We start from the raw sequence: 71,471 nt of genomic DNA, 5'->3' as shown, positions 1-71,471 counted from the left end.
TAAATATGCTCCGCTGTGCCGCACCACTCCGCTGCGCTGCGGCACAGCCTACCAGTACAGGCAGACTGTGGTGTAGCGCGGTACAGCCTACCTCCCAGGCGGTCCGTCCGGCGGCCGGCTGAGAGCAGCGGAAACCGCCTCTGTTACGCTTTGTTCTGGTCCAGGCACGGTCGCATGACGCGAATTCCTGGGCACAGGTGAGCGGTGTGACGTGCGGCTTTCCAAGGAGGAATGTCACGGTCACGCTGGAGCTAAACAAACCTCGTGCCACGCCCGGGAGTAAACTGGGTGTCGCCCTCCTACAAACCGGGGCCGTTTACACATAGTGGCGCGTTCGCCACGGCCGCGTTTCCAAACGACGCGCCTGTGCCAAACGAATAAACAGTCGGGCGACCTAGGCCGTTCACAACAAGTGGAGGTCGTAAACGAAACGTGCTCTGCGGTCGATTGTTGTACTGACACTCGGAGGCATCAACAATGACGAGGGCTAATGACTACAAACGGGATGTTCTTTGCTGTAACCGTTTACGTTATCAACAAGCAAGAAGGCTGAGTGTTCGAAGCTTCCTGTCCTAAGCTTTTCACTGTCTGCTCTCATTATTACTTGCTAATTTGTAGGAACTCTCACAACACAACAGTGTTTAAGCAATGGACATATCGAGATTCGCACTTGAACTCTGATTCCCACGACCTGAAGAAATCGATTAACACACTTTGACTCTGCAATTGCGGCCAAACACACCGTTATTTAGAACATCGGTTGTAGGTTTGTTTTGAATTTGACAACAGTGGTCATTTGACAACAGAAAGCCATTAATTTTTATTACAGATATCGACATTCTACTGCATAAAAGGTTTTTTTCTTCAAATATCCAAATTTGATGGACCCAGCAATGCCACCAGATGATTTGTGAGCGAGCTGAGACTGAAACATTATATATGATCAAGCGCTATTCCACCATATTCTTGTGTATTACAATGTGCAGCATGAGTGCCGAATTTCATGATCATTACGCAGTTATGATAGCGTGTTTTGATACTTCTACGACACCTGTCTGCTCCCATGTCCTCCAAGCAGACCTGCAACCCCAGCCACCAGCCGAGCCAACTATTTCAGTGAGCCGCATTCCTCTCGAAGGTCTCGCCTTGCACGGTCAGTGCTCGGCCGTGCAGGGCCGACTGGACCCGGTCGTCGAACCCTCCAGAGCGGAGATGCCAGGCGATCCGGCGGCCGGCCGCTTTCCGGCGTGTGTGCGCACCTCTGGCTGCCAGCTCCGGCTTACTGGCGTGTCTGACACAAGGTCAGCGCCGGCCCAGAGCGCGCGCCGAGAGCTGCCAACGCCGCCGGCGCCGCCGACACCGAGAGACGCAGCCGAGAAAAACGGACAGCCGCCGCGGGCCTGATCCGCTGAGCAGCAGTTGGACAAGGAGATTGAGAGAGCAGTTCCTCAGTTTTCGTCTTCTTATGATATTTTCCCATATAGAAAATAGTTACTCTCAAGATATGGCTAGCGATTGAAAAGATCGGTTAAAACAGAATGCAAATTGCATCAGAAATATTGCCAGGCTTGTCGCAAAGGAAAAAACAAATAGCAAGCGTGCTGCCGCTGTCTGACGCAAGCAAGTACAACTCGGAAAAAGTAACAGCTCTTACAGAAATACGTTAAAAAGTGCTTTCGGGGCAGCAAAACCATTTCATCTTAACGACAAACAACTAAATTATTTGTTTTTATCTAAAGGTGGGTTATTTATTTATTTATTATTTATTGCACATCTTTGAACCATCCACTGCAGCTGTGGCTATTCTTGGTCCAGTGTCATACAGGGCAGTAAGAGGTACGTACAAGTTTACAAAATTGGAAACACACCTGCTCATACAATGGTAAAAGCATCACACACCACACAGTAGTCGCTTCTCACTTCAGAGTACGCCTCAAGTTCCGCTTGAAGACGTCCGTGCTGAGTGTAGTCAGCCGTTCCGGCACACTGTTGTATAGCTGTGGGGCTCGGTACGCAAACTGACGCCGTCCTGCCTCTGACCTGACACAAGGTAGATAAAAATGGCTGTCTTGTCGCGTGGGTCGGTCACGTAAACTAGACACTCTTCTAAAAAGTGAAACAAGTGTAGACGGCTCTCCCGATCGTAAGATGCGATGAGCGAGGGTTAAAGTATGAAACTCCGACAGTTGCTTAGCGGTAAGCCAGTCCGAACCATTTAAGATGTCAGAGATGTGGTCAAACTTGCGCCTGCCAGCTATAACCCTGGCACAGAAGTTAATGACTTTTTGGAGCTGTTTGTGGTTTTTGTCTGAGCCGTTGCCATAAACAGTTAAACAGTATCTGACATGTGACAGGACGAGACCGTGTACGATAGTAGGAACTACATTTTGAGGCAAATGATGTCGAATATGGCTAAGACCGATCAACATTCCAAAACACTTGTTCACGACATGTGCGACATGAGCGTCCCAAGACAATATCGGGTCGAAAACGACACCCAAGTTGCGTGCCGTAGGCTCCGGACGGAGACTCTCGCCGCGGAACCGCACCTCGAGCGTGGGAACGCTACGGAGGTTCCGCCGGCTGCCGAACACCATCAGCTGCGTCTTGGAAGCATTCACCTTCAGGGAGTTACCCCTGAACCATAAGTCGAGCGACGCAAGGCAGCTCTCCATCCGCGACACTAACTCAGTCAAATCACCCCTACTTCCTGACACTAAAACTTGCGTGTCATCAGCATACTGTACGACATGAGCATCCGGTGCGTAAAAACTCAGATCATTGGCAAAAACAGTATAAAGTAAGGGCCCAAGGGCCGACCCCTGGAAAACGCCCATGGCGTTCGGCAGTGGCTGTGAGAGGCGATTACGGCCGGAAACGGGATCTGGGATAGAAACACTTTGAGTATGGTCGGTAAGGTAAGAGCGAAACCATTCAGCGTCGACACCATGCTGCTGTAATTTTGTCAAAAGCTTGGAGTGGTCGATGACATCAAAACATTTACTTAAATCGATCAAGCAGAGAAGAGTCAGAGAACCTCGATCAGTAGCAGATAAAATGCAGTCAGATACGCTAATCAGTGCAGTTTCCGTTGAATGTTTCGGTCTAAAACCATGCTGAGACGAGGCTAAAAGATCGTTAGTAGAGAGATAAGCATAGAGTTGACGCTGAACGATTTTCTCGACGATTTTGGCCATGACGGGGACTAAGGAAATGGGTCTGAAGTTGGCAGGATTGGAGGAAGGACCGGATTTATGGATGGGATGGATTAAGGAGTGTTTCCAGGCTACCGGAAAATCACAGTTCGCGAGGCAGGTGTTCACAATATTCAAAAGAGGCACTCCAATCGCATCAAAACACAGTTTGATGACACGAATGCACAAACCGTCTATACCACAGGCCGAGGTATTGCGCATTCCGCCTACGGTTTTCTTGAGGGTTTGTATTCAATTTCGTGCTATCAGTTCCCCTGCTTCTTTCCCATGAACAGATTATGTCTCACAAGATACAGGAAGACTTCCCCGACCGCTCCTGTTTATTTTCTCGGAAGTCCCACCGGAACTATAACTTCCCGCGGTAGTAGCTGCCTGGCTGGTGATTCCTGCACTCGTACGAGTCATGTCCGGTTCCTCCGGCGGTAGGGCTGTCGGGTGACTCGGGTCCGTCCTGGATCGGTCCGGGTATGGACTGCAGGCCACCACTGCCGGCTCCTGAGGCTGGCCGAGGACGCCTCCGACTGAGCGGGGAGGCACTGCGAGGGGAGGGGCAGGGGTCATGGCCCGCCGCCAGCCGCGCCGCGCCGATCCCTTTCAAAGGCGCCTCCGAGCCGCGGTCGGAGCCGACATCGTGCCGGTCTCGACGAGCCAACTGCGCCCCCTCACAGGGTGCCGGGACGAGCCGGGACCACCGCCGTGGACGGCCGATCGGAGTCGGGGCGGACCGGCACAGTGTCGGGGCGGGTCCGACTGAGGTGTTCGGAACTCCCCACTAGCGCCGTCCACAGGGAAGTCCGAGCTGCGGCGCCCACCGAGCGTGACAGTTCCGGAGCGCTCTCAGCCGCCACATTCCAACCAGCTCCGGTCACCACACCGGTATTCGAGACAAGCTCCCTTGGCGCGAGGTGGTAGCGCCGCCCTGGCCGTCTGCCATACGCAGGTGACTCTCTGAATGGCCCCGGCGGCGGCGGTCACTTCATTCATCATACTATCCGACTGAGATGGCCGCCGGCCGTGGGAAGTGCGGGACGATATGAATTGGCACAGTCTCTAACAAAAATGAAGGAGAATGGCTAACTCTAATTCAGCTCTGCCATACCTTACTTCAGCCAGTTAGTACAAAATATTGGTAGATATTTAGAGCATGGCATGACGTTATCTAATTGACGGATTTTGGAATGTCTACAATTCGTCTACCCATGCCAAAAAAACCTGAAAAGTGTTATGCCAAACAACTTTGCCAAACAAACATTCACGAACGACTTTGCAAATATGAACATCCTTAGCACGATAGAGCTAGAACAACTTTTCCAGCCATCAGACATGTGTGTGGATCCGAAAAAAATGGATCTGGGATCTGATCTCACGAATCCTGATCTCGGATCCGTCGGGATCATAGATCCAGTTCTTAAATTTATCGACAGATCCGTAGGGATCATAGATCCGAGTCTGATATTTTTGCTTGAGATCCAGTGAGATCATAGATCCTCATTTATTTATTGTCAACAGAGAAATCCCAAAAAATCGCTCGTTGCAACTCACAAACGTTCTTATTTAGTGATTTATGTGATAGCACATCATAAGCCATAGTTTTATGGCACTTATTGACATAGAAACACTTGCAAACTTGGTTTAAAATGTTGTGCATGGTGGGATCCACTCAGATCATAGATCCGTGTTCTTGGTTTATCATCAGATGCTGAGAGATCATAGATCCAGGATAAATTTTTCACGCCGGATCCGGTGGGATCATAGATCCGAACCTGCAGTTTGCTTCGAGATCCACTGAGATCATAGATCCATCACTCGGATCCATGCGCATGTCTGCCAGCCATATCCCTTCAGATTTCTCCTGCTCTATCCATTTCCGGTCCCCTATCCCGCAGCTGTGCGGTGTCGTCTCCCCTCGCGCCACCCCGTCCCGTCCACTCGACCCCGGCTGACAGCGTCTTTCTCTCTCCGTTTCGCAGCGGGCAGTGCCGGTCAGGGAGGCGGCGGTGCGATGCGGCCCGCTCCCACTGTGGACATGAGTCCCGACCTGGACACGCTGGCAGAGCTCGGACAGTCGGACGAGACGGTCCGCATTGCTGTGCTCGGGATGCAGGGCGTTGGAAAGTCAGGTGAGGCGCGACAGGTGGCTGGAGACCGTCTTAGGCATTGCTGGGGTACTAAAAGCTGTCAGTCAGACCAACGCGCCAAGGTCGATGAATGATCTATGTTTCTTTACAAAAAGAAAAAGTTGTATTTCCCATTGCCATCTTCTCCTTGTAGCTCGATATCTTTGTGTATGATGCTTTATTTCACTTGTGAATATTTTTGTTTATCAAACTTCTGCATTCACGGCAATAATGAATAACGTCTGTTCTCTCTTTCTTTGCAGCAATCACAGTTCGGTACCTGACCCATCGGTTTATCGGAGAGTACAAGTCAAATACAGGTGAGATCACTTGCATTGCTGGGACGCCGGTAGCATAAATTATAGCACATTGCATTCCGTTTGGAGTCGGCTGCATTGCATCTACGTGCACCTGGTTTTTTCCTTTTTTGAACTTAATTACTTTTAAACCTTATCCATTGCTAACATTTAATATGCATCTTTTCATTCAACTGCTCTAATGAAGACCACCAGGACTGACTTTGAGCATCAGCATATCGGTTTCTCTTGTTGCAGATATGATGTACCACCAAGTAATCAAACTCGATGGAAGTACAATAAAGGTCGACATCATTGACGTCTCCACATCTGTCCAGGTAAGCTTGTGACAAATTGTTTTCTGACATAAATGACGTGCGTTTGAAGGACAATGTCTCACTACCCGCTAAAACCTCACCGTTCTAAGGAAATGTGCGTCAAATACTGGAACATGCAGCTCCCGGGCCGGTCTCGCAGTCTGTCGGTCGTTCATTGACCCGTGTTTTGTCTGAAAACAGTACCAGACCGCAGCAGTCCGCCCCTCTGACCGTTCCAGAAATCGAGCCTGACTAGGAGGATATGTCCGGTTCAAGTGCTAATCCCAGCACAAATCTCTGGTATTTCCCACGGCGACGTTACCTTTACCCACATGATATCGATCCTGAAAGGGATTCCTGGAGACAAGCATCTCAAATTAGTTTGGCCAGCGGTAAATGACTGTAAGCAGCCTTCCGTTTTAATCGTTGGCCGTATGTATTAGGAAGGACGGCCTTTACAAACAAAAACGGCGAGCAAGCAGGTACATAGAGCATGACCTTGTCTTTCCGCCGCGGTCCAATCACGGAAGCTGTGGTTGGTGGAGTGGAGAGGAGTCCTCACTCTGGAGCGAGGGCGTGAGGCTGAAAAACCATCAGGCTCATGAGTCAGACAGGTCGGCTGGCTCTCTCGTTGGCCTGTGTGGGCTATTTTAGCCTGGATTGTGCCTCGGCGCTCTTCAGTCTGGCCTATGATGTATGCATGACCCAGTTCATTCTGTTGACGTGCGCTTTGTTTGTAGTAAACTCGCCAGAGTGAGCTAACACTCGCTTCATACGCCGGTCGCTGAACGATCAGAGCGAACGAAACGCACCGTCACACGCCGGCGAAATCTTTTCTGCTGTCACACCTGTCGTCACCCTCATAGAGGAAACAGAAAACTAGGCCGTCTGGCGCGGCGCTCTGCCACCCGCAGTCATAAAGCCGCGCCCATGACACTGACACTGGCTCCAGGTGTGCGACCGGTCCGATCCGATAGGCAGCAGCTGCAGCGGCCCGACGCGGCGGCCGGGCTGTCCCTGACCCTGTCCGCAGCTTGCCACATAATCCAGTGACAGACGACGCCGGCACGACCCAGTTACTGTGTCGCTGCGTGACGCTGTCCTCCAGCACTGGCAGCCGACAGGCCGGGACGGTCGCCAGACGGTCCGCCGCCAGTCGGCCGCGCCCGGCCGACACCAAAGGCGCTCCACATGAGCCGGTCCGCTCCAGGGTAGCTTCGAAAAGGGCGTGGCATCGTAACATTTCATTCACCACAGTGCCTTCCTCATACTTAACATTCATACTACCCTGCGCATACTGCGTTCATGAGGAACGCGCAGGACTTGTTTTAGCCTCGTCGTTCGCCGCCCGCCAACAGCGGGTACCACGAGTCGCCCCCGTGCGTTGGCCGCGCCCGACACCACTCCCATGTGGCCTGACCTCTTCCCGTCAGCGGTGACGACCCTCAGCCGGGTCAGGGCGCGTTTCGGTCCGTGTCGGGACGCTGATGAGCCTCCGAACTAGGCCAGACTCCGCGCGACCGTCGTAACGAGCTGCCACCCGCCGGCAACAGGGCGACGAGCGCAGCGCCGCGGAACACTCCAGGTCACTTGGCGCGTGCCATGCAGTGACGGGGTCGGTCCGCCTCTGCACAGTCTCGAAATGGCTCAGGGAGCTCACGCCCAAATGGATGGGATGCCGCTGCGGGCGGCGCGGCGCGGGCGTCTTCGCTGAACCCCGGTCTCTGGGGCGGGCAACAATTCACTGAGATGTGTCGCGGACTCTCTTTGTGGAGGTCGGCGAGCCGTGTAGGTCGGTAAACTTGTAACTCACGGCTGAAGGTGCCGGATGCTCGTGGGATGTGAATGATGGCCCCAGGTGGGCTCGTGGCCACGACTGGTGTCTCGTAACGGTGTGGGAAGAGATGGATTCTGAGAACAGCCGGCTCAGGATAGCTCAGCAAGCACAACACGTTTGGATGAGCGTGTCTAAAAATACCGGGAATCCCAAGAGCGGAACACTGTATCACATGTTTTGTTTACAAGAACGTCATGGAATAAGGATAACTGCGAATTAAATTTCGGCGAATCTCCACCATGCGGATCAGAAAGAGCCATCCATTGGGTCCCTTCCCTTACGCAGCTCATCTTTTAGTTCAACACGGGTATATTTTACATGTTCTCTCCTCTTAGAATCCTGTTGTTTCGGGGAACAAATATATTACGTCTGACCACGAGTATATGTAACATAACACGCGCAGTGGAAGGGTTGCGAGTACTACGCCCAGTGGAAGGGGGGCGGATGTCGCCCCCCCCCCTAAGATCTCAGCTCCCACTGGAGCTAGAAAGACGAAATTTGGAGGGTAGGTGGGGGCCATGGGAAACTCTGTTGTGTGTGAATTTCATGACCCTAGGTCAATATCTTCAAGGTCAAATGAGGTCAAATGTGGTCAAATCTGCCATATTTGCGACTTTTTTGCGTTTACACGCCGATAACTCAAGAAGTTACCGGCCGATTTTCTTTAATCTTTCACTATACGAAAGAACAAACATTTGTGAGTACGTATGGTGAATTTCTAGATAATCCAACAATAAATATGGCATTTAGAAGCCTGCTAAGGGTAAGATGTCGCCGGCTGAAGTGGGATCGGCCGACGCGGGAAACGCGACAATCACAATTTTGTGTTTACACACTCATAACTCAAGTTGTTACCGGCCGATTTTCAAAATTCTTTGACCATATGATTGCCTGTACATTTCTCAGTCTTCTCACCGAATTTGACGCGAATCTAATGTAATCAGCGGTAAGGAGCGCGATGTAAAGACGGAACCGTCCCGCCCCGGCACAGTCTACAATTCAGGTGGCGCGTAACGGCTAGCGCCGGCCGCCGCGCCGCCGCGCCGCCGCGGCGGCAGGATGTTTGACTTTACACCGCTATTACTAGAAAAGTTGTGAACCGATTTTCTTAATTCTTGCACGAGAAGATCCGCAATTCAATTCTGGACAGGTAGCCGAAATTTCAAATTAATATTGTGCTTGCGGCGCGAGTTATTGGCGAAAAACAGGAGGGGTGGGCGAAATCCGCCCCCCCTTCCACTGCGCGTGATAAAACACCATCTCAAGGCATTGCAACTTAAAGTTTAACAAAACTGTGAGTTTTATTTCATAAAAAATCAAAGACTTTCATAGTTCAAAAATTAATTGGTTGCAACTAATCCTGGTTGTAAACAATCCCTTGCGGGCTGACACGAATCGCAATCCCTTCATCTTTTCTTCTCTCCTTCCGAGCTGACATGTTTCTCTGTCTGTTCCAGAGCGGTTCCCTGGTGCACCACAACATCCGCAACTGGGCCGAGGGCTTCCTGCTGGTGTACTCGGTCACCACACCGGAGTCGTTCCAGCACGCCAGTCAGCTGCTGGAGGAGGTGCGCCGCACTGGCTCCAAGTGCGCCGCGTCTGTCTCCGGCGGCTCGCTGCGCGCCGCGTCCGTCTCGCGGGAGAGCTCCAAGAGTCCGGCGGCGCGCCGGAAACGATCCGGCACCCCGCAGCGGCCCCACAGTACCGGGGACGGTGTGGAGGTGCCAGCGCCGGCCATCCTGGTCGGGAACAAGACCGACCTCATACACCTGAACCAGGTGAGCTACGGGGCGCTATCATCGCATCGGAATATACAGGCGGACAGTTGATCTCTTTACTACTCCATGGCTCATTAAACAGCATCAGTTGGTCGGTTATTTCTGTTCCCGAACGCTCCCATGCACTATTTCCGTCCTCTGCACTCAACTCAGCCGTGTGATCTGACGGGCGGTCTTTGTGTCGTCAGGTGGACACGACCCGCGCTCAGGAGACGGCCTCTCGGCTCTGCTGTCAGCACGAGGAGGTGAGCGCCTCCGAGTCAGCCGAGGAGATCACCGCACTCTTCCACGCCGTGATCCGTCAGTGTCTGGCGCTGAAGCGACGCCGCTCCGGCATGGACGCCATCCGTAACGCGTTCTCGAGTTTGCCGCGCGCCGGCCGCGGCTCGTCGCGCGAGGCGGCGGCGGCAGCAGACAGCGGCAGCAGTCTGCGCCGGCGGCGGCCCCGAGGCCGCCTGCAGCTACCGCCACACGGCGAGACACAGCTGGTGGACATCGTGTCCCCGGTGGAGCTGCGGCCGACGGCGGCGGCGGCGACCGCGCGCGAACCTGAGGGCCGCACCAGCGACGGCGAGAGCGTCTGCTCGGGCGCCACCTCGTCCGGCTCGTCGGGCGGCTCGGCGGGCTCGGGCGGATCGCACACACCACAGCCGGGAGCGCCGCCGCGCAAATTCTCCGTGTTCGACGTCGGTCGCAAGTTGGGCAGCTTCATCTCGGGAGGCAGCAGGCCTTCAACACCGGCACCCAGTCGGTTCACCACCTCACCGCTCAAGACGTCCGTGCCCGACCTCAGCAAGACGTCGTCGCTCTCGGAGAAGCTGGACACGCTGAAGAAGTCGGTGAAGAAGGTGTCGGTGTGAGCGGTGCGCGCGGCGCGAGCTGTGATCGGAGACTTTTCGGGGCAGGTCGGCAGGGTGAGGCACTCAGGTCCGCCGGCCACCAGCGCCACAGACATTGCATTGTTGTTGATCTTGGACGCCCTGGGCTGGCACCGGGCACATCGAGCTATCGCTGTGTGGGAGAGAGTGGACGGATAATTGTATTTAATAGTGCTACCTTGCACTGTCATCTGCTGCCTAGACTTTCTACCAGAGCTGTTCATTCTCATGTTATTCTTAAGATCATGGTTGAGCATTTTGTACTGACGATTAAATACACCGGATATTATGTGAGGGTTGCTTTGTGGAGATAGCATGTTGGAACGTATCAGGAAATGACGTGTGCGCACAAATGTAACAGTTGTCTTCTTCAGAGACAAGAAATATGGAAAGGATAGGAAGACAAATGACAGAAGTACACTACCATTCGATAAATAACCATTCCATTACGATAAGTGAAGCAAGAAAATCTTCCGGAAGCGGACTTTAAAGCTTTGACTTTGAAGCGGGCTTTAATTGTTATCACTTTTCATCTATCTCTACAAAGACATGATAAAGTTACGAATCACTTTGTACAATACAACGGCCATGTTGACATTATATTCATGAATGGTGACCAGAATGTGGTGTAACTATGACTCAATGGGACTCCCGTTAATATAAAAACGCCACCGCCTTTTCCGGCGAGAAACAGCGGATCACCGAGCTTGGAGTCGTTTTTGCCATTCTCTGTGAGGTGCCCAGACGGGCAGAAGGCGCCAGTCCTGTGTTATTTTCGTCACCGTTATGACGTACACAAGCATGTTGATGATGTGAAGTCATTAATCAATGATAAATGCTCCGGTCCGGGGTGTGTTTGGCTTTTGGTGATCGATTATCGATTCTAAATTCCCAGAAAGGTGCCTAGAAACGTCCCCAACTCTCGGAAAGGGGAACATCACCGATCAAAAATGTTTCAGAGCTCTGTGGAATTCAAATAGCGGTTAAAAATATAGTGCGATTTATGTACGCGCCCCTGGCACTGCTGGCAGCACAAAACCTAGTTCATATAAACGCGGCGCTGAGGCATTTCTAGGAGTGTGCACTGACCTTGCAAGAAAAGCGACCGGGCGGCGGGGTGAGACGTCGGCAATCATCACTCACCGGGGGAAATCGGCTGGGATCGCGCGGCGGCGGCTGCGACCGTGCAGCTGCAAGGTCAGCACTTCCGAGAGATCCACTGCAGGCCGCAGAAAATACCACCAACCCAACTGCCTCCAACCGCAGAAAACACCGCCACGGTGCATCGCAATCGGTGACGAGATGTAGGGGAGATATCAGCGAACTACATATTTTAATGTGATGCAATGTTTGGTAGCTAAAATTTACGGTTGAATGAATACCCTGCTATCCTACTTGTATTTCACCTAAGCATACCTATTACCTAATCATGCAAAACAACGTAATTTGCTATTAACTCACATAGCGTCTACTTACCAACAACTCATCAGCCACCTCAGCGCTCCAAACTTACTGCGATGTAGAAGGCCACTGGCCGCTGCCATGGCCAGTACCGCAGCTATGCGGTCATGTTTCCGGCGTTCCTGTTTGGCAGCACCGTTCGGACCACCCAGGTCGGGAGTTATCGGGAAAACCATCCGATATGGCAGCCCGATGTGACGTCATCACCAGCAGAGGCGCCGGTGCTCCGGTGATCTCACGATTGTTGAGAATTGCCGCGGTGTGCTGTAGGCACAGGATGCCTACTGGTGATCCGATTACCTGCCAACTACGTAGTCGACGCTCAAATTTTGCCAATATTGCCCCATCGACGTCCGCCGATATGGGATTTACGATTTGATAGCGCATCTATGTACTCAGCGATTGACTGGAGTTAAATGTTTGGACCAATTCTTCGATTCTGTCCATGGATTGGAGCCATTTCCGGTCAAACATGGTGAAATTTCGGGTAAACAGAAGGCTGAGAGTCGGCAAGTGTCGGCTGTCGGGGGCAATTTCACCCGATCTACAATTCACGGTTTTTCGGTGTCTGCGGGGCGGTGTTCTGTCCGATAGTGCTGCCGGACACGCTGTTTATTATACGTCAATGGTACTACGCCAATGGCTGCTGATGTGCCAGCAGCCACGGCAGCCTGAGTGACCTTTGACAGTCTTCAATATTGGGTTTGATACTTGCAGACTGATAAATACGGGAAAACGTGCGTTGGAACCGGGGCTGCGGAGTCGGAGTCGGAGTCAGAGTGGGGGCTGGAGTCAGCCGGAGTCGATAATTCTGCCCGGAGTCGGAGTCAGAGTCGGAGTCTCCAAAATCTTACAGACTTCGACTCCGGAGTCGGAGTTGAAGCTGCATGGTTCAACTTCGTGCTCTGCACCAGTTTACTTGACGATACTAGGCTCGTTGACCTTTCGAAATCAGAGTTTGTCAAAAGAAGGTCATGCTACTGTATTGGATTAGCGTTTTCAGCGAAAGTAGCCAAAACAGCGGATTCACCGGAACCTGCTTTTAATTGTGCATGCTATCTGTAAAGCATATTTGCTACGCAAGGCCTTGACACGTATTAGATAAGGTATCGTTTCAGGCAAAATAAAAAATATTCACAATGCCATTTTTTATTATTCTATGAATTTTGAGAGGAGCGTCCGGAGTCGGAGTCGGAGTCGGAGTCCATTTTTGAAGCCGGAGTCGGAGTTGGAGTCGGAGTCACCCGAAAATCTATCGACTCAGCAACCCTGATTTGAGCAGTGCTACAACTTTGGTTTTATTTCAAATTCAAGCCTACTGGTAAAAGTATAGCAGGGGCGGGCAAACTATTGGGAGCGCGGGCCGGGTGTTGCATTTGTGAGCAACTGGGGGGCCTGAGTGCTAAGCTCGCCAGAGTTTCGTTTGTCAATGACTTAACCCGCGCGGGGCTGGGGTCTCCAGCCGAACGCGCGGGGCTGGGGGGGGGGGGTAAATTTTACCCCCCCCCCCTGTTATCTCCCGAACTAACGGTCCGATTTGGAAAATTCAAACGCCAATCGAAAGCTCTCATCACGAACTACTAAAAACATGTACTTAATTTAAAGTTTGAGGTCCAGGTCAAGGTCAGGTCAAGGGTACAAATTGCAAGTTTCTACAGTATCGGCCTTGCACCGTAGTTGCCGAAGAATGGAGTCATGGACTGAGACTGATCGCCCAAAACGTGTTCTTAGGCTACCAAGACAATATTCGTTGCATACAATATCATTCAGAGGTCAAGGTCAAGGTCAGGTCAGGTCAGGTCAGGTCACCAAGAAACAAAATATAGAAAAGGGCATGTGCGACACATGTTTTATGGGTCATTTTACTCATAGAATTCAATAGGCACACTCAATAAGTGATATGGACCACCTCTGGATGAATTTCAGGTCGAGGTCAGGTCAAGGTCAGGTCAAGTGAGGTCAAATTTTGAAGTTGGTTGTTAAGGCCTAAAAAGGTGTCTATCTGATGCAGTTTTTCACGGCGAATCGAATGGTGCTATTTTTGTTTCCGTACGAGGTCTAGAACTTCCAAAAAAGTCATTTTTCAAAAATTGTGTGTGTCGTGACGTCATAAAATTTTGAATAACTCCCACATTTTGAACCGATTCTTCTAAAATTTGGTATGTAGGTGCACATAGACCACTTCTCTGACATATATTCCGGTTTTTTCGATAGACTCAAAATTTTGGATTTTATAATGATTTTCCCAAAAAAAGTCATTTTTTTGAAAAAAAATAGGCCAAAATCCAAAATTTTCAAAAAACCGAGATAGCCATTTGATAGACAAAGTAAAATTACGTATAACCTTTTTTGTTACGTCTTGATTCCTTTAAAAATGAAGATGTTAGCGGCGTTTGAACTTTTGCCGTTTTTGAGGCGAAAATGACGAACATGACGTCACTAAAACGTCAATTTCTCAAAAATTTTCCGACGGATTTCGCTCACATTTTCAGGGAACGTGTCAAATTGATGTAAGAAAAGGTACTAAAAGTTTGGCGGCGCTGCGCGCCGCCGTTTTTTGAGATATCGCAAAAATTCGCGAGGGGGGGTAAAATTTACCCCCCCCCCCCAGCCCCGCGCGGGTTAAATGGATGCTATGTTGCTATGACGCGACTGACCAACGACGGGCAATGACTGGCTCAGACAGAGACAAATACCTATAGTAACACTTACAAACGAATGACTTTTGACCCATGACAACCATACTAAAAATCAAGTCTGCTTATGTAAAACGCACAGTGCACACACACACACACTAGGAATCATAGGTTTCGCGGGCCGGATTGCAATGCTGGCTGACTATCCAGGCCACGGGCCGGACGCCGGAGCTTGGCGGGCCGCATCCGGCCCGCGGGCCGGACTTTGCCCACCCCTTGTATAGGTGAAGTTAGGTATTGGCCGTTTTCACGACGGCCATCTGGTACACATTTGGTGCACATCTGGTACAGATTAGGTGCAGATTTGGTCAAATCAGGTTCAGTGTGTCCCTTAGCAGCTATCAGTTAGGGTTGCACTAATTGCTTATATGCCTGCTTTGTCATATTGTCAGAGAGCATCATCGATTAAAACACTGAAATAAATTCATAAAATGAAGATATTTGCTGTAAAAGAAATTAGATGCAGATTTGGTCAAGTCAGGTGCATTCGCCTGATAGCCCGTCGTGAAAACGGCTATTGCAGCTAAGAAAAAAAAACAGTGCCAGTCGACGACAATGAAACATTTCGGGAATTGAAGTAGGATTGTGTCTGTGATATCTAGCTCAGCATCTCTTATTTTCTTATCGACTCATCTCAACTTTTGAGTAGGTACCGTACGCCCAATGTTTCTTTGGGACAGCTGGTGGAGAGAGATACCGTCTTATTTTCGGTCCAATTTTTATGGTCAATTGTTGATAGTCCAAATGGTTTTGCGCATGCCTCTATTGTCCCGCATTACCTTTTCCCCGTTCCGACTCTCCTTTTCTCCGTATCGTACTCCTGTCGGTGTCCCATGACTCACAAGCCGCTCCCAAACACCCTGGGCTGATGCTGTGGCGGAGGGGCGGCAGTGACACCGGCTCGCCATTTTGTCACCGGCTCGGTGGCCGGCGGCCGTCCATTGTCCGCCCGTCCGCGGCCAATGCTCCACTTTGTCGTGTCACGTCCAATTGCCGTGACCGCCGGACACGTGTGACGTCAGAGACGCCGGTCACGTGACCGGCAGCGGCGGCGGCGATTGGCCGGCGGCGGGGTGGCTGACCCTAATTCTCCCGTCATCACGTCGGGACGTCAACAGCTGTCGGGTCGCCGGGCGACGGCAGCACTGACAAATCAGCCGGTGGGTCGGGCCTCCGCGCCGGCCGGCCCGGTCCGCGCCCAGAATAGGCAGCCGTCGCCGGCGGCGGCAGCGTCACAGCCACCACGCCTCTCGTCGCATAGAGGAGACTCGCGCGATCTTTGTTTATTTTTTGGCAAAAAAAAACTTAAATCCGAGCGGGGGTGGCCTCTGACCTTAGCTCAGCAACATTATTTTTCTATCTTTTTTACATGACAAATGCGATCATGTGGGTTAGGCGACTTATTTATGGGGCCAGTTCAGGTTACGTTGGTGAAGGTCAGGTCAGGTCTAGAATTACTAAAAGTTGAGTTTGAAAATCTAGAACGTTTCTTTTTTTCGCTATAACGACCCAAAAAAGAGGTACCTATCGATCCCAAATTTGGTATGCCGATATGGAAGACGGCCAATCTAGGTATAGGGGGAAAGTGGAGTAAGACGGTCAGGGTAGGTAACACGGGCACGCCTTCTGCAGACCAAACCAATAGCGTTACGAGCGAGAAAAATTAGGACTAGAATTGCCTTTCCCACTACACACCACCATTGAAGTCTGATGAATTTGTGTTCAGTCGATAATCTTTTATTTTGATTTCTTCAAAACACTCATTTCATTGAAAACATCCATAATGTATTGTGCAAGCTTTTGTGTGCAGCACTATAGAGTTAAAAACTCGCAATCACTTGTGGTACACTCATATGCCACCAGTGTTCATTTACCGCGGAGTTGCTTTGTCTGTATCGAATTGTCCACAGAGCAAAATCGTGCTGAACTTCTGACATTGAGTTTGAGGTAAGACGGGCAACTATGAATCCAATGGATCTGTAATGGTGAAAATATTTTTGTTGCTGTATGAAAAGAGAAGCATTTCTAATAAGAATATGTTCGATTCCGATACTCACAGACATGTTAGCAATATTCCTTCGGCACAGTTTATCGTCGAATAATGAATGTGAAAAACGGTTCTACATTACTTCTGAACTAGGTCCGAGCATACGCCTTCTGCACGAATCTCGTATGCTGCCATTTCCGAAGCACTTGAGACCGACGAGCGACTGTATCAATGCGGCTAATCTCAGGCATTTGTTGCGAGCTGTGCTGGTCGGTGAAAGAAGCTGGCCGTCTTGCCCTACCCATGTGACCGTCTTACCCCATGGGGTGGGGTAAGACGGGTTTTTGCAAGGTTTGCAAAAATAGCTGCAGTTTATTTGTTGAATCAGGTCTAAGTCTCATCTTCTGGCAAATGGAAGTAAAATGTCTAAAAAAGGTGTTCACTCAGTTTCCCGTTTCTATGATGTTTCTAACCGGCCGAAAAATGGCTCCAAAGTTAAGGTGCCCGTCTTACCCCACTTTCCCCTAGGTATAACATATATTCCACTTTTGAAACTCCGAAAGTTTTGGGATTTTTTAGGTGTTATATAAAAATACTTTTTTATTTTTGGGGGTCAAAATCGAAAAATTCAAAAATCCGAGATAGCTGTTTCATAGCTCTGGTAAGTGGTAATTGTACCTACATCTTTAACCCTCGCCCTGGCAGGGCATTTTTCATAACACGGCCTGGCAGGGGGGGGGTCGATGCGACCCCCCCTCGCGATTGGCTCCTATGGCACCTAGAAACACCAAATTTGGTAGGTAGGTGGGCCCCCTGGAGTTCTCGCCCCTGTGCAAATTTGGTTGCTCTAGGTCAATATTTAGGGGGGTTTTGGGGGGTATAAATGTAAAAATTTCGCTAAAAACAGGTCGAAAGTTTTTCGCATATAACTTTTGATCTAATAAAGATAGAGAAAAAAGAAAAGCACCAGTGAGCTCAGCACGTCAAGGCGCGTCGAATGATATACTTTTTAGCTTGCTTAAGTGTACTTAAAGTTTTTCTTAAATTTTAAGTAGGTAAACTTAAATTAACAAATTAAGTTAAAGTTAACCAAATTGCATCATATCGCATATCATTCGATTCCGCTGATCACCAGGAACACAATGGTACCATTTTTAAGCTCTAGCGTCATTATGTGCCAAGTTATTGGCAAAAACGTCATTTGACCTCAGTTGACCTCATTTGACCTGGTCCTGACCCATGGATAAGTACACCAAACAAAGAAGCACCAAGTGACCTGCTGTTAAGTACCGTGGTTTCAAAGCACAAAAGTGATAGAACGAAGCGGATATCTCCAGTATTTTCCGAATTTAGTATTTTCCCATAGGCTTAACATTACGACGTAATGACCTCTAACTGACCTCAGGTCAGTGACCTCAAAAAAGCCGGACTATATGTTATACAACTCGGTGAACTTAGCACATCCTGAAAGTTTGAAGGAAATCAGTCGAAAACTGTGAGTTGGGGAGGTGCAAAAAGAAAATTGAAATTTGACCATGACCTTGTACCGGTTTTTCTGACCTGGTGACCTGACCCAAGGTCACCCGGACCTGAAATTTTCAGGTCATATGTAAAAAGGTTGCCCCATAGGCTGTGCCAAATTTGGCGGCGCTGCGCGCCGCCGTTTTTACGCTATCTTCGAAAAACCTTTAGGGGGGGGTCGCATCGACCCCCCCCCCCTGCCAGGGCGAGGGTTAAGGTCAAGAACATTTTTCTGCATGTTCAAAACTGAAGGTAGGCCTCTGACAGCTCTTCCCGCGAAACTTTTTTGGGGGGTCGAAATTGGCAAACATGACGTCAGTCTGACGTCTTTTTAGCCAACCGATCATAGCCTTTGGAAAAAATGGCCACAATGTGAAAAAATGATGTCCGCGGTCCTGAAAGTTTAATGACGATATCTGCAGTAGTTTAGAAGATCTCTAACGGAAAAGAATAATGGGGTACGGCCCCACGGGGCCGTTGCCCCCCCCCCCCTCCCTCCAACCCACCAGGGGCGAGGGTTTTAATTTTCAAAGTCCTCAGGCCAAGAGGGCATATGCCTGTCGAAATTCGATAATTGCTAGATATAGTAACACGGTCTCACAGAAGTGTTTGCATAACTTGCAGCATTTGCAAAACTAGAGACGTGTTGTGAGCATCGTGTAGATATTTGGTAGTCTACATTGGTCTCACAGCCCCGTCCACCGCTATCACCGACATTTGTTCAGCCTGCCGGCCGGGGAGAGTTTTTGTCCCACTCCTGTCACCCGCCGGTAACGCTGTTAGCCACCGACGACAACTCGTTAGAATCCAATAAATTCCGCGCCCGAACTGGGACACGTCTTCATCAGGTGTCTCTGGCGCGTCCCTGAGACCCGGTGAGGGTCAGGGCCGGCCCGAGCCGCCTCCCCAGGGACGAGGAGGGTCTGACAGCGCTCGGAAGCAGCTCCAGCACCGCCGAGGCCTGGGTCAGGGCCACCCCGGCTCTCCAACTCTCAGCGGGAGTGTGCCGACGGGCGGCGGGAGGAGGGTTGTGGGCGGTGGGCGGTGAGCGGTGGGCGGTGCAGACGACGGTCAGGGTCTCCGCCACCCCCGCCGCCGCCAACCAGCCCCACCTAGGACACCCGAGACGCCGCGGTGTCGAGGAACCAGGTCACACACGCCATCCATGACTGCCGCCGGCGGCCGGTGACGCGGCCCGACGGATGACGGCGGTGACGCACACGATGACTGTGCACGGCCCGATGACGTCCGTCGCCGGTCTGTCAGCGAGGTGACGTTTTATCGCCGTGCACATCACGGGAAGTAGCTGTGAGAGGTGACAGTGGCGAGGGGAGCTCGCGGGCGGTGACAGCGAGCCGCTGCCGCAGCGCCGGCCGTGTGGTCCACATTTACATCAGACCCCATTCATTCCCAAAGAAAATGCCAGAATTAGACTTGATAGCGGGCGATTTCATCAGCAGTAGCTAGCTGACAGCTGGTTGAATTATGTGCGGAAGCACATTTCGCCAACAAATGGAGAGGACATTTGCCCGACACGGTAAATAGAGCATGTGTGTCACGCAGGAAACCTCAAAACAAACCATTCCTTCTTCACCTGACAAATCCAAATTGTTTCATCTCCCGTCGGCGCACACAGCTTGCTAGTGAGTAGTTGATTGTGTTATATTTGGCCTCTAGTCACAATGGATGGCATAGTCACAGTCACATGTGAAGACAATGAGCGAGCGGGTTAATGCCTTGTACCGACCCACCCCACGAGCATGGCGATTACATGACACTTGACGTCGTTCGGACAATAGCCCGAACTCAAGCAAATTCACACCCATCCCTCAGCTAGCTCATACTTAACTCTCAGCTACCTCGCACTCAACTCTCAGCTACCTCGCACTCAACTCTCAGCTAACTCATACTCAACTCTCGGCTAACTCACACTCTGCGGCTGCTACTGTCCAGCTCACGACACCAGACACGGCTAACTCAGACACGTCAACTCAACTCCGCGCCCTTGTGGGCCCTCTCAGACTACAGAGCTCGAGCCGACAGAGCTGCGAACAGGGAATGACTGGCTCCAGCCGGCCCGCCGGAGACACCCGGCAGGTCGACCGATCTCACAAATACGCGACAGCGCGCTACATTATACGTCAGTCGGTGTTAGCGTTAGCTGGACCGCTCACCTCCGAACAGGGCAGACACATCTGCCACCAGCATCGCCGTCACGTGACGACGCGTGGCTCACGCCTCCTACACAGGCGCCGCCCGAAAGCTTTGTAACAAGTCATGGCTAGCTGCGTGCCGCGCGACGCGCTGTACCAGGCAGCGCTCGCGACTAAGGCTGAAGCTATGGCTGGCTGAAGGCTGAAACTATGGCAGTACGGCGGTAAATTGTCGATGGATTTACACGTCCACTGCGACCGTCTCCAACCTTGAACACTGCTGAGCGCTCACTAGGTTATAACGAACATGGCTAAAAGGTGGCTGTCTTGAGACTTCCTACCAACATACCATAGGTCGGCTGCAGCGAGAAAATCTTGTCACAGAGACCAGCCTGTGTGACCTGACGAATCTCCAAGCACATGATGCTCCATCTTCGCCATCGCGACATCCCTTCCCACATTCCGACCCCTCAATCAGCTCGTCCCCTTCCACAGGGAGCCCACCGCTCACGGTCTAACCTAGAGTCGTACTCCGATGCCGCTCATACGCCGATGGTGGTAAGTGAGTGGCAGTGACAGACGCGAGTCTTTGCTGCGGTAGTGCTCGTTGAAGTCGAGACGGAAGCTCAGGTACTGCAGGCTCAGGTCCTCCTGAGAGGACAGCATCATCAGGAAGCCGAGCACCATGTTCTGTCGGGCGGAGGGATAGATGTCAGACCACGCAGCAGCTGAGATGCTCCATTTGTTTACATCAGGGAATTGCTAACAGTTTTGAGTGAGAGGAGCCAATAGATGGGTATGGCGAACGTTAAATTTCTCAACTATTACATGCGTCATGGGCACAATACGTGAGTAGCAACTAATGAAAAGAAATTATTACGATTATTAAAACACTGACGGTGTGAAAGACCGACTAAAGACAGGAAAATTACATTTCGGTACGCTGTTTGCAGACCACCGTACCTCTTGTCCTCAACCAGCCTACAGTACCGTCACTATATCGCTCAGCGCGCCCTCAGCGTGTGTCCTCCCGCCTCACCTGATAGCCCTGTGTCAGGTTCTGCAGCTGCGCCTTGGTGGCCGGCAGGAACGCCTTGCAGAACTCCCTGCGTCGCTCCGTCTCAGCCGCCTCGTCAGCAGAGGTCGCCCCGTACTGGCCGGCCTTGGTCCGCGCGGAGATCTGACGATGGGACAGACATAGGCGGTAGTGGTCAAATGAAGATTGAAAATGAAAATGAACAAATTGACAGCAGCAAGTTGCACACTGTGATGCGTATTCGAAACCTTTCTGGATTTAACGAATGGCTTAAGAAGTGCTTGTAAAACAAGCAGCTTGAATCGGATGATGAAATATCAAGTGAATGACTAGAGCACCGCTGAGTGGCCTGCCTGAGCTCACACTAGCTCACGTCGACCCCCGAGTCCCCGCCTTCAAATGAAGATGTCAGTCTGTAAACAATTTACAGTGTACACCCGCGTACCTGCGCGGCGTACTGGGCGCGGCGCGTCAGCTCCTCCTCCACCCGGTTAAACAGCCGCTCCTGCAGGATCTGGAACTGCAGGATCAGGTCGTAGATGACCCGCAGCTGGTGCAGCATGTCCTGCAACATGAGTAAGTCAGTGGGGCTGCTCGAGATGGCAATACACAGCATTCTTATGGCAGTAGGTTCACTTCACGCATGACACGGGGTTGATCTATCTATACGCTTTCGGCAAACACTTAGCTGGAACGAGCGTTTCGAAACCTAAGGCAGTCGATCGGCTGTTTCTGAGAAGAAAGCATTTAGTGATCAGGAAACTGATAAAAACAGCTCCCAAAATGAAAATCGGCACCACAAAACACCAGCTTATCCTACCACAGTAACTATTATGCCATCATTCCCATGACAGCACCACAACATACTTCCCAATACCATTGGACAGTGGTCCCCAGACGCCGCCCACCGCAGTCTCTGCTACCCCGTTACCCCACTACCCCTCCCACTGACCTGTGACCGGTCGTCCATGAGCGCCCGCGACATGATGGTGCTGAGGAACTCGGTGTGCGCTCCGATCACCTCGTCCAGACTGGCGGCGCGCTTCACCTTGGTGGTCAGGTCCGCCCACGAGCACTCCATCACCTGTGGAGGAGGGGAGGGGGGAGGTCAGCCGGCAGAGGTGGATGGACTGCGAGAGGTCCACCAACTGGGGGGACGGTCGATGGGGAAAAAAGAATGAGGGAGGAGTGGGCGGTGGTGAGATGTGGAGAATCGTTCGAGAAGAGGGGATTCCAAACGGGTTATCTGGTCACCTCCCGACAAAAGACTGGTCCGTGGCTCATGGTACTCACTGGTTCGTGTTAAAGACGTTCCACTACAAGGGCACATGCCACTAGCTTGGATGCGACGATCAAATTGTAAGATCTGACATCTCTGAATTTCCGAAATGAAGTTCTGAATTTGACCGGATTACATTCTGGCCGTCCTGACCGGGTGGCTAGATAAATGGTATCCTACATGGTTAGCTAGCTGAACTAGGTTGCGGCCACCCACCGGACTCCAGCGGGGTCCTCACCTCGAATGTGATGTAGTAGGCCAGCTGGTGGATGAAGTGGACCATCTGTGAGGTCAGCACGTCACACAGGTGCAGCACCACACTGGTCTCCGTCAGACCTGGCGGTAGGACGGGGCGGGGCGCTCACTCATAATGAACACTCGCACTACGGCCTCCGTAGTAGTCTATGACGATGGTGCGGGGGATAACTAGGCACCAGCAGGAAAACAAGCACTTAACGATATCCATGCTGAGCGGCACATTCGCTCATAGTCATGTCGCTGAAAGTAACTCAGGGCCTTGCAAATGTTTATTGAAACATTTATTAAAAACCTAACAAGTGAAAACATTCGTCGAGCCTCCAATATGTCGTGATACTGATCCTCTCTTGTCGCCAAGTCCTAAGCTATACTACAGCCCTACCGGACCGAAGTCCCCTTTCCCACATTATTCGCCACAGCTCACTTCTGGTCATTTTGGCGAGCAGCGTCTGTCGTTTCCACACGCCGGACAGTACAAACTCCATCCGCTTGGCCCGCCACAGCGCGTTGAACAGCATCAGGTAGTTGGTCATGCAGTGGGGCGTGAAAATCTGCCGAAAACACAAACACGCAGTTCAGTGACTGAAAAGAGGCAGTGAATATGACATTCAGCAGTTTTAGATACAACGCTGAAATTGTGATGGTTTCAAGCGGTATGCCGTAAAATTGTTTTCTACAAATCAACATTGCTTCAAAAGAATGTAGAAAGGTAAAACCAAGATCTAAGGAACAACAGTGACCAATATTGTCAACACGTATTATATCAAGGTTAAAAAACTTATAACCGGGATAGCATCGCAAAACGATAACACAAGTCACAAACACACAAAACAAAACTCAAAACAAAAAACGCACACCAATACACACCTCACTGAATTCACTTACCCACATATAAAACTCGTATTTGCGCCCTCCAGCACCCCTCCCATCTCGCCCCCGCTCTATAACACCTGCCGTCTCACCGTGCGGATGGGTCCGTCCGTGTGGTAGTCGAGGCTGAACACGTCCCATCCCGTGTCCCCGGGTGACACGCTCAGCAGCATCACATCCAACCGCTTCAGCACGTCCGCCTCCTCGTACTGAGCGTTTGTGGCGCGGATCGCAGACTCCAGGATACCGTTCAGGTTGTGCGGGTACAGCGTCGTGGCCGGCTTGCACAGCTCAGGTCTGAGAGCGGGGAGAGTCCGAGTTAGCCGGCGGAAGGTTGGAGCTAGCTAGCAGGGGACTGAGTTACGTCTTGCTACGAGTCCAAAATAGAGTAAGCTTTCAGGTAGATTTACTCTGAATGCATCAAACACTACTTATTAGGTACTTATTATTGTCTGAGGTATAGTCACCATTCACAGCTCACGTCATAAAAAGTATATCATTTCCCAGCAACGTACTCGCGAGCTTTAGCGAGCGTTCCCGAATTTATCGTCCACATACTTGCTCTATTCGCTCAAGCCTCAGAGCTCATGAAATACATACGGTACGGTACGGTCGACTCACTCAATGAGCTCGAGCAGGTGGCGGATGAAGTCGCCCTGGCCGAGCAGCAGGTAGCGCCGGATGGCCTGCAGGTTCTCCAGGAACTGGTACTTCTGACACATGGTGTCCAGCACATGCCGGGCCGTCTCGCGGTACACCGAGGTGATGGTGGTACTGAGCTCGCCGGTACCGCCCTCCTGGTACAGCGCCTCCACTGGACGGATACAGACAGAAAGACAGGGTACTGTACAGCGCCTACACTGGACAGATAAGCACAGATAGACCCCCTGTCCCCTGTACTGAGCTCGCCAGTACCGCCCTCCTGGTACAGCGCCTCCACTGGATAAAACAGAACAGACAGACAGGGTACTGACAGTACCCACTGGACAGATAAGCACAGACAGACGGGGGTACTGAGCCCCGGTACCGCCCTCCTGGTACAGTGCCTCCACTGGACGGATACAGACAGACAATGGTACAGCGCCTCCACTGGACAGATACAGACAGACGGGGTACGGTACAGTGCCTACACTGGGCAGACAAAGACGGACAGACAGGGTACTGACGCCTCCACTGGACAAAGAAACACAGACAAACTGAGCTTGCCGGTACCATCCTCCTGGTACAGCGCCTCCACTGGACGGATACAGACAGACGGGGTACGGTACAGTCAACAGTGCCTACACTGGACAGACGCACGAACGGGGAAGATGATGGACATTTGACAAAATGAAAATTGAATGTGGAATGTGGAAAATAATCACCTTGTGAACAAAACGCAGACAATGCGCAGGCATAAGATCGTTGGTCATTGGCACCCGAGCGAGATGAAAGGAGGCACCTCACTCAGAAATAGAGCTCGCGAATCGCGATTACAGCTTACGCTTCCTCGCTTACAAATAATACCCGCTCTAACGAAACCACGACAATTATCTGTCGTCACTGAGTGAACTGTGAAGCCCGAACTGCAGCGGCTCACTAACCGTTGATGGCGTCGAAGGTGGCGCGGAGGGACTCGATGCCGCGGATGCCGCTGTCGTCCCTGCACACCTGGCGCAGAAAGTTGATACTCTTCCCGGTGGCCAGTATCTGACGGGCCTGTTCCACCGTCAAAAAACTGGGGATCTGAGAGTCCCTGTGTGGGAAAAGAGCACACAGACGGGCGAATGGTGGTGTTAGCTGGCATGTCAGTCATCAGAAACGATCGTATCACGAAAAAGGCGCGTGCGAAACTGCCACAGCACGCATGTATTTGATAAAAATGAGCACCTACCACAGCTTGCTGTACGCGAGCGTATTCAGCCGCACAAATCCACCGAGCGAATTATAGCTGAACATTGTAAAATGACCCGCCCTCTCTTCTACACAGCTGTGAGTCCATAAAATCACACGAGTTCACCAGCAAATCATTGGCCAGGTTCAGTTTTCGCCTCAGAGTCGATGGTAATCGTACACTCACTCAATTGGGCTGGTGCCTGGTACTTGCACCCAAACTTGCACCCGATTCCCCCACTTAGATGGACATTTGCACCCCGATTGACCCACCTGAGTTGGTACTTGTCGTGCCAGAGCCGGTCGTCTGTGACGGACGGATCGGCGGCAATAAACAGCTCACTGTGCCGGTCCTCCAGCTCACCGTCAAACATCCACTGACTGAGCATCACAAACAGCGGCTCACACGTCTGTGAAACAAACAAACATCCACTGACTGAGCATCACAAACAGCGGCTCACACGTCTGTGAAACATCCACTGACTGAGCATCACAAACAGCGGCTCACACGTCTGTAAAACAAACATACTGACTGAGCATCACAAACAGCGGCTCACACGTCTGTCAAACAAACACAAACATCTACTGACTGAGCATCACAAACAGCGGCTCACACGTCTGTGAAACAAACAAACATCCACTGACTGAGCATCACAAACAGCAGCTCACACGTCTGTGAAACAAACATACAAACACACTGGCTGAGCATCACAAACAGCGGCTCGCCTCACGTCTGTCAAACAAACACAAACATTCACTGACTGAGCATCACAAACAGCGGCTCACACGTCTGTCAAACAAACACAAACATCCACTGACTGAGCATCACAAACAGCGGCTCACACGTCTGTCAACAAACAGAGACTGAGCATCACAAACAGCGGCTCACATGTCTGTGAAACAAACACAAACTGAGCATCACAAACAGCGGCTCACATATCAGTAAAACAAACACAAACATCTACTGACTGAGCATCACAAACAGCGGCTTACACGTCTGTCAACAAACAAACACACTGACTGAGCATCACAAAGAGCGGGTCACACGCCTGTCAACAAACATACAAACAAATACACAGTGACTGAGCATCACAAACAACGGCTCACGTGTCTGTGAAACAAACATACTGACTGAGCATCACATACAGCGGCTCACACGTCTGCAAAACAAACATACAAGCACACAGACTGAGCATCACAAACAGCGGCTCACATGTCTGTGAAACAAACATACTGACTGAGCATCACATACAGCGGCTCACACGTATGTGAAACAAACACAAACACAAACATCCACTGACTGAGCATCACAAACAGCGGCTTACACGTCGTTTCAAGATTCGAGAATAAAAGAAAGAGTCCTCGCCAGGTTGAGGCTTGGACATACACAACTTACACACCGGTTTCTAATTCTCCGAGCACCCCCACCAACATGCCCACACTGCACCCCACACACATGTTACACCATACAACACATACTACTACACTGCCCACACCTCCACCATCACCGGCGTCACATAACTCAATACATTACTTCACATGGCCTCAACCTGGATCTCCCCACTCTCTTGGGAGATGACCACCCACTTCTCCTCGAAAAACTTTTCGCATTCCTCAAGGACGCGCGACTTCTCCACGAACTTTAACCCCCCGGCCTGGCCTAGTGCCAGAAACTTCCTCCTCTCTGACATTCATCTACGCCGTTTTCTCTCCGCTGCGCCTCGGTTTATTTCTTCGTTGATTGTATGTGCTTGTGATTGATTTTCCATTCTTGCTTAAGGTGACTCCATATTGCACGCTCCGATCAGGTCGATTGGGCCGAGATCGTTGAGCGTCAACACCGACTGGGGGCTTAGCTTTTACTGCCTGGCCTCCGGGTGCCCTTTCCCGCGCGGAGTCACCTCCCTGTCCCTCTTCGTCACCCTCCTACACATTAGCTTAAACGATACAGGGTTTTTTCCCCGCGCTATTTTGGCTTCAGCGCGGGGTTTTTCCCTTTGCAATAGGCGCCGGGTTTTTCAGTTCATAGAACTTTTTCCCTGGCTATTACACCCCACAACCGAACACTGACACCTTGCACAAGTATGACTGTGTGTATGAATGTTAATAAATACATGAACCAATGCTGTGTTTTCGGTTCCAGCACCTTCTTTCGGCACTTCGGCAACAAGTAAGTACTCCCGTTAGCTTTGCCACACCTAAGATAGGCTCCCACGTTATTTGCTCCCGGGTTAACATAAACCGGTTTAACGTAACTTTTGCATCCCGGCCAAAATTGCCGGGTTAACTGTCCCACCGCTCGAGACTGGCACTAGGCTGGCCGAGCAAAAAAAAAAAAAAAATGCCGACAAACGCGCTCCGCTCACGCCCCTAGGCCCACCACCAGGGCTGCGGAGTCGGAGTCGGAGTCGGAGTTGGAGTCGGTCGGAGTCGACAGTTCTGCCCGGAGTCGGAGTCGGAGTCAGAGTCGCCAAAATCTTACCGACTCCGACTCCGGAGTCGAAGTTAACGCTGCATGGCTCAACGTCAATTTGATTTGGCGTTGAGCACCTGTTTGATTGACGATACTGCGCTCGAAATTAGATTTTGTCGAAAAAAGCCATTTTGCCGTTTTGGACGAACGTTTTCAGCGACAGAAGCAGAAGACGGTGAAGTCCACAGAGCCTGCTTCTTAGTTCTGCAAGCTATTTTTAATGCATAATTGCAACGCATAGCCTTGAAACGCACAAGGGATGGTTTCAGGCAAGATAAAAACATCTCCGTTATGAACTTCAATATCATGATATGGATTTTAATAGAACCTTCCGGAGTCGGAGTCGGAGTCGGAGTCGGAGTTGGAGTCGGAGTCGGAGTCGATTTTTGAAGTCGGAGTCGGAGTCGGAGTCGGAGTCGGAGTCGGAGTCACCCTAAAATCCATCGACTCCGCAGCCCTGCCCACCACTACGGAGCATCGTACTTCTCTATTTTGTCCGACAGGCATGATAATACAGGTCGACGTAACGATCCTTCTAAATGTAGTCAGCCCTAGAAAATCACGTTTACGCCATTTATACGAGTGTGCTTATGTATGGCACTGCAGACAAGGAAGTCACATGCCACAAGTCTACGATGCGCTACTTAGCTCGAGAAAATCAAAAATCCTCCGGGCCGGATTTGAACCAGCGACCTATGGATGTCTGATGTAATCCCCTACAGTCCACCGCTCTACCAACTGAGCTACCAGAGGAACGAAAGTTGACGGGCTGACAGAACGATGATATCGAAATATCAGGATGTGGAGCACATTGCTTTCACTCAGCCAGTCATCATCAAGCCTTGCCCTACTTTCACGGTCTAACGGAACAAGTGCACGCCACCACCCGGCCCTCTGGTAGCTCAGTTGGTAGAGCGGTGGACTGTAGCGGATAAGGTCAGGCATCCATAGGTCGCTGGTTCAAATCCGGCCCGGAGGACGTTTTGCTAGTATAAAAAAATGAGGGGGGGGCAAAGTTTTGCTCCAAATTGTTATTCTCACTTACAGGCTTTCACCCAACTTCAGTACAACACAGAAAACCGTATTGGGCAAAAAAAAAAAAAAGAATCAAACATGATATACAGAGTGTCGGCAAAACGACCCACATCATTGCCATGAAAAACAATTATTTAATTAAATGATAGTTTATCGTTAGGTACTTACAAAATTATGTTCCGTTACTTACATCACCAGCTATTCGCCAGTATTCGATGACAACTCGATAGTTCAAAGATGATTCTATTTGCAAGTTAAAATAAAGCTGTCCCTGTGCGCAGACTAATCGTAACGCTCTGTACGTTAAAAAAAAAAACAAAGAAACCATCTAAGCGGAGCAAAATCAGTGAATAACGGATTTTGTCCAAAATCGCAATGTGCCATATGGACAGATCCCACAATGGAAAACAGCGCCCCCTAGGTTGTACTGTGGTTGTACTCTAGCATGGTACAGCAGCGCCATCTAGCCCCTGCTGGGGCGGCCCCTCAAGGTATGCAATTACTCCATAGTCCAAGAGTATGTTGCATTGCATCCTCCACTAACGATTACGAGCCCCAAATTTTCTACCCCAATGGACTGTGCACCCCAAGCACCCAGCTCGGTCAGACTCCAGTAGCGGTCAGCATATCTCCCTGACTGACTGTGCCCGCTCAACTCCTACCGAAGCCAGTCTCCGCTGCCGTTCACCGTATTTACCGAGGCTATACGAGTAGAACTCCGCAATCTGACTCTGTGCCCACTCCAACTCCAAAGCCAGTCTCCCCTCCTGCTCCCCATATTTCATACAACAGTGCCCCTCAAACTCCTACCTATGCCAGTCCTCCTGCTCCCATTTACCTGACTCGACTGTGCCCCTCCCACTCTCACTAAGACCAATCTGCTGCACTCATGGTCCCCATATCTCCCGACCCCACTGTGCAAGATTACTTTACTAATACTACTAGTACTGTGCCCCTCCGGCGTCTACCTTTACCATTCCACTCCGCTCCCAATATTTCCCCTACTGACTGCGTTCCCTCCTTCACCTACCTTGCTGAGCAGGTGTCGAACAGTAGCCACCAGGGCCGGGTCACCGTGACTCAGGTGCCGGTGTAGCACCGAGGCCAGAGCGCCGCCCGTCTCACCGCCGCACGCATCCGTCAGCGACGCCAAGAAGCGCATTTGGAAGAAGGGGTCGAGCGTCCACACGTTCAGCCGTCGGAGGGTGAGACGCTCGCCGTCCATCTCCCCTCCAGAGAGCTGACGGAGGGGAGGGGAGGGGAGGTCAGTATGCGGGGTGGGGCAGGGAGTAGAACAGATACCTACCCCAGGTGAGGGCGGAGCGGGGAGGGGAGGGCAGTATGAGGGGTGGGGCAGCGAGAAGAGCAGACACTTCAGCTGGGGGAGGGGAGGTCAGCACTCGGAGTGGGAGAGGAGACAAACCATAGAAAACGACGGGGTAGGTACGGGGGAATGAAAGAAATAAACCCCTGTAAAGAGATGAGGATATAGTAGTGCACATAACCTGTAATTCACAACGCTGAAAGAACGTGAACATTGAACAATGAGCAATATTGAGAGTGAGACAAATATATCTGGCAAGCAATAGTGAAAGATGGATTGGCACGGGCTTAGTCAATTTCGACCCTAAGACACCAGCGGCCAGCCAGCGGCGGTAGCAGCACGGTGTAATACACTTAACTCTCCATAGTTATGGAACTTCGCCGGCCCGAACTAGCAGCAGCAGCAGCGAGCCACCCCACCTCCTGCTCCCGACAAACATGCGGACGCGGGTCACCCCAACTCTTCTCATCTACTACCTGCGACAGCGGGCCACCCCACCACCTCACCCCCCGACTAACCAGCGGCAGCAGGCTACCCCACCCCTCTCACCTGCGCCTCCATGAGCGCGATCAGCCGGTAGAACTGCTCGAGCTGCTCGCGGAGCACAGAGGCCAGGCTCTGCGCGAGCAGGCCGGCGTCGGGCCGAGCGGCTACCGAGCGACAGAAGAGGCGCACGCGGCTGTGGAGCCAGCCGAGCTCCACCAGCCGGAGCACCGTGCACCGAACACTCGGGCTGATGGTCACCTGCAGAACACATTACGATATAGTACTCACTGGGGCTGATCGTCACCTGCAGAACACATTACGATATAGTACTCACTGGGGGTGATGGTCACCTGCCAGAACACACAGATACGAACAAACGCACCGCACGGTACGGCACGAACGGTACGAACAAACGCGCCGCATCTTTACTTATTCTTTGTATATATTGTACGCAGTAGCACGGCTTGCAATGCTGGGTAGCGCAAACAACAGCGAAGAGCCAGTTCTAAAATGGCTTAACCCGCGACCGCCTGGGGGGTCGGATCCGACCCCCCCCCCCCCCCTCCGTTTTTCTTGAATAACTCAAGAACCGCTTACGCTATCAACTTGAAACTTGGCATACCTTCTCCCCCATCAATTTGACGTCTTCTATGTAATTTTTAAGAAAAAATTTCCAAAAAATTTTGAGATATATCGATTTTAGTGATGTAACTACACGGCGTTTTTAGTCAAAAAGTGGTAAATGTTTAAAAAATCGCCAAAAATCAGGGTTTGAAGCAAATTGCAAATTAAGGACATGTATAGACGCAGCTCAACGAGTTCTTTAAAATGGCTATCTCGGATTTTCCTTAAAATGCGTTTTTCACCCCTAAAAATTCAAAAAATTACATTTCTTGGAAAACAGCTAATAAAATCCAAAATTTTGAGAATTTCCAAAAAACCGGAATATATGTTATAGAGCTCTATTAGAACATTAGATGTCCCAAATTTCAACTTTCTATCTTGATTTTTGACCCCCAAATTGTAAAAAATAGCTCCAACATGCATAGGGCATGGTGACGTCATAAGCATTTTCGTGAATTAGAGGCACTTCTGAACATCGCATGTGAAAACAAATGGCACCACTAGATTCCTGGGACAAAGCTCGTCTAGAAAAGTGCATTTTTATGTCAAAAATAAAAAGTTGAAAAATTGACCTTTTTTCTCAGCCCTCGTATGGTATAAACAATTTTTTATGCTTTCAATGCACATTTATCACCAGCACAGTGACTTGGGGTCACATATAACCATTACCATCGGATTCGGCGTGAAAAATAAGCCATAAAACATGTGTCGCACGCCTATGTAGCAGAAAGTGAAAACCGTGACCTTTCGTGACCTGACCTGACCTTGACCCGTACTTAGTATGACCCCTATACGCACATGGTACCTTCACTAGGCCTTTGAGGTCATTTTTGGTGAGTTTCGAGCAGCAGCTATCGATTCCGCTGTCCGTAAGCCTAATCATGCAAAACCCCAGAATTTGACCTTTGACCTGACCTTGACCCGAAAGTTGACCTCAATCTTAAAATCTTAAGAGTGCTTTGGGAAGGTCTCGTAGAGACCTTTCGAACGCCGCCTCGCGGGGCTCGATGCGACCATTGGTTCTCGAGATAACAGGGGGGGTCGGATCCGACCCCCCCCCCCCCCCCCAGGCTGTCGTGGGTACGGAAATAGCCCAGGCGGTGCCGGGTTAAAACACAGTCAAAGAGACGATTGTACCTTGTAAAACAATCAAGAAGATATGCTTCGGGGTCTCTGAAGCCATGTCATGAACTTCGCATTCCTAAATATCGTGATGATTTCCCAGAGTGCTACGTAATTTGTGACGATCTATATCATCCGATGGTCGGCAATAATGATAGCCTGAGCCATTGTGGCTTCGACGTTCATAATATACACCTGAAGTTTCGGCAATAATTGAAGTAGCGGCACACTGAACGGTAAGAATTATTGTTATGGGTCCATTTCGGTTGTGATTAGACTCCTGCGATGCATCTGCGGCTTTCACCACTGCACGACGGCTGTAATTGCAACTGAAGTTGAGGTGCATTGCAAACGCACTTAGAAGAAAAAGTAAATCATTCCGAATTATACCATGGGCACTATGATGTGGCAATGCCTCCTTTGGCACCGAAAATGGGTCAGCGGCGCCGACGAAGGGGAAATGCATTTATGACAGCACTAAAGTTATGAGCTCGGAAAGTAAATGAGTTTCCAACAAAAACACTCCAACGCAACTATACATTACGTGATTTGTGTTTCAAGTCACCTAAAAATCCGCACAAACCAGGGCTGCGGAGTCGGAGTCGGAGTTGGAGTCGGTGGGAGTCGACAATTCTGCCCGGAGTCGGAGTCGCCAAAATCTTACCGACTCCGACTCCGACTCCGGAGTCGGAGTTAACGCTGCATGGCTCCACGTCATGCACTGCACCTGTTGAATTGACGATACTGCTCTCGAAATTAGATTTTGTCGAAAAAAAATGACCACTTCGCTGTTTTAGACGAACGTTTTCAGTGAAAGAAGCAGAAGACGGTGAATTCCCCAGAACCTGCTTGTTAATTCTGAATATTGTTTTTATGCATATTTGCAACGTTAAGCCCTGGAACGCACAAAGGATCGTTTCAGGCAAGATAAAACATATCCATTATGAGCTTCAGTATCACGATATGGATTTTATAGATCCGTCCGGAGTCGGAGTCGGAGCTGGAGTCGGAGTCGGAGTCGATTTTTAAAGCCGGAGTCGGAGTCGGAGTCACCCTAAAATCCATCGACTCCGCAGCCCTGGCACAAACGAAAAAAAAAACGTTTCTGAAATGGGCTCGCTGAAGATATACGAGCACAGTTTTCCCAGTAGAGCCACTAGTACCGGCTTTGACCACCGCCTGACCTTTGGGTCGATGGAGATGTGGTCGCGCTTGGCGTCTGACTTGAGGTACTTGCCCTCGACCCCCTGGAATGCATACAGGACCTCCCGCAGCAGCACCGTCTCCGAGAGCTCGCAGCGGGCTGGCGGCGAACGGCGTTCAAAGCGTCAGGAGGGAGGCGTGATCACGCGGAACGAAAACGACCAGCACGCAAGCCATTCACGAAACCCGGGAAAACAAATAATAATGTCCGTTAACAGTTAAAGCACCCCCAACCCAAACCCCGCTCAGCGGTCGGCCGGTTCACTCACTGGTAAAGAGCGGCGATTTGGGCTGAGATTACAGCCCCATTCCCGCCCGCCCCGTTCACTCACTGGTAAAGAGCGGCGGTTTGGGTTGAGATTACAGCCCCATTCCCGCCCGCCCCGTTCACTCACTGGTAAAGAGCGGCGGTTTGGGTTGAGATTACAGCCCCATTTCCGCCCGCCCCGTTCACTCACTGGTGAAGAGCGGCGGTTTGGGCTTGTGTGGCAGGCCGTTGGTACCCGGCTGACCGCCGCCGCCCCTGGTCCCGTTCCCCACCGCAAGGGTGGCTCCGCCTGTTGATAGGAGGCGCGTAGTGTCACCGCACTGCGGCTATATCCGCCGAACGTACCAGCAAAACGTTCACGGAACAAACAAGATAGGGTTAGAGTAGATATGAAATACGAGCCCGTATTGTTACTTAAGCGAACAAGTGTCTGGAAAAGTAAAAGCACACACAACATAGCAATAAAACGATTCCAGGCTCCAGTTTCCATCGAATTATTTCTTCGATTTTTCAATTTGGGATTTCTGATTTATTGTGAATTTGTAAATAAACAAAACCGTGATCCACATGACCAGTGACCACCCTCCGTTCTTTTCCACAAAATGTATCACACTGTCAGCCCGTCCCTTTGTTCTCGCCCGATCCGGACGTAGGTAGAAGGATCACCTTTGCTCTGGTCGCCGACAGGCAACAGTGAAGGTGCCGAAGTCAGGTCAGATGACGAGACGAACCCGCTGGTGGCTGCGGACGTGTGTCGGGCCTCCGACCGAGCTGAGCGCGCCTGCGGCCGATGGAGCGAGCGAGTCAGCACTCACGGGAGGTAGGGCGGGGAACGATGGACTGATTGAATGGACCTTTTCAATGAGGGAGTGATAACTGCAGATGATCAAATCAAAGTCATGAATAAAGACCGCAAAACTCCAACATAGGTACCTATTAGATGCACGATCACAATCAAGATTGAGAATAATGACAAAAAAATGAGCTAGCAACAGTGTAGCGACAAGAAAAAATGACACAAATAATCCATAATCTTGCTTCTTATACACACCCTCATTTTCAAGTGTGTAAATACATATTGTGCAGGCATGGACCTACTTTCTCCAAGTTTAACTGCCTATTGTTAACCTATGATACAGATCGTTCAAACAATATGTTTGTTCTGCTATATAGCAGTTCCACAGGAGTTGGCCACTGACCACTGCTGGCAGGGAGGTGACGGGAGTCAGGCGCTGGAACACAGCTGGCTCAGCATGGTCCGTCTCCAGCCGACTGAGGTGCAGCAGGAAACACAGCACCGATGCCTGGCTCTTCAGCACGCGCTGCAGTCAAAGGGAGGTCAGAACTTACAGCATACGAAACACAACACAGAAAACACAGCACAGACACCTGGCTGTTCAGCACTCGCAGCAGCCAGAGAGGGGACTAAGAACTTACAAAATAGGGTCATACTGAGTTCACTGGGGAATCAGTTGCATTTAGCAAGCAGCCTGATCCTAGCAGCGCTCGTATCCAATATGACACAAAATGGGGTCTATGACTTACACTATGCTGAAGTCTTCTGAAGAGATCACCAAATGCCACAGCATCTCGCTCTCTTCCATTTTTGGCGAGCAGTTTCTTGATCTGCTCACCAATGATGAACATGTTGTACTCCTTCTTGGCCACTCCATCAGCACTGGAGAGCTGCAGAAGAGCTCGGTGGAAGAAGGGCAGTACATCATCTGCAAAAAATAGGTACACCAGTAGCATAAGCTGTTTGTCACATTGTGACAGCAATAATCTTCCAGTGAGGCAGGTTGGCTGAAAGCTTCAGAAATGGACAGATGAACTAACCAGACAGCAGACTAGGATGGAGACATAAAGGACACTCAACTAGTCTACAGACTGCAATCCAAATCATGTCTCATGATTCTGATCTATGTTTAGCCAGCCAGTAGAGCCTGCTTCAGCTTACTACAGGTGTAGAGCAAAAGAAAAATGTCAAAAGCAGTGAACGACTTAGAATTACTAGCAGTATGCTATGTTAAGTTCAAGCAAAAATGAATGTTTCAAAGTTTCAATTCATTGTTAATTCGTGATTTAACATTGAAATCGCGATCAAAACTTGAACTTACCTCCTTTCTTTCGAGTTATTCTGGAGCACAGCTTGTGTAGGAGACCTGTTGCACTCACATCATCAATTGGAAAATTTTGCATTTTTGGTGAAACACGTTGGTGAGCATTAATTGTAAAAATTGGGAGACAACTCATAAAATTGTCTTGAGACCGCCTTTTGTTTATTTTCGTTCATAAGTTTTGCGCGGTGAAACGAAATATTACCGAAATTGACGCCTGTGTGACAAAAGAGGAAGAAATCAAGGTATGCGACTACTAATTACAAAGGGTGACAGCAGCATGTTTTCGTTCACATTTCAAATTCAATAAAATTATAAACATAGGCTTGATGATAAAACACCTTTTATAAAAATGCTAGAAAATGAAGATAGCTTCAATTTAAGCCTACTTTTGAAAAAAAAAACATTATTGAAAACACTAGAGAATAGAAAGCATGATGCAAGTCCCGTAGCCAAGTCGGTAAACACTGTATTTGCAACAAAGAAAAACTGTCGATTGCGTTTCTCGCCAGCAACGCTCTAACTTTATTACCTCACGAGTTATGTGCCGAGTAGTCCAAAAATGTTCAAAAGCGGAAATTTGACAATTTGACCTGTCTTTTAATGAACCCAGTGCATTGATATGAGAACAAGAATATCGTGTTGGCATAGGTGCAGTCCACAGCAGAAGTAATGTGTGGTTGCAGTCATGGGTATGTTCTGCTTCTGAAGCCTAGGAACGATTAGCCTGACTGCAACGAGACTTTAAATGTAGCTTACATGTATCTTCACCCTTGCAGCTACAACTTTATCTATTGACGTCTTCTTTTCAATCAGTCCGCATTTAAAAATCGTCGGTCAAAGCCATCCGTTGAGATTGGTAAAACCACACATTTGACATCACACTACTTCAGCGGTGGGCTGTAGGCGTATGAAAGTATTCGCTGTGAACTATCGTTTGCTATCCTGCGCCATTTGAACTCAAGTTTTATAGACAGTCAGTTTGCAGGGCGTGGCCAACTATGAAATAACTAGTTAACGTTACGTCCCCGTGACTTGGCAAATGGCAGACCCCCAGCCATGCACGGGCTAACCCCTGTCCACCATGGCGAACGTCAGTGAAATTCAAGGTTGACAGCTCACATTTAGCCACTCCGGCCGCTGATATACGGCTAGAGCTGCCCACGTGACTTTTGAAACCTAACATGTCACTCTTTGAAACGGACACGTCACCCGTATGTCAGTGCTCTGAATAAAGCAGCGCACTGCAGGCCCTTACACATACCACAGGCAGTCGCCGTCCGAACCGTCCGTCCGTCCGTCCATCCGGCCGTCCGTCCGTCCGTCCATTCGTCATGCACTGGACCCGTCCCGGCTCGGCACTGCTGCTGCCGCTGTGGCTGCTGATGGTGTTGACAGTGATGGTGGTGCCTCCGGTCTGCGGCCTGCGCTGCCTGCCCTGCTCTCACCCGGACAGTCCGCCGTGCACGGACGCCACCGAGGCGCAGTGCGCACCGCTGGGACGCCAGAAGCTACCCTGTGGCTGCTGCTTCGTCTGCAGGAACAACGCCGGCGAGCGGTGCGGTGGTTCCTGGGGTATGTTTGGCCAGTGTGGCACCGGGATGGCCTGCACCAACGGTAGGTGCCGTCTTCCGAAGCCCCAGCTGGTGCCATTGAAGCCGTTGAAGCCAGACGTCTGTAAAGAAACGACGCCAGGCGCCACTGGATCAACCTTTTCGTGCATCGGCCGCGAGAACCTGCACTAATGTCAACCGTCCATATACGCCATCGACAGCAAGTGCTAACTAAACTTAGCTGATGCCTGACCATCACTAAGTAGTTGGCTGACCAGGCAGCACTTCTAAAACGCTGAAAAAGTAATGCAAGAGCCAAGAGGGTTATAAACATAGGGCCAAAATAAATTGATCGGAAAGTGCATGTTATGTATGTCGAATTGAACAATTTCGAACACTGTGTGAATCGATTGGCGAAAATACACTTTTCAGGGTGAGCTTGTTTTCGTAAGGATATCGTTCAATTAGGGGCGAAATTCAAATGCCGAAGAGGGTATCACCATGAGAAACATCCTTTGGCCTATTGTTTGTGTTCTAGCACTTTTGCGGCTATAGGGTTCAAAGGTGGACCAAACTCCGAAGCCCGAAATCGATGGTCTAGTAATCATCTCATACAATCTACTAACAATTAGGTACAATTTACAACCTGACCTGAAGACGGGTCGTGAGTGTGACCCGTGTGACTCACACACCTCTTCCCTCCCCTAATGGCCACCAGTGTTCCTCACTCCAATGTCATGCATCACACGGTGACTATAAATAATGCAACAGTTCCATGTTATTAAATTACACGCGCACATACACACATGACACACACGGGCACTTGTTTGGGACCGACGGTAGGCTAGTTGAGCCGTTGCACCTACGATTGTGCAGACTGCGGCGTTCGTCTGACAACAATATCGAAGAACAATCGGTACCAAGCTAGTGGACGGTGCTTGGTGCCACTGCTGCCCGTTGCCATCACAAAGGTAAGACTCGGAGAGAGGTGTAAGGTAAAATAAGATTTGTTTGTTTGTTTTGTTTTGTTGGGTTAGGCCCTTTCGGTCGACAAGACCATTGCAGAGCCGGAAGGATGATAGGAATTAGGGGGAGACATTGGTCTGGGCAGGCACCCTAGTGAGTCGCCGGGGCTGAGCCCGTCCAGAGGACAGGCCACCCAGCCCCGAGGCACTCACTGCACCCGGATACGGGGTGCGCTCCCTCAGGAGCAGCGGTGCCGCTCCAAGGCAGCAGCCCGCATGAGATAAAGTTGCCTGTCCAGCCCGGAGGGGGGTTGTGGCGTGGAGGAGAAAGATTTCAGTATCCTGAGGATAGAAGCATGGAAAGGTGATAAAATAAGACTCGGCGAGTAAGTGTTATGTTATGTTACGTAAGAGTAAGACTCGGATACTCGTTGAGACTTGTTGGAGTTACTTAGGTGAGACTCGGTGAAAGTTGGTGCTTATATGAGACTTGGTAAGACTCGATGTGACTCAGCGGTATTGTATAGGCTCCTCGGGGAGAGACTGCGAGTATTGGTGTCTTGGGTGAGACTTGATGAGCTGTACCTGGGTGGGAGACTGTGGGAACTGGTGTTCAGGTGAGACTCGGTGAGAGTCTGTGCAGATTCCAGTGACAGTGAGTCGGTAAATCTCGCTGACTCGGTGGGACTCGCTGAATCGGTGACTCGGGGGAAGTCCGTCCTTGACGCGGCTGCCGCGCAGCGCGGCGCTCACCGCCGGGCCGGGCTGCAGCCCCTGGCGGCGGCCGGTGCCGCGTCTGGTGGCGGCGCCGGCAGGTAGCGGCGCGGCGCGGCGTCATCGCCGTGCGGCGGCCAGTGACGCGGCGGCCGCCGACCGGCTCTCTCCTCCCTCTCCCGGACTGCCTGCCGAATCGGTCAGCCGCCGCCGCCGACTGCTGACCGGGCCGCGGCCAGGCGCACCGCACAGCTGCAGCCATGCTAACGTGAGTGCTGGGGTCGGGACGGGACTGTCACCAGGGAGGGTTGCACGCATCAGTCTGTACACCTGATGTCAGTGGCGTCGATATTGTCACGGCAGTGAGGGACGGCCGGTCACGTCCGACGCGCGTGCTGATTCCTGCAATGGCGTTCCGTAAAGCGACGGTTTTTCGTTGACCTTTTGACCGACAGTCAGCGAACAAAAATAGCATATACCAACGTGACGTTTTGCACCATAAGCCTGTGCTTTCAACTGCTGCTTGAGCTTTGTTCATACGGGAGCCGCAACATGAAGGTAAACAAACGTACGAACTTAAATGCTGGCTGTCGAGAATATTTTTATGGCAGGCCAAGGGTATTACTTTATAACGTATTCCATGGGGTAAGAGCACGCACCAGCTGAAGAAAGCACGTGGTGACGTAAGCAGCTTTCGCTGATTGTGGTTCTACGGTCATCCAGCCAGACACTGGACTCCTGTAGGCAATAGACATTAATGTAAAGTTTGGGATCGCATCAGCCGACGATCATCCTCAGTTCTCAGTGCATTCCATCATCAATAAAATGTGTCATGCAGTGTTTTGACTTTTGACTTTTCTATACGACATGTTGTTGTTTCGGCTATAAAAGGTGTTACCACTATACTCTGAGCGACTTGTTTAACGTTTTTTGACAGCCGGATAGGGTGAATAATGAAATGAGCTGCTCATTGTGCTCTTTATTTGTTTGAACCGTGCTGTTCAAACAAATAAGAGCCGTGCTGTTATGCAGAGTTTCATTAGCAAGACCGAAGTATGCATGTGCTTGTGAGTACACATCTTCATTGTGCGATCAGTTGTACTTACAAACGATATCGGCGCTACAAACGGTATGCGCTTTAGGTAGGTATAGGTACTTCCACGGGGGTTAAATACAGTAATACAGGGTTTCTTGAAGAAAAAAATGCCCATGAAAGCTTCAATATAGCCTGTACTTCAAAATAAATCCACTTCATTTTCACTCAGTGCTATCCTAAGGCATTGAGAACTGAATTGCGGAATTTTAAGCGAAATCGGTTCATTCTTATCGCTAGTGCATTTAAAAAAAAACGGCCAAAAAACGAAAAACTGTGATTGTGCGCATGCAAGAAGAATCCAATAAACAAAACCAACAGTATTTCCGCTGATAGACCCCCACCGAATGCTTCAGTGCAACTGAGCAAACAAAAAGCGATGCATCAGCTGGGCTTTGCAGCAGTGCTTCACTGTTCTTCAGCGCATAAGGTGTTTGAAATGCTGTCCACATTTGTTCAGGCAGTCGTGCGTGCATTATTGGTGCGGTTTGGTCATGGCTTTACTTCAGTCTTTCCTTTTGTAATGGGCTTTGCTATTGACAAGCTTGGCTGAGAATTCGATTCCCGATCAACAATGCAGCATTTGTGAACACGCGTTTTCCTTCCACATGTTTTTATGCAGCTTGCGAGTCCGCATACGGGTCAAATATGGACGCTTACCACGGTGGTTTTTAACTTGGCTTGAATTGGCGCAAAAATTGAACGATATATTTGACGCCCACCATTGCTGCTAAACACGACCGATGCACCTAAAACTTTGTCCACCTTCTTCTCATTAGGTACGTACATCGTCAAAAAGTCGTAAAAGACTCAAACGAGCTGAATAAAGGTAGTACCTAATTTTTAAAGCTTATTTGGGCTAACCTTTTTCGGAACATCTTGGAGGTAAGCTGTTTGGTGATAGAAGCTCCGACAAGTGGTGGTCCTTCCGTTCATTTCAATAAAATAGCCCAGTTAATGCCCACCTATCTACATATTACAAATTTAAAGCCCCCACTTTGCCCTACTCGTGAAAGAAACCTACAGGGCTGCATGACTACGTTTCTTTTTACTTTGTATAAGTTTATTCATCATTACATATGCATGCACTTCACTCACTAATCTTGCTGATGGGATTGGCTGATATGGTGTCCATCGCCTAATGGTCATGGAATCAGACAAAGGGGGAAAGCATGGCGCTTTCCGATTTTGTTTCTCATTAAATGTCTCTTGAGCGGCGATGGGAAACTCTGGACTTCGAAAGTAAATATCCATCCGGTGCAACCGTTAGGACTGCGTCGTGAAAGGACGTGTGCACTGCTTATAACATTTTTTTCATTTCACATTTCATATCCTTGATACAAACACGCAATAGGTTTGCTTAAAACTAACTATGCCCGCCTTCCCATAACTCAAAAGCAGCTATAGCGCTAGCGAAGTGGAATAAAACCAGGGAAAGTCATCAGACATAAGCATTTCAATAGTGCAAATTTATCAGTTTCTTATGCAAGTCACCGTTTTATAAAGTCCAGCGATATCTGCCAGCGTCGAACGTCTTTTGTAACACGGCCGGCCACGGTAAAAAGTCAGCACCACACGTATCTCTTCAGATTCGTCTAAATGTCCCCAGAGCTACTCCTCTACAGTTCCGGGAAAAGGATAAAAAAAATCACATGAGTTAGGTGGGAACTGTACTGGGGCGGGTATAGGCACATATACGGATCCTGAAAGTTTTTAATGCAGCGAGGGTTATCTCCCTAAAGGGTTTCTACGATTTCCAATAGTTCATCTAATTCGCTATCGTTCGCGTTGCTATGCTTTTTCAAGCTGACGTTTTATGATTAAAAAAATTAAGTTGTTAAATTCAAATAAATTAAATTAAACACTTTAATTTAATTTGCTTGTGTTATGTTGTATTTACGAGAAAACAGACAAAGTTTCGGCATTTTCAGATGCTGTGAGAGGCGCAAATACCCAAATGGTTCTCTCCTTGGATCGTCAGTAGGCACTGGGCAGGGAAGACATGTGTTCCCACTTCCCAGCGTTCTAACCGCCTCAGCCTCGCGTGTGCCTGCATTCACAATAGGTCCGCGTGTTTTCATGATGAAGAATCGATTGCTGATAGCTCTATTATAGTCATAGTGACATAGTGAGTTCTGACGTATACGTCACAGTGCATGAACAGTCTTCATTTGAAGTACACGATTATGACCCGACCTTTGCCACCAAACAGCGGGATGCTTCAGAGAACAGAGGGATGACAGCGGCTGCTTTATCCGATATCTGGAAGAACGTTGGCCTAATCATGGAGTGTGATAACGCCCAATCACCCTTCGCCATTTATGCCCTCATAACTTTGCAATGAACGCCGCGAAAATTAAGAAAATTCCAGGAACTTTCAACATATCTTGTTATTGACGCTGATTGATGTCAAATTAGCTTTAATTTTGCTTTTGCATCGGAAAAAGATAATGATTAACGCCAACCTGTTGGGGGTCAGTTCAGCACAAGCTCACTAGGAGTCCGATGAAATATAGCTGTTACAGGCAAAGTGAAAACTCGGGCATTTTGCAAAATGCCTAGGCAATTTGCAAAATGCCTGACCGGCCAGGCATTTTGCAAAATGCCTAGGCAGTTTGCAAACTGCCTGACCCACCAGGCATTTTGCAAACTGCCTGAAATATTTTCCCAGGCATTTTGCAAAATGCCTGACATCAAACTCGCACCAGCGGTGATGTAGGGGAGAACGGGGAGAGTTGTATCATGTCCAAGTTGTATCAGGGCGAATTGTGCCAAACTTATCCAATGGATGGCGCTCGCGACACGACCAGCCGACGAGGTTTTCCGGGCGCCATCTTTTCCTGTTCTGTCTTGTGGCTGAGTGGACGCGTCTCGAGGTGAGAGCCGATTTTATGTTTTTTTAATGTCATTCTAAAAAAATAAGTTGCAAGAAAATGTGTGTTTTGGGCATTTAGATGTGCACGAATTTGAAAGATCTCCGTAGCGGTGGTGAGGGTAGGTTCTAAGGCTGCGTGAGTGAAAACTGATTTCTCCAGCTGTCCGCTGTTTTTTGAGCACGAGGATGTTTTTTTCCAAGATGGCGGCTAGGTGCATGTTGTATCAGAGCCGGGTGGGGTATGTTGTAACATGTATGTATGTATGAATGTATGGGTATGCTGCTTTTGATCGCGAAAGCTAAGCCCTGGCTCGCGTTTGTAGGTAGCTAGTCAATGCTCGTTCCATTTCGGCACAAAGTGTTGGCTTCTTTGCTCTTAACGGGCCACTTTTGCGTCTAGTCTGTTGATGTTTCGTTCAGATTGCATTGACCTAAGTTTGGTCTAATAAAGTGAAGCCTTGAGCATACCTATACATTGTATTAACCCCCATTTAATGTTGTTGTTATGTTCAAAACCAGTAGCAAGCACACTCCCTGAAACGTGAAATAGTGATACAGATTACCCCACCATGTGATACAACTCACCCAAGCCATGGGGCAAGTTGTATCAAAAACATTGTTCTATTCGGCAGACCGTAGAAGAAAAACTGGTAGAGGTAGCGGAAAAGTTACTTTGCACAAAAAAGCAGAAGAATCAAGGAAGGGGATGGTATGGAAATTATGAGTTTATCACGGATAGTTACGAGGTTATGGGTCTCGGAGTAAAAACTGATACAACCCACCCCACTCTCCCCTATAGGTAAGCATCATTTCTAACTGGCGCTTACAAAAGTTAATCGCTGTCAATGCGCACCAAGTGAGAAGACACTGCGTTCTCCGGGTAGCGCCGCCGAGTTCAGATCACTGAGCCCCAGCGGCCATCGGGTGCCGAGCACCGGGCGTGGTTCCGTTGGTAAACATGCGCTCGGTACAATAATTGCGCTGTTTCTAAGAGCCCTTGGTGACTTTTTGAAAATACTGTGGGTGGATATTGACCACAAAAGAATACTCTATCAAATTACGAAAATTTGATCGTTACACGTTCAATCGTCTCTGCCAGAACAGTAGCCCACCAGAGCAGAATACTGGTCCAGTATTCTGCTACTGGACATCGCAGCTTTTATACACACGGCTACAACTGTCAACTCCGTATATACGAAAGGTACGGAGACGGTGGCTCAAGTCCATTCAGTGGTAGTTCCATCTCGACGGAATGACGCAAGACGTAGTTTACAGATATCACGAAACTGATGCGCGGTTGGCACGGTCTGTTACGTTGTCCATTCCATGTCCCTCCTAAGTGCTGAATGGGTGTAATTTTAACGGGTTCAGCACCAGGGCATCTGGACCAGGGCGCTCGGCATCTAAATCCAAGATTCTTACAGATATCTAAATCGGCCATCCCCCGGTATCTGAAGACCTTACCATGAAGCTGAGGCCGCTAAACCTCAGGCTGCAACCCTGACTTTATACCGTCATCCAGAAAAGATGCAGCTGGATTTCGCCAAGACCCACCAAATCTGGACCATTCAGGACTAGAGATTCAGACTTTTTCAGTGATGAGGCGATATTAGAGCTTTTCTAAGTCACTAACCATCCCGACAAACAGTTCTGGGCCAACAGCAGCTCAGAGGCGCTGCACCGTCGAGACAGTGAAGCATCCACTGACGATTCTCGTTTGGGGCATGATGGGCTACATAGGCCTCTTTGAGCTTCACCATGTTCCGCAGGGACAGACCACGTGGCCGGTGATAACTTGTCAGCGAGGTGCTGGAGAACACTGACGCAACTACGAGCAATCAATTTCGGGACACAAGTACAATATCCCGCAACAATTTCGTAACACCCTGTATTCGTGACACCCCTGTATTTGGGCTCAGGCTCAGGCTCAGTGGAACGTTTATGGTCAACGCCTGAAGTCAACAAAAACGGTGGAATATATGGAAACTCAGGCATTTTGCAAAATGCCTGGCGGGTCAGGCATTTTGTAAAATGCCTAGGCAGTTTGCAAAATGCCTGGTGGGTCAGGCAGTTTGCAAACTGCCTAGGCATTTTGCAAAATGACTGGCGGGTCAGGCATTTTGCAAACTGCCTAGGCATTTTGCAAAATGCCCGGGTTTTCACTTTGCCTGTAACATAGCTACATATTCATTAAAATTCCACCTCGGTTGTGAGCACCGACTGGCCTTTCGTTTTTTACGATCGCTACAGAGTCATTTGAGAAAAGCGCCAAATCGCAAAAACTGTCAACGTCTGCGTTCTCACACGTATGTATACCTTATTTGTCGACAGTATCACAGAGACGACGAGCAAAGTGAAAGCGGTCATCTTTACAGCTGCTGCACTCGCCAGTCTGGCCACATTGATCATTCTGGGCGTCAAATTCCGTGAGTATCTACTACCAACTAACCGATTCATTTTTTATGCTCTCGGTAGATCAAATCATTCGTAGGTAAACTTATCGGCGTGGGGAGCTGGGTTTATCGATCACCGAAATGAATGAATAACTAAATGAATGAACTTGTATTCAAGTGCCACTTAAACATCTATTTTTAAAAGTAAACGTCCATTTTTAAAAGCACCCGTTTAATATTATTGCCATGGCAAACCTTCACTTTAGGCACATATGTAGTTCGGAAAAATGTTTACCTAAAGGAGAGAACGTCATGACGGAGCTCGTATCGACATTAGGACCCGACGCGATAGCTCACCGGAAAGACGAGAAGTAGGTAGGCATAGGCAAAGGCATTGACCTCTATATACCAGTTATACATATAGATCTATGGCGTAAGTAATATAAAATACTTCCTGGGGCCGGTATACAGTTTTTTTTTCAAGTCCGATGTCTGCCTGACATTTTTTTGCGCGAGCCCGAAGGTCGACGGCAAAAATAATCACACCTCGTCACTAAAAAAGCTATAACTTCTTTCTGTTTCGACCGATTTTGATGAAACTTTATGGGACCCTTCTTCATGAACTAGGCCTTCATATATATTCCGTTTTTTTTTTTCAAAAATCATAGGCGGATTCATGTAGGTAAGCTAACTTGGGATGATGTTTTGTGTTTTTGTCATTGTAGGTCCTATGTCATGTGTGTTATGACATAGGCGTAACACACGTGATGTTTGACACATTGTGTCATGTAGGTACCGATCATGTAAAATATGCAATGTGAGCACAACATACACATTTTTGTTAAACATAGGCGGATTCAGGCACGCTAAGACGGGGGGAGTATCTTGACATTACCCCCACCTGTATCCGCCTATTCCACTATTTTCATTGTAAAATGATGCCACATAAAATACTACAAGTAGGGGCCGATTCGCCCCCCCCCCACACACACACATACATCAGTAATAGGGTTAAATAGTCATGCACGGTCCTCGCACTGCACTCAAGGATATACAGAAACCGGTTTGCCTAGATGTCTGGACCACCTAGTACCTACGATAACATTTCTGTCATGGTGCTTCTGGTCCGCAACTGTCAAAACGAGCCGGGCCCAAGACAGTGCTGGTGCGTAGCGGCACGCTGAGCTCGCGTAGCGGACCGCGGTTCGGTGCCGGGGGCAGCGGCGCCGGGCCTGGCGGGCATCGGTAGGTACCCGCCGCCCGTCCCAAGGTCACCGCGAGGTCGGACGGGAGCGCATCCACGCATACGAGTCCTGGAATGACGGTGCACGGCGGTAGACGGAGCGTGGGCAAACATTGGCGAACGGCTGGAATGATTGCCGAACTGACAGTAAAGCTACTGAACGAGCTTTCTGATGAGTCTCATTTTTGTTGTTGTTGCGTAGTAAAAAAAAATGTATCGCGGCATGCATGAAAATTGAAAAAGCTACGGCTATAATAGCTGCGGCAAATCGGGCCAAATAGTTACGTCCACAATCACCTTTTTGTTATATTCTTCATATCAGCATGAGAAACGTCTCTCCTAAAAAAATATCGTTCCGGTGAAAAGCGTATAACGACTTTTTAAGCATTCAATGGCTGATCCAGACATAAGAGTGGCGATTTTGATATAGCTGGGGCTCTACACTTACAGCGTTTTATAATAGAAATTAATGAAGTTTCGCCATTTTCCCCTCGAAAATTAAACTTGCATCAACAAAGTCGTTTTGAATTGCGCTGCAACGACTATGAATTGCAACCTCGGTCACATCCGTGACTTATTTCGAATTTAGTCTTATAACAACAGGTAGGAATATGTACCTATCTGTAATGCACCTGATGCCCCTCCCTCCCCCGCTGTCGGTTTCTCGATCCGCAATTTGTTTACTGTCCCGACGACTAGCAGATTTAACTCAACTGTATTCCAGCTCTGAGTTGCGGCCTGTCTCCTATACCTATAAGTATGTGACCTGTAATCTGTAAATTGTGACATTCCAATTTCCAGGAGTCTCCTTAGTCATGTGACCTGCCCTGTAATATCTGACCAATGGCTGGCGACCTGTGACCTGTGACCGGTTACCTATGACCTGTGACCTGTGACATGTAGCTTATGAGTTATGACGCATGACCTGTGACCTGTAACATATGCTCCTCGTATGTATGGTAACTCTGACCTGTGACCTGTGACCTGTGGCCTGTGCCCTGTTGCAGACGGAGTGGTGAAGCCGCCCCCGGAGAGACTCACAGATGGCGGCACGGCTGCCCACTCGCCGTCCAAACTGGGACGGTACCGGTCGGCGGCTGTCTGCGCCGACGCCGGCCTCTGCGCCTCCATTGGCAGGTCAGCGACCGGTCAGCGGTCACTAGAGCTGCAGCATTGGCAGCTCAACGCGCCTGGTCACTAGAGCTGCAGTATTAGCAGGTCAGCGCCCATTCACTACATAGAGCTGCAATGTTCATAATGTATGGATCACTCCGTGAAATTACGACATGCGAGAATGTAGGCGCCAGGCGGTAAGATATTGCAAGCTGTATGCATTTGCGTAACAAAAAAAGAACTCCGGCTGAACTCTTGCCTACAATATCAGACTTAGCCTAATAGCCGTAAAGGATCATTGTAGTCGGCGAGCCCTAAAGCCCCAATAAGCAAACAAACAAACCAGACGCAGCCTAGAATACGACGAATTTGTTAAAGTGCAGCTATTTATTTCCGATGGACCCGGCGTGACCACACAACTGTGAAACCTGACACTCTGAAAGCATTGTCTCCCATCGCCTGACTCCTAATGTTTTCACCGACACTTGTGCTGCCGGCCGCCGACTGAGCGCGCCTGACGATGCAGCTGTGTCGTCATCAATGCGCGATGACTGTTGCTTTGGCAGTGCCAGCGGCAGCCACTCAAGAGGCTGAAATGAAGGGGCGGCCGCATGATGGTGTGAATGCGCTGTTTGCCGGACGCGCATCGGCTTTCCCCGTCGCTGAAGGAGATACAGACAGCTTAATTTGTTTTAAGATTCAAAGGCGTTGTTTACAGAGCTTGCATAGACATTTCTACCCGTCATCCTAGGTCAATATAATTACATCCGAAAATGCCAAAATAACTCATTGGATACGTCGATCAAGTTAGGAGGGCGTGGCATTTAAGTATAAAACGGGCAAATTTAGGTACCTACATGCATAATTTTCTAGCACTTAAAAAAGTTAAAGATATGTAGGTATGTGCTGTTTAAAACTCGACTTTTCAGTCTTTCAGTTCAATGGCTCTTTTTAACCCAACTTTTTCATGGAGGGTTTGATCAGTGGACTGGAGCGTACCTAGTGCATGCTATGCTTAAAAAAAGATTAAAAGTCCTTCTCGCCCCAATCGCGACACATGCTCATCAGCCCCCACCTCCTCACCACACCCCGTATCCCTTTTCCGCTCCGACAGGACGATGCTGGAGCGGGGCGGCAACGCGGTGGACGCCGCCATCACTGCTCTCATCTGTGACGGTGTGGTCAACCCACACAGCATGGGCATCGGCGGGGGCTTCGTGCTGACACTCTACAACCACACCACGGGCATGGCGGAGACGCTGGTGGCCCGCGAGCGCGCCCCGGCCGCCGCCTACGCCGACATGTATGAGGAACCGGCCGAGGCGCAGACCGGTGAGTGGGGAAAGGGACAGGGCAGCGGATGGGCTACGACATGCAATTCTTCAGAATGCTTGAGAGTCTGAGACGACGGACCGAAGGCCTACGACATGTTAACGATGCAGTAACGATGAAAAGAATGAATGGAATATCGGACTAACAGAGAGAGCGCCAGCGGACAGAAATCGAACACCAATCTGCCAACTTTTTGCACACTTAGACAGATGAAAACATTTAGACTGTGTATATGTAATTGTATTGTATGCATATTGCATACATATGTTTTGTAACATAGATATATAGATTGCATGAATGTGTGCGGTGAGCCCAGGTGCAGCAATGCGCTATTTGATTGAGCAAGCTGTGCAGAATGACGTCACGTACGGTGTGGATGGTTTGCCGTGCGGTGTATGAAAAGTAAAACAAACTAAAAACGGGTGCACTGCACCTTTCGGTACGGCGGGTGCGTGTCATTCCACCGTCAGTAGTCACCAGGCTATATGTGGGAGGCTTTTGAGGTCAATACAATACAATACAATACAATGCAATACAATACATTGCAATACAATACAATACAATACAATACAATAGCGTCTGGCTCTGGGCACTGTGTCTGACCTTGGCCTGTTCTCTCGCACCGCTGACCTGACCTAACCTGACTTGACCTGACCTGACCTGACCTGCTTGTCTTCCCTCAGGCGGTCGTTCGATCGCGGTGCCGGGGGAGGTGCCCGGCTACTGGGCGGTGCACCAGCGCTATGGCCGGCTGCCTTGGCGCACGCTCTTTCAGCCGGCCATCAGCCTGTGTCGGTACGGCATTCCCGTGTCGCACTCCGTACACAAGGCGCTCACCAATAAGCGTATCCAACGCCTGCTGCGCAACGAGAGCTTCCATCTCGGGTGAGCGCCGAATGGAGGGACGATAGTTGGCGTGGAGCTGACCGGGCGGGCCGCGCCATAGAAATCTGAAACACGTTGAGAGCTGCAGGTTCCATTACGAACGGAAGCTGGAAGTGTGGGCTTTGAAGGAACACCTAAGTTGACTATTCAGAGAGCTACATGATAAACGCGTATCTAGTCGATTCAATACTACATTTTTATACATTCTTTATACATTTCATACACTCTAAACGTCTTTTGCCGACGAATGATATTTGATAAAGGTACGATATGATTCGATTGTTTTTACGGTGTAAAATCCTCGTACAGCCCAAATCTTTAACGAGTTTGCAAAAGATGACTGATGTCATCACTGTCAACCGTGGAAGCCGTATGGCTACCCATCTACGCTGGAGTACGAAAAACATCATCTCACGCTCACAGTCCCAGCGGATAAAAACAACACCTAAGAATGTACTTACCTTCCGGGTGAGTTGACAGCATGGTCATGTCTGGGATATGGGCCCTGTTTCACCGCACGACGCTGCGCGCGCTGCAGCGCGTTGGGAGCTGAGGCGTACCCCTGACGTCACTCGAATGACGTTGCTTGCGATCCGTTAGCTTATGATGAATCGCGTTTGGAACAGGGGTCCTAAGGAACCAAGTACTGCAGCGCTCCGCCGTGAAACAGGGCCATGATCTCGACTGCACTTTCGCCCCGAATAACTCCACTCCTCCGCTCACTCCGCACCACAGCGACATCTTTTTAAACGGCAACGAGTCGCTGAGCATCGGCGACGTGGTGCGTCACCCGACTCTGGCGGCCACCCTGGAGAAGATAGCCGAGGGAGGCCTGCAGGCCTACCAGGACATCGGCCAGAAGCTGGCAGAGGACATACAGCAGATGGGCGGCATCGTCACCCACGACGACATCAAAAACTATGTGTGAGTGGAGGCAGGCTGGTAGGCGAGGCTGAGATCGCATGTGGGGTGGTATGTACGACAACAAATGTCAGGTCACGAGTCTAGGAGCTTGATATTTATCGAATGTGCTAACATGCCCGTGTGTATGGGGCCGTGTCACTGGGTATTTGTCGTGTCCTTCCATACACTCGTGACATCAAGTTTCGGGACACAATGAGTGGAACCCTTGGTTATAATCAAAGGCCATCTACTTTTTATCTTCCACCTACCATGACTGGCCGTCAGCCGTCACCATGACCTGGCCGTTACCCTCAGACCGACGTGGACGGCGCCGGTGCGGGTGCCCCTGCCGAGGAGCGGCGTCACCCTCTTCTCGGTGCCGCCGCCGGCCAGCGGTGCCGTCCTCGGCGTCATCCTGGGCATCCTCGACGGCTACCCCATCACCAACGCCAGCATGTCCAGCGACTCGGCGCAGGCCCAGGTGCTGCACAACATCACCGAGGCCTTCAAGTTCGCCTACGCCATGCGCAGTCGGCTGGGCGACGCCGAGTTCACTGATGTGGAGGAGGTGAGGTGTCCTACATAGAAGGGATTGTGGAGTATACAGTCTGGCTGGTCTGAGCGACATATGCCATATAGGTAATGCTGTCTTGATTGAGTATATTCTTTGCCAAAACGGCTGAACCAGTAGGAGTGTTTCAGTAACGAGATAATCGACAGTTATTTCGATAACTGTTCGATAACTGTGCCGCCCGACAGACGGGCGGCACTCCGAGACGGACACCGCGACGCCTATAAGCAGCTGAACCGCCAGGTGCAGTCCGCAGTACGGCGAGACACGCGGGAGGAGCTGGATAGGCGGGTGCGTCGGGCTGGACCGGCTGCAATGTGGCGAAGCGTGCAGCCCGTTGTGGCACCAAAGCGGATTTGTTTGTTTTGTTGGGTTAGGCCCTTTCGGTCGACAAGACCATTGCAGAGCCGGAAGGATGATAGGATTTAGGGGGAGACATTGGTCTGGGCAGGCACCCTAGTGAGTCGCCGGGGCTGAGCCCGTCCAGAGGACAGGCCACCCAGCCCCAAGGCACTCACTGCACCCGGCTACGGGGTGCGCTCCCTCGGGAGCAGCGGTGCCGCTCCAAGGGAGCAGCCCGCATGAGATAAAGTTGCCTGTCCAGCCCGGAAGGTGGTTGTGGCGTGGAGGAGAAGGATTTCAGTTTCCTGCGGATAGAAGCACGGATAGGTGTGACCAAAGCGGAGTGGTGGATCCGTTCCTGATGCTGATGCGGACGCACTTAATCGGTACTTTGTGGAGGTTGGTCCGAGGACCGCTCGCCAGGTGACAGCTGTCGGCCCGGAGCTGCCGACCCGCCTGCCGCGTGTTGGTACTGGGGCTTTTAGCGTTTCCCCCATATGTCCAGACGACCTGCGGCGGGTGGTAGGCAGAATGCGCAGTAGCACGGCGTGTGGTGCTGATGGTCTGTGTGTGCGCTTCGTCAAGCTGTGCCTGTCCTCGCTTTGTCATGTTTTAACGCACATTGTCAATACTAGCCTCGTCTCTAACTGTGTCCCCAGCTCATGGAAACTGACGTTCGTGCAGCCTATTCAGAAGTCAGCCAAATCAACAGACATTTCAAATTACCGACCTATCTCCATCTTACCGACCATCGCAAAGATCACTGAACGTGTTGTGTATGAGCAGCTTTTTTACTACTTCTCCTCGCGCCACCTGTTCGCACCATGTCAGCACGGTTTCAGAACTAATCACTCCACAGACACCGCTCTTCTTACTGTTACCGACAAAGTGTTCAGTGCGATGGATCGCGGCGATGTTGTTCTTTTATCACTACTTGACTTGTCAAAATGCTTTGATGTTATCCCACATGATCGCCTTCTTAACAAGCTGCGTTTGTACGGTGTGGACGTGCGATGGTTTACGAGCTATCTGAGCGATCATTACCAACAGGTCCGCATCCAAAGGTCAGACGGAACACAGTGCTTATCTCGACCACTTCCAAACCCTGTTGGCACGTACCAGGGATCGGCCTTAGGTCCGCTTTTATATTCAATTTACGCAAACGACCTGTCTCTTTACGTCGACGGCGAGGCTGAAATAGTGCAATACGCTGATGACACTCAGGTTCTTGTTGCGGGGGGACCCGGCGACATTGACTCCCTAGTGCTCACCATGGAGAGTGTTCTCTCCAAGCTGTCTCACTGGTTTGGCAAAAATGGTTTGAAAGTGAACGCAGACAAAACGCAGCTCATAGTCATCGGCTCTAGGCATAACATTCAGCGGCTTCCACCCGTCCGTATCAACTTCATGGGTGCCATTGTCGCCGGTTCCCCCACTGTGCGGAACCTGGGTGTACTGTTTGACCAGAAGCTGACGTTTTCTGCCCATATCGATGACGTGGTGCGCCGGTGCACCGGCATCCTGTGTGGTCTCAGCCACTCCCGGCACTGTCTGCCGCAGTCGACCCTGGCCCGGCTGGTGGAAGGTCTAGTCTTGTCGATTGTGCGCTATTGTATCATTGTCTATGGGTCCACCAACAAAACGCAGTTAGGCCGCATTCAAAAGATATTAAACTTCGCCGCGCGTGTCATCTCTGGACGGAGGAAGTATGACCACATCAATGATGTGTTACGGCAATATGAGTGGCTCTCAGCTGAGAACATGTACCTTTACCACGGACTGACCCTTCTTAACAAGATTCGATGTACGTCGGAACCCGAGTCGCTCTCTCATAGTCTTACCACCAGACGCGACATTCATCGGCGCATTACTCGGCATTCTGATCAACTTGTGACACCGCGCATTTTATCTGAGTCGGGTAGGCGAAGGTTTTTATACTCTATTGTGACTGCATTCAACAAACTACCATCTTCAATGCGTGATATGCAACCCACTGCTTTTAAAAGAGAGGTGTTCAAGTGGCTCACTTTGGAACAGAACAAATAGCGACTGTGATGACTGTGAACAAATTGTGACTAGTGATGCATGTGTCCGCGTATGAGGTTCATGTAGGTATGTGTGACATCCATTGGCCAACCATTGCATGTAATTGACCTGAGGCTAGGAATAGCCATGTTTCATGGATTTGCCTCGTGAAGTTTAATAAATAAATAAATAAATAAATATTTGACGTCGATAGTCCTTTAGTAGCACAATTCATCATCTCTGTAGCCTGTAGGCGCCGCAAACTTTGGGAACATTGTCGTTGAAAGTGCTTTCAACAGCTACCCACCCACGCCTCGCCTCATGAGCTTTTTGCGATTTCAAATCCGTTCTCGCCCCACACCTTCCCCAGCCTCTCTGAACCTCGCCTCTCTTCTCCGCTCAGCTGGTGCGAAACATGACCTCGGCGCCGTCGCTGGAGGAGATGCGGGCACGGATCCGACCCGACGGCGTGCTGGGCGGTCCGGAGGAGTACGGTGCCGAGTTCAGCTTCGTCAACGACAGCGGCACGGCGCACATCTCGGTGGTGGATGCCGACGGCAGCGCCGTCTCCGTCACCAGCACCATCAACCTCTAGTAGGTCACGGCGGGTCGACGGCGACGGAGGTAGCTGAGTGGGCATCGAGGGAGGGAGGGAAGGTAAGGGAGGACTGACAGGGGATGACTGAGGAGGGAAAGATGAGGCTAGTGATATGGATAATTGTTACGTTTTATAATTTATTGGATATATATGAATTTCTCAAACTTTTGATTACGGAGCGAGCGAAGCGAGCGTAGTCTTTCCTTAGTTTAACGGAAATTTCTGAGTATGAGCGGCCGGCCGGCCGACCGGCCGGCCGGCCGTGCGGACGCTTTTGCGAGGCTTATATCTCAGCAACCACTTGACCGATTTACACGCGGTAATTTTTGTAGGGTAGCTTCATTCCTTCTACCAAGTATTGGACTATTCCCGATGCATGTGGGTGACCCCTTATGCACGTGCCACGTGCAAAACGAAGAGGTGTCAGTTTTGTAATTGTTGCAATATCTCGGTAACTACTTGGCCGATTGCGCTGAAAGTTGGCATGTACGTAGGCACCCACTAGGCACTGCATATCCATGTGCCAGAGTTGGGGTGCTGCTGCACGTGCGCACGTGCAGGGGTCGTTTCCAGATCTCGAGAACGGCTGGACCGATGGCGCTCAAATTTGGTACACGGTTAGGGACCAGTTAGTAGGGTGCCGTGCACAAGTCAGTTGGGACCCATTTTGCACGTGCGCACGTGCAGGGTGCCGCTTCCAGATCTCGAGAACGGCTGGGCCGATTATGCTCAAATTTGGCACATCGCTAGAGACCGGTTAGTAAGGTGCCGTGCACAAGTCAGTTGGAGGTACCCCCTCAAAATTTCGCACGTGCAAGGCTCACCCTCTCGCTCGCTCCGTTAGTCGCCCCAAAAGGCGTTATACTGGTATTATTATGTGCATATTTACATTGTTAAAACAACACTGTCGCTTTTAATGGCGATACCGTACAGAATACATAATGAAACGGTACTCCTTCCCAGCACAGCCATCTGTCTTTTTTCTGTTTGCCGTACGTATAAGGAGAATATGAAGGCATTGCCTTTAGAATATGGACTACACATTGGGAGAATATGATCCCTCTATCATTATTGCTGAATACACGGCCTTATGACAACCATATCTTTGTACATAGTTCGGATACCAGAAACTCAGCTTTCATATTGTCGTACACCGTAGTGCAGCTGGAAAATTGCCTTGCTCCGTTTGCAGACGGTCGTTAACTATACCCTTTCATGTAAACATTTCTCTCATCTTTCGCCGCAGCTTCGGCAGTGGTTTCCGGTCGCCGCAGACTGGCATCATCCTCAACAACGAAATGGACGACTTCAGCTCAAACTTCACCAACTCGTTCGGCCTTCCTCCCTCGGAAGCCAACTTCATAGAGCCCGGTGAGGAACGCACTGCTCGGTCAGAAACTCGAAATAGACTTGTTGAAGAAATATTTGAACGGATGATTGCGAGCATAAGCTTGATCGTAAATTTTCTTTGAGAATTTAAACCTGTGTTAACGGTGCAATTAAACCACATATTTTCATCGCACACTTAGGTGTTCGTATTATGTAACGGCACTATTTATTTCGTGCGCAATGCGCTAAATCGTCACTGGGGCGTTGCAGCGGCTGCGTTTTGACTCGCCCAATGGCCCTGATTGCCAGGCAAGCGGCCGCAGTCGTCGATGGCCCCTGCTATCCTGGTCGATGAGAAGGGGAAGGTGCGGATGGTGATTGGCGCGTCCGGCGGCAGTAAAATCACCTCCAACATCGCTTATGTGAGTGGTGCACACCGCAAGGGGCAGTTGTAAACGGGCCGGAATGGCATCCGACTTCTGATTTAGTGAGCCGACATGGTTTTGCGCCAAATTGTTATGGTCCAGTGTTGGGGTGTAAGGTGCTTGCAAAGTGGTGAGGTATTATTTATGTCCTTTGAAGTCATTTCATATTCACGGTGTTTGCAACGCATGAGGGTGGCTTGCTTAGCGGTCATGTGTAGTGCATGACCGGTTACATATCGTAAACAGAAACTGCAATTTCGTGTGAGTGACTAGAAATTGGTAGCGACCGTGTTCTTATGACTATGTAAAGGCACAGCGATGTGTCGAGAAGCTGCGATGTTATAGCTTTTGTCATCTTGCGATTTTTTTTTTTTCTCTCTCTCTCTCTCTCTCTCTCTCTCTCTCTCTCTCTCTCTCTCTCTCTCTCTCTCTCTCTCTCTCTCTCTCTCTCTCTCTCTCTCTCTCTCTCTCTATCTCTCTCTCTCTCTATCTCTCCTCTCTCCTCTCTCTCTCTCTCTCTCTCTCTCTCTCTCTCTCTCTCTCTCTCTCTCTCTCTCTCTCTCTCTCTCTCTCTCTCTCTCTCTCCGTGTTAGGTGGCGGCGAGGAACCTCTGGATGGGAGAGGATATCAAACAGGCCGTCGACGCCAGAAGAATACATCATCAGCTGTTACCCGACCAGCTCAGGATCGAGAAGGGAGCACCGCAGGTAATGACCTCTGCTTCAACGCTGGCAGGGATTAGTTCTTACTGACTGTTCGGAAGCACTTTTGGTGTCAGTCCTGCACGGTAGGTACACTGTACAGACTACAGTTGACTACAGAATGATGCACCGCTCCTCTGAATCTATCAGTTGACTGGAACGCTACGTACTGCCGCTTATCACGCGATTAAGCGTGTCGATTGTGAGCGTTGGGTCGGAGTGACACTCAGTCTGTGTGATGCGGCACAGCTTACCACTCCAGGCAACTGATTGCCTGTGAAAAGTGGAACATTATTCCGAAATGAACTATACAGTGCACACACTACACATGCACATTGCACGTATGTACGTTGTACATTCCTACACACATGTAAAGTGGCGTTTTAGTCAAGTATGGTGAGTGGAGTCGATTGGATATCGGCTACTTGCATACCGCTGGTCCATTTCATTAATCGTCAATTATGAGTAGAAGTATAGGCCTGACCAGCGTACAGGCGCTATCAATGGGTAACATGAACCTTCTATTAACTGGAAAACACATCTACCACTGCGGTGGCGGCGGTCTGCTCCGCCTGATATTGATATCAACAGAACCCGGTCTTCATGAAATGCTGCGAAAGAGTGTTTATAAACGTAACGTAAGGCAGCGTTGTGCTTACGTAACGTCTGGCTTTTGCTTTTTTTCTGACGAGTCCATATATGTAGAGAGAATTCAAATGCAATGACGCTTTTGGATTGGAATGCTATTAATCTCGTTGTGAATTCTTGGCCGACGTACTGTGTGCTGCATGTGCAATGTATTGTGCATATTGTTTTCAGTATTTCAATTTTAATGGAAGCTATAAAGCAGTACATAAATCTGGCAAAATAGATAGATCCATGCTGTTCGTAGCTGGTAATGGTTATTTCAAGTGCCGCCTTGACTGTAACAAGCCATGGCTACTGGCGGGGTTCGGATATCGCCGTATATGGCTTCAGGGTCGTGGTGTAGTTTTCGCTGTACCAAGCAGTTGCTGTCAATTACCAGTTTTATCGAAAAAAAAATATTATTTTACATGGCCGAATCATCAAAGAAAGCAGAATACAAATAACAAAATTACAAAACCATGGGTATGTTCCAGTACCATTCTTATCAACCGAAAATGGCGAAGAAAAAACATTCACCAGGTAAATACTATTTCAGTGGCGGCGGAAGGTATTCTAGGATAGGGGTGCAAACGATATTGAAGCGCCCCTTCCCGCTGGGCGCCCCTTACCATATACACGGTTGTAGTAACACAAACAGTGAAGAGACGTTTGACAATGTGTTGTACCTGTTAACCCGCGCCCTGGTGGGGTCTGTTTATAACGCGACCTGGTGGGGGGGGGGCTATTTTTTGCCCCCCCCCCTCGTATCTCCGAAACTACTGGACGGATCCGCAAAATTCAAACGGTGTTCGAAAGGTCTGTCAAATTTGTCGAAGGAAACCAAATTTCATTGACCTCGGGGTCACCGATGACGTCACAGGTCAGGTCAAAGATGAAATGTTTCACCGTTCACGGGCTTCTAGGGAATGCGCTATAACACCGAGGAAAACGCATTTTGTCGAGAATCAGCGATAGGGCGTCAGTTGCCTAGTAGATATGTTCCTATTAGAGGTCACTGACAATAACAGGTCAGGTCACAGGTCAGGTCACCAAGGGTCACGGGTCAGGTCACATGAGCCCAACTTTACTAAGGTTGTGTGATGCATGTTTTATGGCCAATTTTTCATTTCCAACTCAATGGTGTTGGTTATAAGACTATGAGGTACGGCTTAGGTCACTTTCTGGTGAAGTGCAGGTCAAGGTCAGGTCAAGGTCAGGCCAAAAAAGGTCAAATTTTAAAGTTGATAGTTTTGCATAAAATGGGTATTGATTCGATGCAGCTCGTCACGGGGAGTCTAATGGTGGTCTTTGTTTTGCGCTACGGGGTCTAGAATTGCTAAAAATTGAGTTTGAAAATTTGACGTCATCAATTTTGAACAGTTTTTTCGCTATAACTTCGCCAAAAAAGAGGTATCAATCTCAAATTTGGTATGTGGATGGAAGGCGGTAAGGACTATCACATATATTCCGGTTTTTGCGAAATTCAAAAAAACTTTTTGGATTTTTCGATTATTATATCCAAAAAAAATTATTTTTTGATTTTTGGGGGTCAAAATCCAAAAATTTCAAAAATCTGATATAACAGTTTTGTAGCCCTGTTCATTCTACAGCTTTTATGTCTTTGTCATTTTTTTGTATTTGCAAAGCTATAGGCCTGACAGCTCTTCCCGCGAAACCCTTTTTTGGGTCGAAAACGGCAGAACATGACGTCACTCTGACGTCATTTCCGGCCAACCTATCATAGCCTTTGGAAAAATTTTTGGTCACAATGTGCAAAATTGATGTCCGGGAGGGTACTGAAAGTTTGGTGACGATCGGCGCAGCGGTTCTGGAGATATATCGATAAGTCTGGAGGGGGGGGGGGCAAAAAATAGCCCCCCCCCAACAGGTCGCGGGTTAACATGACGCCCCAGTGAAATAAATGCCGCCTTTCAACACCGATAGGAGCCCGAATTGAATGAATACAGGCAATCAACGCTGGTAGGTGTCCCAGCGAAATGAATGCATCTATTACCACCCAGAGGTGCCCCCATTTCAAACTAATACGACGGCGACGCCTCTACACCGATAGGGGCCCATCCCAGGGGAACGGAATAAATGCCGCCCCCTCATTGGCGGGCGCCCCAGGAGAATGAATGTTACACATCAACACCAATATGCCTCCCAGTGAAATGAATTATGAATGTCGCCTTTCGACGCCGGTAGGCGCCCCAGACACCAGTGGATTTACTGCCGCCTTAAAACACCGATAGGCACCTCAGTGAAGCGAATACCGGCCTATACCACCGATAAGCGCCCCGGATGAATAAATACCACCCGTCAACGCCGATAGGCGCCTCAGTGAAATTAATGCCGCCCCAATCTCCGATAGGCGCCCCAGGTGATACATGTCGCCCATCAACACCAACGGGCGCCCCATTGAAATGAATACCGCCCTTCAACACTGGCAGACGCCCTAGTGGAATGAATGCCGCCCCACAATGCCGATGGCCGTCCCTGCACTGGAAAATCAGTTTCGCCCCTATACAGGCGCCCATAGAAGTTTGCAGAGTGCTATTCCTGGTCATAATCATCTCCCCAGTAAAAACAAAAACCGCAAAATACGCCCTAGCACTAGGGGTGTAACCGCCCATACGGACAGTGCAATTTTACAGGCCCCAATCTCGGACCTCCCTTAACATTCATGTGTTGTAAACGGCAAACCGCCCCCGATAAATGTTACACAAACTAATTTCCTCTCGCATATCGGCCATCAGGCGCCCCTTTTTGTCGCATGGAGCCTGCAACGCTATAAGCCCTCATATGTTCGTGTTGGCGTTTGGAGGCTATCGCCTTCAAAGACGTCTCCATAAATGTTTCTTTTTCGTCCCACACACAGGCGCCCCTCTTTCGCATGCAGGCGCCCCTCTTCCGCATGGCGCGCTTCTCGAGTGGCTGCGCCCTCCTAGCCTTTATCGCCTGGCAAGATTATATTCGACAGGGTCGGCAGCATCTGCCTTTGTTTCAGATAAGGATGCCCTCCACTCTTCATCATATCAAAAGATACTTTTCCCGCGTCATTGCCACCCTCTTTGTGTCACAAGTGCCTTTATCAGTTGCGGTGTCGCACTGCTCAGCTTTATGGCTGCCGCACCTCTTAACTTCCAACCTCCTCTACAGATTTTCGAGGCGCCCCTTTCCATAGCTTTAGGGTGCAGCTGCCCCCCTTGCCCCCCTGCTTCCGCCGCCACTGTACTATTTTAGGTAGAATTTCTTCAATAATTGACAAGATAAGTTTTCCAGTACTTCTCTTGCAAAGCCCTACATTCACTTATCAGAGGAAATAAATTGTATTGTATCTACTTGTCACACACTTATTCATTCAATTAGAATTGCTGAAACGAACTAAGGAAAACGATCGTTGGATGCTTCATTTTTCTGATTTTCCATCATTAACAAATGCATATGTATATACCTAATGCATAAAAGGTCTAGATTCTAGATCACATTGATGTTCTCGTCAAGTCTCATTAACAACAGCTGTGAGTTGTGACGTGGCACGTGGCAATAGGTGTGTGTCCGTCCACCCTGTTTTAAAGGGACACTCCCACTTTAACATTAGTTTTGAGTTGAGATAGCCAAATTGGTGGCCATGGCCTGCAAATACCGGTTTGGGCACTCACAACATCGAAAAATACTTTAATTCGAAGATATTGAATTTCAAACTTGCAGTTTTCGGATTCTAAGGGGCTAATGCATTGGAATGCCCCCTTAGAATTTGTGACGTCAGCGGAGATCTAACGATTTTTAAATCTTAGACTAAAACCATCGTTAACACGTGGTGGTATACGCTGCTTTGCGCGCAACGTCTGCCGCACTTTAAGGCTGCCAAATTATTGCTTCCAAATAAAGTCGCTAGTAACAGGGGAGATCCCAAAAAGTAAACAAAAGTAAAAGCCTAATATCTTGAAAACCAGTGAATATTTTTCGGTGAAATTTGGTAGATATTCGTTTTCGCTCTTTCTGAACCAAGGGACATCACTTTCATGCCAATTCATTAACTTTTTTGAAGGTGGGAGGGTCCCTTTAAGCGTTAGGTTGAGTGAACCTGTTGCAAGTGCGAGGCATTTTATCGCACACCTGAGCTTGAACAACGGCCAGTGTGAGATGGCTCTCAATGCCAATTCTTTGCTGCTCACCCTTTGTTGGATACAGGGGGGCGACACGGCTATTCGCGCAATGTATTCATTTATGGGCCGCGCGGGGCCTCGCGATGACGCGGCTGGAGGCAACTGCTCAGCGCGCTAGGATACTTCTGGCGGGCCCGGGCGCTGAACGGTGTGCAATGAATGGGTTATGGTCGGGCAGACAGAGATGAGGCATTGAATTTGAATTGACATCAGCAATCGGGTGGGGAAGGAGAACGTTTCTAATCGAGCTTGGGATGGGGAAAGCCGAAAATATCACGATCGGCTCATAGCTCCGACAGGGCCGGGTGCTGTACCATGTGTAGTATATTTAGGCGGGCAGACAGAGATGAGTTATTGGATTTAACCCTCGCATGTGTGCGGCGTTTGCCAGCTTCTAATGTGTAGGGGGGGGGGTCGGTTGGACCCCCCCCCCTTGCCGTTTGGCCCCTGATCGAGCTAGAGCTTCGCGGAAAAAACGAGCGTGTTGCCCGTGACGAGAGGAAGCCGATGATACCCAATTTTAAGGTCCTAGGTCATTGGTTGACCTTCCAGGTCAGGTCAATGACCCAAAGTCGGGAAAATCGGGACCTGTTAGAAAGTCGTAAAGTGTGGCTGCTAAGGGGTTTTTCGGGATGCTGATAACGAATATCGTGTTAGTTTTGATCACAGATGATGTCTTGAAGCATTTAGACCAGGTCGGGTCAGGTCAGGTCAGGTCAACCAGTAGGCGTCATGACGGGTATTCGTAGTACGTGTCAACCGCCTCTGACAGCTTCGTAACATGTTACGAAGTCACCAAAACTACTTCGTAAATGTTCAAATGGTTGCTAAATTCGAATTCAGCTCCAAAAACTAGCCTAGAAACATGTAAAACTCGAAAAAGTGACCCGAGGTCACCCGAGGTCACCAAAGGTCAATGACCTGACCTGACCTTCAAGTGACCTTGACACACACGGGAGTAACATCAAATCACATGTTGGAACGTTTGAAACCACGAAAAGCTTGCAAACACGCGGCTAGTGCGGGCCGACATACGCGAAATCGCGATTCCGGCCAAACATAGTCTCGGAAAAGAGGTCACAGGTCAAAGGTCATTTGGGTCAGGGTCATGAAATTTTCAGGGTAGGTGTAAAATTGATCAATGCGAGGGTACTGAAAGTTTCGTCGCGATTGGCCGCTTTTTACGCGAGTTATTCGCGAAAAACCATGGGGGGTCCATCCGACCCCCCCCCCTACACATGCGAGGGTTAAATTCACCTTACCATCGGTTTCTGGTGAGGTTTGAAGACGTCTTTAGTCAAGCTCGGAGTGGGGGGGGGGGGGGCAACGGCGACTGGCGGATCCAGGGGAAGGCATTTGGGGCAAATGTCTTCCCCAACAACCAGGGCAGCGCCCGAAATCGATTTTCGAGAATAAATGAAAACTTCACAACTTTTCTGAGGAAATATTGGTTAATCACACCGCACAGCAGTGCGCAAGGAATCGAAATCCGAGTTTTTTAAATAAATTCCGAGAAACCTTTTTGGGGTAAGCCCCCGCAGTGTCCAATACCGCTTCCTGGATCCGCCAGTTGTGAATAAGTCACGGTCGATACCGAGCTTCGGCGGGACCAGGCGCTGTATACGTTCTTCTTTGAATGAAGAGGTGGACAGACACCTAGCCCCACATCCTACTGCTATGCCCGTGCCGTGCTTCTGTGGGTGAAGCACTAAAGCATCACGGAATCCCACAGGACCTGCGAGTCGACGAGGTGGCCGCTTTGGCCGCCGGGTACTGCAGCTCCCTGGAGTTGCCTGGGACCAATGGCAAAACAACAGCTCCGGCGGTGCCCCTATGGGCCCGTAAGGTAGAGATCATATCCTCAATGATCTCCATTACCATTTTATATTCCTAAACAATATGACAGACCAATTATGCTTGCCTACGTTCAGGCATTACCTCTGATGGTCATACGCCCAGTACAACATGTGTTGTCTGTCAAACAACAATCGACGACGGGATCCCTTCTCATCATCTCTTAACCCTATTAGTGGCAGGGGGGGGGTGTTTTTATCCACCCCTCAGGTTTTTCGGGAATATCTCCGAAACCGCTGAAGCTACGATGCTGAAATTTTCTGACTTTTCCTAAAACTAAATTGGGCACATTCACTGAAAATTTCAAGTTCATAACTTTACCAGGGGCGGCTCCAGAGCACTGGGAATTGGGGGGTCCTATTCGTGAAGCGAGTCATTTGGGCGAAGATCACGATGCTGCACCAGTTTTACGAACAGTGAATGAAAGGTATCATGTGATAACATATACAGTGATTGTGTATCCTCTTTTGACACGTTTTTGCTATAATAGGCGGATCCAGGCGTCCAAAAAGGGGGGTTATGTTTTACCTCCCAACATAGGTGCCCTGACACCGCCTATGCATTACCAATACAATTTTAGTCGTTCTCTCATAAGAAAATTATAACATAACAAGACCATTACCACCCTTTTTAGAAACAGTACCAACAAAAACCTTATTTACTATACTTTTTGTGTACCCCCAATCTCAATGATCTGTATCCGCCTATGATTTTTGAAAATGCATATTTTTAGGATCCATGTGAATTCCTGGTTCATTCTCTATCGATCGGCAAAAGTTACGTTAAGATTGGTTCAGAAACCTGGCCGTGATAAACAGTCTAAAATGTATCTGCAATTTGCCCGTTTTTACCCCCCTCTACCCCCCCCCCCCCTATTGACATTTTTTAATTTTTATTTTTTAGAAATGTAGATCACGTTGAGCGAAATCGAATGCCGTTTGAATTTTGAAAATCGGCCCGTTAGATCTCGAGATATCAAGGGGGGGTCGTAAACAGCCCCCCCCCCCTGCCACTAATAGGGGGTAGCGAGGAGCCTGCCACTAATAGGGTTAAGCCATCGGTTGTCAATTCACCCACCCCGTTTCCCTAAAAATAGACGGTCAGATTCGGCCTGGGTCCTTACGACCCCTCTAAATTCGCCAGAGACGGGATCGGATCGCCGTTATTGCACCCGTCTTATTAGTGTCTTAAATACTATGACAGCTTCGACCACGGACGTCGGACGGGGTGATCGTTCCACGAATGTACGCACCATCCAGGCCTAGGATGCATCGAGGTTTAAAAGGATGCAGTATGTAGATCAATCAACAAACAATGGTGGTATGCAACCACTTTAAAATATCTCCCTGGGCTCCCGCAACGTTCCAACGCCCCTCCGTTATGCATTCGCCCTGTGTGTCCGCCGAGCCGGCTTGCCTCCAATGACGTCATCGGCCGGCCGGCGGCGTTCAAGGTCAAACGGCTGGTGCAGGGTTACCGCTGCTAGGGAAATTTCCCTTTTCTATGGAAATCAGCGAAGATCTAGGGATATATGGATTTGCCACGAAATCTAGGGAAATGCCACAAACCCGAAAAATTGTTTTTTTTTTCAACAATCGAAATCATTGTTGTAATGAATTATTCTTCCGCATGTCATATGAAATAAATATGAGAACACTTTTCACAAAATACAGGTTTGATTCTCTCGTTTGAAATACATAGGGAGAATTACATAATTTAAATTATGCATGCATATATGATTCTTGCTATTATTTCAAAACAAACTGCTTCCATGCTTTGTATTGTACCATATCGGGTGCGGCTAATTTTTTACATCAAAGTTTTTGTTTTGGCGCGATTTTTACTATTTCTAGCGCATTTCAATTCTTTACGGTCAAACTGACGGCATGCGAAAGAAATAATGCATCGACTCGTCTCTTATCGCCAGCACTACCTATACGGTATAGTTTCCCGCAGGGCTGCGGAGTCGATGGATTTTCGGCGACTCCGACTCCGACTCCGACTTTCAAAAACCAGCTCCGACTCCGACTCCGACTCCGGGCAGAATTGTCGACTCCGACGGCTCCAACTCCCGACTCCGACTCCGCAGACCTAGCAGGGCTGCGGAGTCGACAGATTTTCGGTGACTCCTCCGACTCCGGCTCGGGTTTCTAAAATCGACTCCGACTCCGACTCCGGTCACAACTGTCGACTCCGACCGACTCCGACTCCGACTCCGACTCCGACTCCGCAGCCCTGGTTTCCCGCGTCCCGCAACACACAATTTGCGATATACCACGCACTTATATTATACCACATACAGTAATTTGCTATATGCCAGCAATTTCATTACAATCTCTTACGTTAACGTAACAGAATGTAGTTAATTGCTGTTTACGACGCAGCGACTAGAACACGAATGGTTAAAATGACGAAAGTACGTCAAGTTCCAGGAAAAATAGCCGCATCTAGGGAAATAATTTTCAAAATAGGGAAATTTTCGTGAGAATCTGGGGAAACCAGCGAGACGCCAGCGGTAACGCTGGGCTGGTGTCCTTACCTGGAGTTCTATAGCCTTGGTTGGATACAGAAGAATAGCTTAGGATGCCGCAGGAAGGCACACTCCCCTAATAAGTTCTCTAGATAATAATATTATGTCGGCTCCACATGCGTTGTTTTCTAGTTTAAAGCTTCACTTTTCCCCTAAGATAAATATTGGTTTTCTTTTCATGCCAAGAAATAACAAAATTTCGTCAATTTCGGACGCTGCAGAGCAGCGAATGCCTCAAACGTCTCTTCCCTCTTTGTCAAAGCTCCTCAGGTGTGTGTGACTCCGAGATGCTGACGCCCAGTCTCTCGCCGCTGGCGCAGGTGCTGCTGGACAAGCTGACCGAGCGTGGCCACACGGTGGAGGAGTCGTCCCAGCCACTGGCCATTGTGTGCGGCGTGGTGAGCACTCCCGACGGTCGTCTGGAGGCCAACGCCGATCACAGGAAGGGCGGAGACGTGGCCGGCTTCTGATCGCAGCTGCAGCCGGGCCGCCGCCGGTAATAGTCAGAGGAGCGCGGGTGTGCTGTGTGCTGAGCGTGTTTGAGATTAGTTCTGAAACGTGTAGTGCGTTTGTTGAGGGTTTTAGCGCATTGGGACCAATGCTCGACGAAAACAGATTTCCGTCCGTTTTCTTTTTTCTTTTTTTCTTTTTGAAAACGAATGGCTCAAGCTGAAGAAAGATGCTTTAGGTCATATTTTGATAATTATTTCATCAACTCTGATGAATAACAGCAGTAGGAACACATGACAGACGAAGATATGCTGGGAATCGTTTTAAGGTGTGAGGCAGCTCGTAACGTGTGTGCGTTAGTGTGCATCTGGTGCTTTGCATGCTGTGTGTAAAAGACGACCGTCTATTGCGAGCAAAATGTTGTTAGTTGATGGTTATGCCTCGTGTAAGCTGGTCAGGATTCAATGCTGATGACAACACCAGTTTTATGACGTGATAGGTAGTTACAAAGGAGTATGAGATAGTGTGTAGTCAACCTAGTGGTAGGCATAACTATACAACTTAGGAACATACGAGTACATGCAGTCGGACCAAATACCATTTCGTGCTAAATGTCCTACAGAAATTATGGCATATGCTCGTCATGAAGCAAAACTGCACAACTATTTCATGTGGACAAAAGGGCCGTATAAGGCACGCATTTATGATGTGCCATTAGCAGTAGCGGCGGAACACCTTCAATTAGGGGGGGGGGGGGCACTGCCGACTTTTGGTCCCATTCTTTCCATGCAACGCCCATAGAGCTAATGTTAAAATGCCAAAATCAAAGGGGGGCACGGTGTCCCGGTGCCCTCCCCGTTCCGCCGCCTATGTGGCGTATGGTTAAGTTTTGTCAAATGACGTTTTAACCACACTTAATGACGTTCTCCTATGACACGTAGGTTTAATGTACACTGTTTTGTTTTGGTTAATTGTTCAACACTGTAAATCGCACAAAACATCGGCGGTATGAAATGCCTACGGATTTGTTCCTTATTTACATGACCATTATTTACATTTTGAAGTTAATTAATACAATATTAAAAATACATGTCTTTGATTATTTTATTTTTAGAATAGCATCGAAAGAATGAGTAGAAAATAATGCAACCAAGATCAGGCTTCGAAATATGTTTTGAAGGAGAAAAGGGTTACAATGAGCTTGAATTTAACGGACGTGCATATCAAGGAAATCGAGCGTGCGTAAAAATCAAAGCTGTCCGCCAAACATGGATCACCACCAGACACCATGGCATCACCACTACGTGAGGTGGCTACCTGCGTACATGGGGTACAGGTACCGACAGTACTAACTGTATACCGAGGTCAATGGGGTTGGGAACTCGATTTTTTAAGAATGCATGAAAATGATCAAACTATTTTCACAGAATTTATGGTGCATACCATTGCCTCATAAAATCAATAAGCTGAGAGAAATGGGGGAAGAAAGATAGGAAACTTGTTTTGAAAAGTTCTTGAAAAAAGATGCTCTTGATGCTGTTACGTCACATGTCACCTTCTGCGGTTGACAAATAATGGCGCATCTGGCGCACCACGATTACATGTTATATCAATGGGTGAAATATGTTGTTTGCTTCACTCTGCCATTCGCACTGTTTTTACCTTTAATTGTGCTAAAACATTTACGGATGAAATGTTCAGTGTCAAAAATTGATGTGTCTGCCGTGTACTATATTCCCACTTAACATGAGCGCGTGATAAACATTTTATGTACCTCGAATTTTCAAATGATAAAGATGATGAATCGGAGGATGCTGAAAAGCAAAAGCTCATTCCAATATTTGGACTACTTTACGATTAAAATGTTTACATTCCTGTCATCTTATTGATTATTTATTTGTTCTTTTTTATGAAAATAACTTAAGGCGTTGAGAACCGAGGTAATTTCTAATACCGTGCCTTAACTTACCAGCAACAGCAATCTATCTACGCCCTACGGTGGCAAGGGAGGCTGTGAAAGAAGCGTAAGATGGATTCTAAACAATTCTTTTGTGATATACTGAAGGGCAAAGTGCAGAGAAGAGCGTACAAGTCCTGTTTTGTGCCAGGCTGTTGCAGTAGCACTTATGAAACTCCGAAAACGATCTTCGTTCATGTCCCGAACAACATTACCCTCAGGAGATGATCGTCTGCAATAGCAGGAAGAGCTGATGCAAGTACTTTGAAATCCACTATCAAGTCGGTGCTATTGTTGTAATGATCACTGTGAGGTGAGATATTTTGTGCAAGGGCTGAGTGTAATGTCCAGGAAATGACCTCCATTCGCCCCCTGACCGGTCAGGGTTATAAAATTTGAGTGGATGGCGCTCCGTTTGGGGTTCAGATGTCAATTGTATTTTGTTACTGTCAAACAATACATGTTATGCTGGCAGCGAATGTGTGTAACGTCGTTTTTCGAAACAGAAGTTAGAACTGTAACGGCAGAGTGCTTGCTGGTCTCATCGTAAGTATTGTAAGTGTTGTAAGTGTTGTAAGCAAAAGCTATAAGTATTGTGAGCATTGATGTATGGTAGATATCACCTCACATGATCTCGGCTCAGATAACCCTCTCCGGTGTCCCTGTCATGACACCTGGATCATTACAGATAAAATAATTTGTCATAATTCTTAAAGAATTGGGTGGTTTTGACTCGTTTACTCGAGGTGCAGGTCGCATTTCAATACTTTTCTTAGGCTTGCAATGTAAAGGTCACGACTCTGACCTAACCTCAGGTCACAGCTCAAAAATTCTGAAATATACAAACGACACATACTGCAGGTACTGTTTTGAAGACTTGATGAGAGGAAATAACTTCGTGAAAAACTCAAGCTCTGACGTGTTTGCAAACTTTCTGAGGTGGGGTCAACAAACCCGCTCTGGTTACCTGACCTGACCTGACCCGGCATTTTTTTTTTTTTTTTTGCTGAGATGTGCGTAATGAGCATTTAGGAAAAGTCACCAAATATGAGCTGAATGTCTCGCGGCGTTTGGCAATTGTACAAGAACATCCTGAAAGGTCTCCCCGTCCGAAATAGGGTTAATGTGTACATATATGAAGAGTTGCAGATGCCAAACATACCCAGATCTAAGACTGCAGTTCCCAGCGCCGCTGCAACGTTTTTAAAACAAACATACATAGGACATACAAACATGTTTATTTGCATCTGTTTTGGATAATAGCAACTCATGGCGCCATCACCCGCGATAACTGTTAGGATTTGAGATATATCTTTATTTAGGCCATTAGTTTGGCTGTAATGTTTATTAATATTAGTTGGGCGGGGTTTGGTAGTTTTTTATTTAACTTGTGGTATGTTGTGCTGATTGCGGGTTGTTCAAACCTTTCAAATGTAAGGACCTTATTGAACTCAACCCTACCCCTACACTACCCTACATACGACTGGACGCTTTCCAAGCCCACAAGCATCACGACGCCGAGATGGAATGTAGCCGAGAAATCACCCTCGCCATCTGCTCTAGAGCTAATCGTGTGGGGCGGCGTGTGGGGCGCCGCTTAGCCTATGGGGGTGCACTTCTAGTGGATGGGGGACGGGGGTGCACCTGCACCCCTTTCATATGGAAAGTTACTTCCCTGATTACAGCTCCCCGTATTGCACCTAATCAGGGAACGGCCAGCAAACGAAGGAACTATTTCTGGATGACAGGCGAATAACCGCTCACGCAAGGAGCGGAGCTCCGCCCCGTCCAAAGTGGCCAACAAAGCAGAGACAGAGGCAGCATCACATCTTCCATCAAAGAACTGGTTTCTGGCTTGGAAGATGAGCTCCATCTTTGCATCCGAGTCGGTGCTGTCAGGAATCAGCTGGTCTAATGGAGTGAGAGTAGTGAGACGACTAGCTATTGTATCAGAGCTGCCTGGTCTTCGTAGCATTTGCACCGATTCTTCTCGATCGGACTCTGAATTCTGTCCCTCCTGCGTATTACTTGAGGCATTGCTATGTAGCTAAGTCTTTGGCAGAGTTTCATTATCCATGCTTTGCAAACAGTGCCATAACAACACAGTTAATTAATCACCAAGCTTCTTTGCAAGTTCCAATACAGTTAAATAGCACGCGATTTGAGTGCAAAAATCAAGAAAAGTGCCAACTTGTTCCCGTAAAATATTTTGAATATTGACCTAAAAAAATGAGTAATTTCCAGATAAAATAACAGCGAAATCAGTTTTCGCTTGCCAATAAAACTCACAGATATTGAAGCTCCATTATTAAAGGAACATTTTAGTATATGCCATTCTTGATAAAACTTCTTAGCCACGCAATACCAGCGCAAAATAAAGAGACACTGAAAACACGACCAATCACTCCGATTTACCATAGGAAAATACATAGAAAATGTATGTCTCAACTGCGCCAAATATACAGACAGTTATATACCTACATGTGACGTCATGATTAGCCCGACCAATCAGAAGCAAGTTGTTTTCAGCCACAAATAATTAATTTCTGAACTAACTAGGCATCTTTTTAACAAAGTGATTTTAAATTAAATCATTAAAAA

At 49.1% G+C, this 71,471-nt stretch overlaps 4 protein-coding genes across 4 annotated transcripts in view; 3 read left to right on the top strand and 1 right to left on the bottom strand.

Annotated features, from left to right (window-relative positions):
- The window catches only part of LOC122368988 (protein ras-2-like), a 15,948-nt gene extending 5,216 nt beyond the window's left edge, over positions 1-10,732 (top strand). The window contains exons 2-6 of the mRNA XM_043343342.1: positions 5,186-5,335; positions 5,596-5,652; positions 5,887-5,966; positions 9,240-9,560; positions 9,749-10,732. Of these exons, the coding sequence (XP_043199277.1) occupies positions 5,218-5,335; positions 5,596-5,652; positions 5,887-5,966; positions 9,240-9,560; positions 9,749-10,420 (1,248 nt within the window). The 5' untranslated portion in view covers positions 5,186-5,217 and the 3' untranslated portion in view covers positions 10,421-10,732. The remainder of the gene's footprint in view (positions 1-5,185; positions 5,336-5,595; positions 5,653-5,886; positions 5,967-9,239; positions 9,561-9,748) is intronic.
- A 9,012-nt stretch (positions 10,733-19,744) lies between these two features.
- LOC122368982 (gamma-tubulin complex component 3-like) lies at positions 19,745-36,449 on the bottom strand. Its single transcript, XM_043343328.1, has 18 exons — positions 36,224-36,449; positions 35,652-35,830; positions 35,306-35,428; positions 34,773-34,887; positions 34,297-34,395; positions 33,820-33,938; positions 30,953-31,147; positions 30,110-30,319; positions 25,845-25,981; positions 25,283-25,434; positions 24,321-24,513; positions 23,792-23,996; positions 23,254-23,380; positions 22,810-22,907; positions 22,245-22,376; positions 21,738-21,857; positions 21,296-21,436; positions 19,745-20,946 (listed from the first exon to the last, which is right to left on the bottom strand). Exons 1-18 carry the CDS (start codon positions 36,357-36,359, stop codon positions 20,776-20,778), a joined length of 2,652 nt encoding a protein of 883 aa, XP_043199263.1. The 5' UTR covers positions 36,360-36,449; the 3' UTR covers positions 19,745-20,775.
- Positions 36,450-37,557: 1,108 nt separating this feature from the next.
- On the top strand, positions 37,558-37,968 carry LOC122368913 (insulin-like growth factor-binding protein 7). Its single transcript, XM_043343236.1, has one exon. The coding sequence runs from the start codon at positions 37,558-37,560 to the stop codon at positions 37,966-37,968; it is 411 nt and encodes a 136-aa protein (XP_043199171.1).
- A 1,527-nt stretch (positions 37,969-39,495) lies between these two features.
- LOC122368974 (glutathione hydrolase 1 proenzyme-like) lies at positions 39,496-68,005 on the top strand. Its single transcript, XM_043343318.1, has 12 exons — positions 39,496-39,723; positions 45,755-45,849; positions 48,067-48,196; positions 49,287-49,504; positions 50,188-50,389; positions 51,125-51,313; positions 51,608-51,860; positions 54,634-54,824; positions 56,075-56,199; positions 56,467-56,579; positions 57,176-57,289; positions 66,784-68,005. The coding sequence occupies exons 1-12, from the start codon at positions 39,716-39,718 to the stop codon at positions 66,931-66,933; spliced, it is 1,788 nt and encodes a 595-aa protein (XP_043199253.1). The 5' UTR covers positions 39,496-39,715; the 3' UTR covers positions 66,934-68,005.
- The last annotated feature ends 3,466 nt before the right edge of the window (positions 68,006-71,471 follow it).

The sequence above is a fragment of the Amphibalanus amphitrite genome, unplaced genomic scaffold (assembly GCF_019059575.1).
Source record: "Amphibalanus amphitrite isolate SeventyFive unplaced genomic scaffold, NRLGWU_Aamphi_draft 000033F_arrow, whole genome shotgun sequence".
In the NCBI taxonomy this organism is placed as follows: Eukaryota; Metazoa; Arthropoda; class Thecostraca; order Balanomorpha; family Balanidae; genus Amphibalanus; species Amphibalanus amphitrite.
Note: the sequence above shows the minus strand (reverse complement) of the source record. Positions and strands in the feature narration are given on the sequence as shown.

Coding starts and splice junctions, on each gene's coding strand:
- LOC122368982 (XM_043343328.1), bottom strand. CDS start 36,359: ATGAGTTGTCTCCCAATTTTTACAATTAATGCTCACCAACGTGTTTCA. Junction 23,381..23,791: donor CGGACGGACCCATCCGCACG/GTGAGACGGCAG, acceptor TGTTTTCGGCAG/ATTTTCACGCCCCACTGCAT. Junction 22,377..22,809: donor CCTACTACATCACATTCGAG/GTGAGGACCCCG, acceptor CCTCCTCCACAG/GTGATGGAGTGCTCGTGGGC.
- LOC122368974 (XM_043343318.1), top strand. Junction 50,390..51,124: donor AACGAGAGCTTCCATCTCGG/GTGAGCGCCGAA, acceptor TCCGCACCACAG/CGACATCTTTTTAAACGGCA. Junction 54,825..56,074: donor ACCAGCACCATCAACCTCTA/GTAGGTCACGGC, acceptor CTTTCGCCGCAG/CTTCGGCAGTGGTTTCCGGT.
- LOC122368913 (XM_043343236.1), top strand. CDS start 37,558: ATGCACTGGACCCGTCCCGGCTCGGCACTGCTGCTGCCGCTGTGGCTG.